The sequence below is a fragment of the Protopterus annectens genome, chromosome 5.part0 (genome assembly GCF_019279795.1).
Source record: "Protopterus annectens isolate FY-2018-M chromosome 5.part0, PAN1.0, whole genome shotgun sequence".
NCBI lineage: Eukaryota > Metazoa > Chordata > Ceratodontiformes > Protopteridae > Protopterus > Protopterus annectens.
In genome coordinates, this window is record NC_056735.1 from 396,458,326 (window position 1) to 396,530,414 (window position 72,089).

Genomic DNA, 72,089 nt, shown 5'->3' on the forward strand with positions numbered 1-72,089 from the left:
CAGTATGAGTGCACATATGTAACCCTGACTATGTGAATATGGGTAGAAACAGTCAGGTAGTGTTAATAAAAATTTCCTCCACAGGTCTGCCAGGTAAGAAAAGGTATAAAGTAGCTATAAGAAGGCTGTAATTATACACTGTGTACAAACATACCACTGCCCAACCCAAGGCCATAGGTTGTTGTAAAGTGAGATAATACCGGTAGAGTAATGATTAGAGCAATGAGCATTAAAGTTGTGAGTATTTCAGGCATATACAATTGCTAATTGACATCTCTGTCTCTCCCCCACCTTATCTGCACCAGTAATCTAAACACATAAATCAATGGATATGTTTCTCACCAAATCTACTGTTGGGACATGTGTCCTATTGTTCTACAAATATTGAAATGTTTTTCTATTAATGCTCCCTGTTCAAATACTATCATTGGTGGCCTGTTGCTATAATGTAACCTGCACACTGTTATAATGCCCACTGTGCTGCCATATATGCATGTGTTCTGTTTGCTATGCAACTGTTCCAAATCTGTTGTTTTGTGTTAATGGGAATACCTATGCATGCTGTTATAACTAATCCTGGAATGTGTTTTTTCATGACTAAGTAACATATGTTGTAAACCTGCAACACCATAGCACGTCTGGGAAGGTCGATCCAAGCGGATCTGCCTATCCTACCTCAACTGGCCATGGCGAGCCACAGTATGTTTGGGACCCACCCCGGGACGTCTTCATCTACTGGTCCTCCACCACCTTTGGGTGGAACTGTCTCAGGGAATGGTGCTCGCCCCCCTGGGCATGGACACGAACAGGATCCTGTCACCCAAAGCCAGATCCAGAGATTGGTGCATAGCGAGCTTCCAAAGGAGTTTGGAGATCTGTTATGCTAGCTTGAGAGCCGCGTGGCACATCTAATCAGTTAGCCTGCCCCTCTTGCTCAGCCCCCAGCACAGCCACCTTTGGGGCCATGAAGGTGCAGTGGTGACTTCCCATGGTTGGGGAACTCAGTCCCACTGTATCCATTTGGGTGCTCATGGGTGTCTGATTCCCAACCATCCCTCCTTGTCCAAGGTGTTTACCCCCCACATGTGTCATATACCACCCCTGACTGCTGTGTTGTCTGTCTTCCTACCCAATCTACCTCCCCAAATATACCTGCTATCCCTCCCCAAACAAGGTATTTACCCCTCACATGTGTCATATACCACCCCTGACTGCTGTGTTGTCTGTCTTTCTACCCATTCTACCTCCCCAAATATACCTGCTATCCCTCCCCAACATCCCACTCTCACCTTAAAAAAAGGGGGGGTAAATCTGTTCCCAAAAACATATTCCACCCCATACATAGCTGTCCATTTTGCACACATGTCTACTGAAGACAGGTAATCTGGTCTAATTGGCTTCACAACACATTACTGTTGTCCTCACCTCTCTTTCAGGGGTTTGAGTGTCCAAATTTACTTCAAAATTATAAATATATATATATATATATATGCATAGCTCTTGCTGTAGAAGAAATGGACAGCTATGGATCTTCAGTACACCCATCCTGCACATCCCCAGCTATCTTTCATCATGTTTTTCTTTCTGCATGCCCCATTTTTTCATCACTTTCCTATCACCCCTTTTTTCTTTTAAAGAAATTAGCACAGGGTAAGTGGGAATAAGCATGTTTGCGTGGTGCTAAGTGAAGCTAACTCATATTAAGCACTTCTAGGGCTAACAGTGTGTAAGCATAGTTCACCGTGAGTTAGCATTGCTTAGCTCTGCGCAAGTCTGCGCAAACCTGCTTACAACTGCTTAAAAGTGCCTTAATCACTCTGTATCCAACAGCCCTTGTTCGAGCCAGCAAGAAAATAAATAGCCCTTGGAAGTCTTGAACCCTGGACCCTGCACATCAAAGCCACAGCAATTCACCACTAAGACATCTTAGGTGCAGAATCATCTAATGCTTTTTCAAACATATTCAGTAGAGTCATTCAATAGTAGGGAAAAAATTCTGTAGAATTAGTCAAGTTTTGTATATAGATATTATATATATATATATATATATATATATATATATATATTGCAGTCATACCTCAGATCCATACTCCGAACCTCATACTGCAACAAATCTGTCCAAAGGCTGTCAAAATGGGAGTCAATGGGCCAAAACTAGGGACCTCTTTTAAATATTGCCCTTATCCCTCTCTCTCCAGCAGCAACTGTTCTGCCTTGCAACAAGGTAATAAGCCATGCCAACTCTTGAAACCAGGGCCCTGTAAACTACAGTCAAAGTAATGGACCATTACACCATGCAAGCTCTATAAAATAATGATGCTTTTTCAAACATATCAGTTAGTAGAGTCATTCAACAGTAGGGAAAGGCCTCTGTAGAATCAGTCAGGTTTTATATATATATATATATATATATATATATATATATACATGTATATATCTATGTATATATATATATATATATATATATATATATATATATATATATATATATATATATATACATGTATATATGTATGGAGATGCATATATGTGGACAAATCTATACATAATATATATATAGAGATATACATCTAAAATATATCTACATATATATATATATATATATATATATATATATATATATATATATATATATATATATGCATAAATATACATAAATATATAACAGCTACAAACACATGCAATCTGAAGGTCATGCTGCTGAACAGTAGAAGTCTAAATCTGAAAATGCACTCACTGGAAGCACTCCTTAAATTGGAGAACATTCACATTTGTGCTATAACAGAGGCCTGGTTAAAAGCAGCAGAAAACACCCCTGCACTACCAGCCTATAACTCATTCCACACCTTTTGGCTGCAGAAATTGGACTGAAGCTCCAAAGGTGATGGTATTTCCATATTCATAAAGGATGTGCACACCTGCAGAGTGGTAGCCCAACATAATGCATCACAGATACTGCAGATGTAGCTAACATTGGGTAAGACAGTGATTCAGGTTGTAGCCTGCATTAGGTCCCCAACTTTGTCCCAAGACTCACACTTCATGCTCCTAATCACCCTGCTTGACTTACAAAGCCATGTCTGACCCAGCTCTGTTAGAAATGCTACATCTATAGAAATCCCAATCCCTCCACACCACACACTCCAGAGACCTCAGCCTCATTACCACAATCAACAGAACATGCTGGAGGGACAGGTTCATAACCCAGAGACTGCCCATGCTATGGAATAGATTTCCCATGCATGTCAAACAGAGCACCTCACTGGCCCTCTTCAAGAGAAATGTTGATGAGTGGATGGGAAAAAAAATTTACCCAAGGGATCACTCCAGTGGCTCTACTCGACAGACGCACTGGGAACTAAGGTTGGATGGTATGATTTAAGGCTCCAGGGCCATTTGCCTAGTACACACCTATGAACATATAAACCTATGAACCCTGGAGAATATTAGTGTCCAACCTAACACTCTCATAATGGTTGACTTCAACTACCCCACCATTAACTGGGAAAGCTACTCATGTACCAATGCACTTGCCCGATGTTTCCCAGAATTTATTAATTCCAATGGCCTGAACAGCTTGTTCCTACACCCACTACAGGTAGCAACATCATTGACCTGGTCATTACTAACATGGGCAACTGTTGCTGTACAGCAATAGTCAACTCCTCCCTTGTTAGATCTGACCACAAAGTAATCACCTTTGGAAATCCAAATCCCTCCCACCCTCCCCCTGCAAAGGTCACCACCATGAAAAGCTTTTCCAAAGCTAACTTTGGCCTCCTAAAAACAGAGGTGAGTAACCTCACAGCAGCCATGCAAATGGAGACTAGTTGCATGACTGCTGAATCAAACACCAATGCACTATGTACATGTGCACAAATGCATGGATTCCACCATACCCAATAGAACCAAGACCCTCACCTTGAGAAAAAGGAAGCCAATCTGATGGTCCCCGACCATAAAGACACTCTACAACAGAAGGAGGAAACTGATATGGAATAAGATGAAGTCCCAATATTGGAAAAAAAACCTTATCGGCCTCAAAAGTTGAGATCCCTCATCAAATACTATAAAGCTAGCTGTGAAAGCAGACTTGCAGCACATAGTAAAGACAACCACAAGGCCTCCTAGAGTGATGAAAAGAATCTCCATGGCAATACCAAGATTTTCTCTGAGCTATTGTACAATGGTACCTCATAGACTGAGCCAACAGATATTGCCGATATACTGGCCGATAGATTCAGTGCCAACTTTACCCCTCTCTCCCCCCAAAGAGCCAATCACAATACCAGTACACTGCCAGGCACCCAGCATTACTGTTGCACAGGGTAAAACACCACTGTTCAAGGCCAAGCTTTTATGGGACCTGACAATATCCTTGGCTGTGTACTACATGAACTACAGAGTGACCTTACACCTCACCTGTGTGGCCTGTTCAGTCACAGCCTCACCTCAGGCTTTGTCCCTACTGAATTGTGCACTGCTACAGTCACCCCACTCCACAAAAGAGGAGTGACTACAGACCCTGGGAACTATCGCCCCATCCGCCTGACAAGTCTGTTATGCAAAGCTATGGAATGCATCATCATGCACCTAATAAACAGGGATATGGGAATCTCCAGACTCATGATTCCACAGTTTGGTTTTGTGAAGGGTAGTTTATGCCTGCTCAATCAACCTGGTCAACTTCTTTGAGTCAGTCACCTGAGCTGTGGATGAAGGCAAGGTGGCTCATACAGCCTACCTTGATCTGGTCAAAGCCTTTGGTAACATTTCCCACTCAGGAAACATGCAAAAACTCACCAAGCTAGGCATCAACCCCTATATCACTAGGTGGGTTGCAAACTGGCTCACAGATAGAACTCACAGTGTGAAAATGGATGGCTCTAAGTCAGACTGCTGAGCAGTCATAAGCGGGGTTCCACAGGGTTCTGTCCTGGGTCTTCTCTTGTTTAGTATCTACTTCTCTGAAATCCATGCCAACATGAAGGGACTCTGGCTGACAATCTTCTTCTTCTTTCAGCTTTTTCCCGGTTAGGGGTCGGCACAGTGGATCACCTGTCCGCTCATGATTGACAGTGGAGTTTTACAGTGTCGAGTTTCCAGCCCGGCACCCAACCTTCCACAGAAGGCACACACACACATGTACTCACACCTAGGGCCAATTTAGAGTGTCCAATCCACCTGCTGCATGTCTTTGGGATGTGGGAGGAAACTGGAGCACCCAGAGGAAACCCACGTGACCACAGGGAGGACATGCAGACTCCACACAGAAGGCACCCCAGCTGAGGATCGAACCTGAGAACTTCTTGCTGTGAGACAACAATGCTAACCACTGCACCACCATGGCCGCCGGACTCTGGCTGACAATGTTTGCAGACAATTGTAAGTCAGGAGCTATTATTAACTACCCAAGTGATGGTGGCATCCTACAGAAAGGCCTCACTGAGACCAATGACTGGAGTCAGAGCCATGGCCTTAAGCTCAGTGTTAGAAAATTTGTTATCATCCCATTTGGGATAAACCCTGTTCCCATGAATTACCACATCAATGGTAGTCCCCTGAACACAGAAGGCGTTATAAGAGATCTGGGGACACAGGTTGACAGCAATGTCTCTTTTGACCAGCACACTGCCACTGTGGTCAGAAAATCCTTGTATGTGGCACATCTCATTAATAATACTTTTGCATCCAGGAAGGAAGCAGTCATTGTCCCCCTGTACTCATCTTGACAGAGTGCAACAGTTTGTTTCAGCACACATAGACTGATGGATGTGAGGTATGAAAATGAAATGTATGTCATCATTTGCTGACAACAATCATAACATCATCACAGTGATTTACCAGAGAAATGAGAATAATCTGTAAAACAGATCAGAAATATGAAGAATAAACCTGGACATACTGAAACAATCCAGCCAATTGAGAGGTATGCTCAGAACCCCTTACTGCAATGAATCTTGACCAAGGCTGACAAAATGGTGGGTGGAAGCCATGTAAATGGGGATGTATCTGAAGTAATAGGTTCATAGGTTCATAGGTTCATAGGTTCATAGGTTCATACTAGGCTAACTGGCCTAGGGCATTTATAAGCCTAGCCAGTGTGTGTTTGGCTTTTGCCACCCATTTTAAATGCATTTTGCTATGCCCTTTTTCGAGGTTAGTATACTGTGCCTCTGTCTAACAGTGACACAGAAGTGATACCTGGGGTAAACCTACTATCTAAAAACACAGTAGTCACGAACAAACAGCTTTAATGAAGCTTTCGGGTCTACACCCTTCATCAGCACATAAAATCAACTTATACAAACCACATTTAAATAGAGGAACATTTGAAAATCACATGAACAAGCCAGCCATTCAGATAAAGACCCAAATTAATTATGCAAATTATTTAAAAGCACATCATACCTAAATTTCTTAAATACTCTATTATACTTATAAAATACATATATAAAAAATATATACATATACTTGAATCATCCATATTAAAATAAAATATAAGGAACATTAGAAAAAATTATAAGACAAAACAATTCTCATAAATTCTCCCTTTGTCGCTTAACTAACACTGGTTTTATACTTACTGACCCATTTAGGCCCGGAGGTTTATCAGCCTATAGACGTACTATCCATTCATATTCCTTCAATAACAGAATATTATCTAGATCACCACCCCTAATGTCCATTTGTACCGTACAGATGCACCTAAATTTAAATGCATGTGTTCGAAATTCATGTAAATGTCTGAATAATGCGTTTGTCTCAACCTTGCTTTTAATCTCAGACCTATGCTCGGTTATTCTATCTTTAAGCTTCCTAGATGTTTTCCCCACATAAAAAACATTACATGAAGTGCAGTTAGCAAGATAAACTAGCTTAGTGGTATTACAATCTGCTCGAGAAACAAATTTAAACCATTCACCTGTTATGGGGTGCTGGAAGCTACTACTACTATCATTGATATCAGAACAACAGACACAATTGTAACACTTAAAGGTCCCCATACTAGCTCGTATAGGGACGGATTCAGTCAAAAAATCCTTATAGCATAAAATTTGTTTAAACGTTTGACCATTTCTAAAAGCAAACCTTGGAACTGGACCTAGTAAATCTTTTAAGCCTGGTTGAGACATCAAAATTATCCAATTCTTTTTAAATATTTTACAGACATTATTAGTATTAGCATTATAAGTGGTGGTAAATCCAAGAACAGAACTGTTGACTGACCTATCACCTTCCCCTTCTGTTGTGCAACATAAGTGGTTCAGGGATAAAGAACCAAAAACTGGTCTATAGGGGCCCCTTCTTCCTTGCTTCACCTCCTCATAACTCATATTAACATCTCTCGGATGATACCCATTCTCAATAAATTCTTTCCTCATCTTCTCAGTTTCTTCCAAAAAAACTTCCTCATCAGTTGTTAACCTACTAACCCTTATCAGCTGAGATTTTATAATACCTCTATAGATATGCATTGGATGCATACTGGCAGTATTTAAATACCTTGCTGCATGCACATCCTTTCTATGTACCCTTGTTTCCAACCTACCAAGTTGTTTATAAAGCCTTACATCTAAAAAATCTATTTTGTCTAGGGAAAAGTCCATCTTAAACTTAAGGAAGCATGTTGTGGTGTTAAGATAGGAGAGGAAACTTTCTAACTGAATCAAAGTCCCCTTCCAAATGAAAAAACAATCATCCACAAACCTACAGTAACAATCAAATAAACGCGCATACTCATTATTCTCATTTAGAATATATTGCTTTTCCCATACATATAAAACTAAATTGGCAAAAGTATTCACCACAGATGTACCCATGGCCACCCCAGTTAACTGCTGGTAGGGAACACCATCAAAAATAAAAATATTCTTTATTCTAGAGATGTTAATATGAGTTATGAGGAGGTGAAGCAAGGAAGAAGGGGCCCCTATAGACCAGTTTTTGGTTCTTTATCCCTGAACCACTTATGTTGCGCAACAGAAGGGGAAGGTGATAGGTCAGTCAACAGTTCTGTTCTTAGATTTACCACCACTTATAATGCTAATACTAATAATGTCTGTAAAATAATTAAAAAGAATTGGATAATTTTGATGTCTCAACCAGACTTAAAAGATTTACTAGGTCCAGTTCCAAGGTTTGCTTTTAGAAATGGTCAAACGTTTAAACAAATTTTATGTTATAAGGATTTTTTGACTGAATCCGTCCCTATACGAGCTAGTATGGGGACCTTTAAGTGTTACAATTGTGTCTGTTGTTCTGATATCAATGATAGTAGTAGTAGCTTCCAGCACCCCATAACAGGTGAATGGTTTAAATTTGTTTCTCGAGCAGATTGTAATACCACTAAGCTAGTTTATCTTGCTAACTGCACTTCATGTAATGTTTTTTATGTGGGGAAAACATCTAGGAAGCTTAAAGATAGAATAACCGAGCATAGGTCTGAGATTAAAAGGAAGGTTGAGACAAACGCATTATTCAGACATTTACATGAATTTCGAACACATGCATTTAAATTTAGGTGCATCTGTACGGTACAAATGGGCATTAGGGGTGGTGATCTAGATAATATTCTGTTATTGAAGGAATATGAATGGATAGTACGTCTACAGGCTGATAAACCTCCGGGCCTAAATGGGTCAGTAAGTATAAAACCAGTGTTAGTTAAGCGACAAAGGGAGAATTTATAATTGTTTTGTCTTATCATTTTTTCTAATGTTCCTTATATTTTATTTTAATATGGATGATTCAAGTATATGTATATATTTTTTATATATGTATTTTATAAGTATAATAGAGTATTTAAGAAATTTAGGCATGATGTGCTTTTAAATAATTTGCATAATTAATTTGGGTCTTTATCTGAATGGCTTGCTTGTTCATGTGATTTTCAAATGTTCCTCTATTTAAATGTGGTTTGTATAAGTTGATTTTATGTGCTGATGAAGGGTGTAGACCCGAAAGCTTCATTAAAGCTGTTTGTTCATGACTACTGTGTTTTTGGATACTACTTGACATTTTCTGATCTAGTGTATTTTCGTGGTAAACCTACTATCTCCCATCCACTCATCAAGATTCCTCTTGAAGAGAGTCAATGAGGGACTCTGCCTAACCTGGACTGGGATTTTATTCCAGAGTGAAGGGAGCGTCTGGGTTATGAATCTGTCCCTCCAGCATGTCCTATTTATTTCAGTGCTGAGGTTCAAGTCTCTCTAGCGCGTAGCTCGATGGGATTTGGATTTTCTGAGGTGCAGCATGTCCATTAATTCTGGGTTGGACATGGCTTTATACATCAGGCACAGATCGCCTCTGAGCAGGTGGTATGCCACGGAGTAGAGCTGGAGTTTCTTTAACCAGGCAGCATATGGCATCTGTTTGAGCCCTTTGATCCTCTTGGTGAGGTACTTTTGGGGTCTTTGCAGTTGCTGCAGGTGTCTGGTAAGGTACATCCCAAAAGGGGCATTGTACTCAATTATGGGCCTGATGAGGGATGAGTGAAGAGGCACGATGACCTCCCCTGATCTAGATGTGAATCCCTTCATGATTAGGTGGGCTATATAAAATGTTTTTCTAACCACTTTGGCCACGTGGTTGTCAAATGAGAGATTGCTATCAACTTGGGTCCCCAGGTCCCTAATTACTTCTTCCGTACTTAATGGATTACCATCTATGTGGTAATTTGTGGGCATTTTGTTTTTGCCAAAGGGGATGACTGTACACTTTTTGGCATTTAGCTTGAGGCCATGGCTCTGGCACCAGTTGTCTCTTTCTATGAGGCCCTTTTGTAGGATGCTTGTGTCGGCTGGAGAGTCGATTATGGTGCCCAGTTTGCAGTCATATGCGAACTTGGTCAGCCACAGTCCTTCCATGTTAGCCTGTACCTCTGAGAAATATATACTGAACAAGAAAGGCGCCAGGACTGAGCCTTGTGGGATGCCACTTGTAACTGGTTTGGAGTCTGACATGGCTCCAGCAATTCTAAACATGTGGGTTCTGTGTCGTTGAGCCAGTTTGTAACCCATCTAGTGACATAGGGGTTTATATTTAAGCTGGTGAGCTTATCTATAATGCCCGAGTGGGGTATTGTATCGAAGGCTTTTACAAGGTCCAGGTAGGCTGTGTGGACCACCTTCCCCTCGTCAATGGCCTTGGTGACTGTTTCAAAGAAATCAACCAGGTTTAAAAGGCAGGATCTGCCCTTAACAAAGCCAAACTTGGTAGGATCCAGTGTCTGTAGGTCCCCAATATCTTTATTTATGAGGTGCATGATGATCCTTTCCATAGCTTTGCAGAAAAGCTAGTCAGGCTTATGGGGCAATAGTTTCCAGGATCTGTTGAGGCACCACCTTTGTGGAGAGGGACCACTGTTGCTGTATGCCACTCTTTGGGTACATATCCTGTAGTAAGGTTGAGATTGAACAGTAGTTTTATGTTTGGGTTTAGTTCTTGGAGTTCATGTAGGACGCAGCCCTGGACACTGTCTGGTCCCATTGATGCTATGTTTTTTGCTTTGGAGAGGGCGGCTCTTACCTGAGCATTTGAGATGTCAGGGGGGCAGCACTCTGCTGGGATAGATATTTGCCCTTTTGATGGGGAAGGGGTGGGGGGGAGTTTGCGCTGAACCTGTCAGCTAGGATGTTGGCAGTGTCTGTGGGTTTGGTGTATTTTTTGTCATTTTGGACTAATTCTGAGCATATCTGGGAATTCCCACCCAGGCTCCTAACATAACTAAAGAAAGCCTTGTGATTATCCTTAGTGTCCTGTGCAATTTTTTCTCTCGAAGCACGTAGATAAGCTAATAGAGTTGCTGCAGTAACATCCTCCTGTGTGCTCTAACATATATTTAGTGAAATAGAACCAAGTAATTGAAATAGGAAATATGCTCTGGGTAATTACACATGTATTTGCAAATATGTCAGGCACTACAGGGATGTAAGAGCACTTAAACACAGACACCAGTGTGAAAGTGCATACCCACAACCAGTATCACCACAGTCACATACTGGTAAGTCAAGTGAACAGTAGAGTATACGGACTGTATGAACAAATACATCATTGTTTGCCACTCACACACTAGCCCTACATATACTGGCCCAATTCTCAGTGTAGTCTGAATCCTGACCATGGTACAGGACATGTCTTAGTCTACCCCTACAAACACATATGGCCAATAGACCAGCAGAAACTGGAGCAGCATGCACAGTCAGATAAAAAAAGGAGCCATAACACTTACATCTACCCCCCTCCATACACAGCCCAAATAACATATACACATGACATGTGTACACAATCCTGACCGTCTGTTAACAATGGCCAGACATACACAGACCTCTCAAATGTACAGTTCACCTCAGAATGTACAGGCTCAGGACTCATATCTATGGCCTCTTCCCTGACATGTCTGTGGGTCTACTACATCACTGGGATGGTAGCAGGAATGAAGGCAAGAAATAATGATACTAAATACGTCTGAGCCTCATTGACATCTGGACAAAGCCTGACACCATTTGGGGACAGAGGCACAAACACAGGGTTAGACTGGACATATTGCTGTCATAAATTGAGACAGTTGCAAATGACACTGGGTTTGTTGTAACATATCCTTTATGAGGAATATGAAGTCTGTAATACCAATAGATGTGAGTATTTACTGACTGCATTTGCCAGAGTCCCCAACTGATTTTCCATGGACACCAACTGTCTGGGGAACAGACAAAACATAGCAGGCAAACATGTGGCCAGTCTGTGGACAGCATGCCAGTGGAGTGGTATGTCAGCGAAATATCACTGTCAGATGTGAAGTCACTTACTAAATGCATGTCCACACAAACCCTGTCAATCTATCAACCCACCATGTGTATAACAGCACTGTTGACAAAGAATCTGTTCACTACACAGGGGATATGTCCCCCATGTTGTTGGGCTGTCTCCAAATGTCCTGGCCTGTGAAGTATTCCCACCTACTGTCTGTGAATGTGTAGCCTACCACCTCTGTAATGCCCCTCACACAGGCAAGGAAAATGGGCAAGGCCCACATGAAGGAATGTCCCATATGTTGGAACTAGCAGCAGTGTCCAGGCCCACAGCACAATACTATATGGGCACCTACATAGTTGCATGGCCTTAGCAATACCTGACATCTGCACATCTGCAAAAAGGACATACAGAAAGTAGATAGGCAACAGGTTATGCATTAGGGTGAATGTTTTGAAGGATAGAAGTCTGAAACCAAAATGTATGCCATTACTGCATGACAGCAGTCCCAATGACATGGGCAAAAAACATAGTAGTCTACATACAGCTCAAACACAAGGAACAAGATAGTGTAGTAGTCAGAGTCCCAGCTTTGCATGCAAGGATGCATGGTTTGAGTACTACAATAGGCAATCTAATTTTACATGGAAAAGCAGTGTTAAAAGTACTAATTTAATAATACAATATGTGTTAAATTATTTTTATCAACCAGTGCACTGTAGCTGGTGTAACATGCAAGTGTGAGTGCATATAACATGTGATACTACCCATGTATTAAAAGAAAAAAAAAACAAAAAAAATGTGATACTACTCATGCATACCCAAATGTCACATACAGTATATTCGCACCTCTTGTTACTGTAATGACAGCACATAGAAGCATGTTATGTACAGGAAATTAAATACACTTATTAAATGATGTCATTACTCTGCTATTTTATCAGACTGGAATGTGAGCAATGGTTACCAGGGCTACGCTATGCGCAGCTGTCCAACATACCCCTGTATAGTGAGCAAGAAGAACCAGGCAAAACTCCATAGATACAAACAAAAAGGCGAAAGGAGTGAAGCAGTCCAAAGATAAACCACACAGTGATAAGTGGTAGTAAAATTAACGTATCACAAATTTATTTGCGTAAAACACGTTTTCGTCTCACCAACACGGGAAACTTCTTCAGAAAATAAATGTTAAAACATAGAAGACAGGATGTCACTTGAGTCTTATAAAGTTCAAAAAGTTCCGCCCATAAGCAGTTCTGTGCTGTTAGCCAATCAAAGGTTCTCACAGAGTTAAAGGTACAGACAACTGTGAGTACTTGGTCAAACTAACCTAATAATTCAAATGGATCGTACAACAGAGTACGACATGAGTAATACATAAAATGATACATAAAATGTAAAACGAGCATTTTACAATTCATTAAAATAACTACATGTTTACACATACTACAAGTGCCACAGGGGGAAAAACCACTGGATCTGTTGTTAGACTTAGATAGTTTACGTTCCAGAAGACTTTTTAAGTTCGGTCCTCTCCTGTAAATAATAACTGGTAAAGGGCCAATTCTCTCAATTAGTGAACTGTCCTTAGATAATAAATACCAGTTCTTACGTAACAGGAATTTTATTTGCTCACTGTCATTGTTGAATGTAGTATGTGTAAACATGTAATAAGAAGTAACTATTTTGAGTTAACTAATAGAAAATATTTCATCAAACACAAACTTGACTGTAACTCAAAAAGTTTAGTTTACTTAGCGATGTGTAAAACCTGCAACGCTTTTTATGTGGGAAAGACTGACCGCAGATTTCGAGATAGGATCTATGAGCATATTTACGCTATTTCAAAAAATAAGTGTGACAATGCTCTAGCTAAACATATAAACGTTAACCCTGGCCACTCTTTCCAGTTCTTAGCCATAGATCAGGTAGGACAGGACATCAGAGGTGGTCCTATCCCTATCCAATTAGAATGCCAAGAACTGGAGTGGCAGCTGCTATTGAATGCCTTCAGTGTACCAGGATTAAATGATAATTGTAATATCTCATGTTTACTGAAACTGAGGAGTGTCTTGAGATAATCAATTTGGCTCAAGTCAATCAATTAATAAATACTGTGAATATTTAATAACTAGTATATAAGTTGTTCACTGTTTTTTATTGATCTATTCTTTAGGTCTATTATACATTGATCAACTATACGATGAGTTTTAATATTAGTACTGTGATCACTGTATGTATTTGAGTTTTGTCTTCTATGTTTTAACATTTATTTTCTGAAGAAGTTTCCCGTGTTGGTGAGACGAAAACGTGTTTTACGCAAATAAATTTGTGATACGTTAATTTTACTACCACTTATCACTGTGTGGTTTATCTTTGGACTGCTTCACTCCTTTCGCCTTTTTGTTTATACCCCTGTATAGGGCAGCAACATGGCAGAACTGTGTGCATCCATACACACACACATCACCATCACAGCTAGGGCACATCCATACTTACACACAGCACCTCCGCACAGCCCATGTAATACACAGCCCCCAACTCACACACATGATGTCAACCAATTGTTTCAGTCTAGGCCTCTGGCAAACCCACACCACACCCTGTGCATATGATGACACCTGTGTCTCATCCATGTCATCCATAACATCAATGCAGGGACATGCTAACATGGTTCTGATGCACCGGGTGAATTTAGTAAAGTTTAGCAATGCAATGTAATGCTGTGTAAAGTGTTGTCAGCCAGCATGTTTAATGGTTACAAGTCAGAGTATGTAGCTGTCCAGCCATGATGCATTATCACTTGTATTAACACTGACTGAGTGTGGTCTCCCTAATGTATTCTGTTTGTGTTCTAGGTGTCTGTCTGTCAGAAGGATGCAGCCCTGCAGTCCTTTACTACAAGTGGGTATGGCAGTGTGGTAACACATTGACTGTGTCATATCCAGGGTACAGCTGTATGCAATTAACAGGTCTGTATAACAGTTATTGCATGTGCCACATGGCTGATAGGGCTGAGGGGTGCATACAGGTAAGTGCATAGTGACTGATGTTAGCAGCTCTTATACAGTGGACAATGGTAAGTTTACTGGGTGGAACATACAAAAGGTTTGTGAATACCACACACACAGAGGGCATTGTGTTGATGCAACACACAGAGAATACTGTTCACATACACACACAGACACACACACACACACACACACACACACACACACACACACACACACACACACACACACACACACACACACACAGACACACACACATAACTGCCAGTACTCAGATCCATAGGTTCATAGATTCATAGGTGTGTTCTAGGTGAATAGCCATGAAGATTGTACAAGGCCAGGCCAAGGGAACACCCTGCCATCATGCTACCTGACAATAGTCCCCAATGTAGTTATTATTGATGAATTGCTGACAGAAAAACTGAAGATCAAAAACACACGGACACAGTTGAGTAAAAAGCAGAACACCTTTATCCAACGCAAAGCTTTCGGGACAACTCATTGAAAAAGGGAGTTGTCCCGAAAGCTTTGCGTTGGATAAAGGTGTTCTGCTTTTTACTCAACTGTGTTCGTGTGTTTTTAATAGTCCCCAATGTGCCTGATAAGTAGTCACTGGAGTGATCCCTAGGGGCGGATTTTCTATTCCCCATACACTCATCCAGACATGCATCACGGATGGCCAGTGATATGATCTGATTCACATGTATGTGATGTTTAATCCATACCATGGATAGTGTCTGGGTTGTGAACCTGTCCCACAAGCATGGTCTTTGTAGTGTGGAAGTGTGGTTGAGGTCTCTGGTGCATGTTGTGTGGACAGATTGGTATACTCAGATGTCAAATTCCTGACTGGAGTTGGTGAGACATGGCTGTGTACTTCAGGCAGTGATTACACCTACGTAGCCAGTATGGTATGGGGATTCATTTGAGGTATTGCAGTCTGTCCATACACGGCATGAGTGTAACACCTCGGATTATCTTTGTGGGATACATTTGCAGCCTTTTTTACAGTTGTTGCAAGTGTCCAGTGGATTACATGATGAAAGGCCACTGTACACATTGAATGGCCTACTAAGGGGAGGGTATAGGGTGGCCATGGCCTGTTACTTGCTGGATTACCCACCCTTAGTCAGGAGATGTAACACATGGAAGGACTTTCTGATGTCAGTGGCACTGTTGTGGTCGACAGAGAATTCAGTGTCAGCCTGTGTTCCCCATTCTGTTATAACGACCTCACTTTTCAGTGGACTACCACCAAAGTATTAGTTCATGCAACCCATGGTGTTCTCACAGGGGATGGCGGCACATCTGATGGCATTGAGGTAATGTACGGAGTTCTGACAACAGTAGTAGGTCACAGAGAGGGCTTTGTGCATGATGTCAACATCACATGGGTGAGTAATGATAGCACCCACCTTACAGTTGTCTGCAAACATTGTCAGCCAGGGTGCCTTTGTGTTGGCCTGCACCTCAGAGGTGTAGATCGCAACCATGGGAGGACCCAGGTCCACACCCTGTGAGACTCAACTCATGTCTGGTCAGCAGTTTGACATGGGGTCCACTGCATTCACACTGTGGGTTCTATCTGTGAGGCAGTTTGCAAGGAAACTACTGCACTAGGGTTTGATACCTAGCCAAGTGTGTGCGTGTGTATGATTCCTGAATGGACTGTGGTCTGTGAAGATTAGAAAGGCTGCCTATCATGTTACCCATACAATACTGTCACATAGTCATTGCACATGGCACAACACTTTTAGGGCTGTAGAGTGTCTACCCCTACCCCTACAGTGTGTGACAGCTGTTGGTCTTGTAATGTGGACATTGGGACATATAGTAGGACATTAATAAAATGGATTAGCAAAACCCACTCCAATATCTCCTGTTATTACACAAACACACACTTGCCAGCACTAAGATTAGAACCCTACCTATCTTGTTATTACTACTGCATTGTTACATCTTTATCACATATGCCACAGATCTTCTAGAGTGGATGTTGTCCCAAGGTACTTCTAAGGTGAAGAACATCACCAGCCCTTGTAAAGTATGGCAATGAGTGTTGTAGTGGGTAGGAGACATCACAAAATACTTTATCATATACCTATATACACACACATTTGGCATAACTGAGGTCTGAACCTCTACCTACCGATGGTATTGAACTCTAATGTTACACAGTTATGACACATGCCACTGAGCTTACAGGACTCCGGGCTACTGAAAGGTATGTCTAAGGTGACTGACATCTGCGGGACTGCTAGAGTAGGGCAATGGGAAGTGTACTGAGTGTGAATGGGTCCAAATCTTTTAACCTACAAACATATCTATACACATACACACACATTTACATTTGCCAGGGCTGTGATGACAACTCCTACCCATCTATTTGCTGCTACTACATTGTTATTCATTTATCAGATATGCCACAGAGGTTATGGGGTGATACTTGTCCTAAGGTACTACTAAGGTGAGGGACATCACTAAGCAACTGTAAGTAGTGGTTGGTATGCTATCTCTGTGTACCCAACAGCCCCTGTTTTGCCCAGCAACAAAATGATCAGCCATGCCAGTTCTTAAACCCAGGACCCTCTACAGTAGAGTCAGGGAACATACCAATACACCATCTGAGCTGTAGAAATTATGTTTGTTTCTTCACTCTTATCATGCAGTCTGCTCATTTAACATTAATGAAAAAGCCAGCATTCCAAAGTATTGAACCCAGGATCATGTACACTAAAGTCAGAGAACGTGCCACTACACCATCTGAGCTGTAGAGATGAGTCTTGTTTTTTCACACTTATCATACAGTCTGTTCATTTAACATTAATGGAAAAGCCAGCAGTCCAAGTTTTTAAACCCAGGGACCTGTACACTAAAGTCAAAGAGCATACCACTACACCATCTAAGCTGCAGGAATCATTCTTGTTTTTGGCCAAAGGGATCTTTCAATGTGACTGACATCTGCAGGACTGCTAAAGTACAGCAATGGGAAGTGTACTGAGTGTGAATGGGCCCCAAATCTTTGTCCTGCAAACACACACATTTTTAAATGTGGCAGGACTGGGAGCAGAACTCCTACCTAACTAGTTTGCTGTACTATAGTAATACACAGTTATCCCAAGCACCACAGAGCTCATGGGTCTAGGAGCTGGCCAAAGGTATCTTTCAGGGTGACTGACATCTGCAGGACTGCTAAAGTAGACCGATGGGAAGTGTACTGAGTGTGAATGGGCCAAAAAGCTTCAACTTACAAACGTATATACATATACACACACACTTTGAAATTTGCAAGGACTGAGATTAGAACTTCTACCTAACTAATTATTTACACCAGAGCGTCACACTGTTATTGCATGCTCCACAGAGCTTACAGGGGTTTGTGCTGGGAAAAGGGATCTTTCAGGGTGACTGACATCTGCAGGACTGCTACAATAGATCAATGGGAAGTGTACTGAGTGTGAATGAGCCCAAAAGCTTCAACCTACAAACACATACACACACACACACACACACACACACACACACACACACACACACACACACACACACACACACACACACACACACACACACACACACTCTCTCTTTCACATTTGCAAGGACTGCTGGAACCCCTACCTAACTAGTTATATTTATACTAGAGTGTTATGCAGTTATTGCTCACGCCATACAGTTTATAGAGCTCAGGGCTACCACAAGATACTTTTAAAGTGACTGACATCTGCAGGGCTGATAAGGTAGGGCAATGGGATGTGTACTGGTTGGTAAAAGCCTGTTATTTCCAAAATCTAACAGACACTTCTCTAAGTGTAGGAGCATGCCCAGTGTGACTTTCTATAGTACATGTGGGACTCCATTTCAGAGATTGTTGTACTCCAGTCCAGAGATTTGTGTGCTACAGCCATACATCTCCACCTGTTAGTGCATGATATCTGCGGACAGCCCTATTTCAATGAGGGAACTTTTGGCCATACATAGGGTGAATATGACTATTTCTCTTATTAATGTATGGGGTGCTAGAGTTAGAGGCTTTGTTTTTGCAGACATTTTATCTGCCATATTTGATGTTTGACACTGTATTTCTTGTTTACAGTACCTCCACCTCCAGATATACCTCCTCAGATCATCACAGTGATTTATCAGAGGAATATAGCCTGGATGATGCACAAGCAATTATTATGGGCCAAATACTAGGCATTCTTGCACAATCCAACCTGTTGAGATGTGCGGCTACAGACAATTGACTGCTGATACTGTGGAAATGGTTATGCACCTTGTTGATAGGGTTCCTGTTACCAGATCACAGATGCAGTTTTTTTAATGCGTCTTGATCGAACCAAAAAGAGCGAAAAGGCAAAATAGTGAAGCAGCTTTTCAGCGAATTCTTTCCCTGGGAAAGAATTTGTTTGGCTGCTTTTGTTACTTTGCCATTTTTGGCACTGTAGTGTGATCTCAGAGTTGGTATATTTAAGTAGGGTGTGTGTGGGGAAAACAGCCTCCCATGTCAGGGGGTGTGGGGTCAAACCCCCCCCACATTATCTAATGTTTTAAAGTTTTTTTTTTTTTTTAATTTTGGGACAGAGATTTTATTTCCCTTGGAAAAAAATCGCTTTTCTGAGGTTTCAACGTTGTAAGCTTTCACGTACATGGGGTCAATTATTTATTGTTTGCTTTTGTAAGCGTGTGATAATATAAAATAGACCCTGTTGATATACTAGGATGTCGGGATCTGTGTACATTTCTGTTTTGGCATGGCTTGCTTATGACTCCATGGTTGAGTAATACAAGTCAGGCAGGATCAGGGTGACAGGTGGACTCCAGATAGATTTGTAGAGAGTAAGATATGGGTTGTTGAGGGGGGGCTGAGTCAGTTATGTTGGCCTGTAGCTACCTAACGTTTGCATAGGGGTGGTGGGAAGGGCTGCCCACACTTGGGGGTCTTGTGTGTCTTAGACTGTTTGACCAGACTGGAGGTATGTGTCTGTCTCACATATATGTATACCCCTACATCATTTGGGTTGGCCACCCACATTTTGGAGTCATGTGGTTGTATGAGATGAGTGATCAGGGAAGGCTTGTTGGGTTTTTCCCCATGGCTGTGGGACAGATTTCCGTGGGTGCAGGCATGTCATCATCTACCACGGTTGAGACTCCCAGCAATGGGTGCATTCCAGTGTTTAGACTCCTAGCCATACTCTTGACTGTAGAGGGTTTCACTTGAATATGCAGATTCATGGCTCATATATCTGGTCAGTTACCCATACAAGTGTAGTTTTCAAGCTAGTGTTTTGCAACTCACTCAGGGTTGAAGTCAGGTATTATTGTCCGTGAAAATTGCAGTTTCGGACTTCATACCCTTCAGACATTCCATGGCATTAAAACACTTTTCCACTATATCAACTTTGTTACATCATTATTGCAGGTTTTCACATGTCTCCTTCTCTTTGGACCTTTATCACCCTATTATTTGTGGTTTTGTCTGGATATCTGGGTCTCTGAGTTTGGGAGGTATGCCGCTAGCATTTAGCAGCATGGTCTTTCCTTGCATTTTGTTGTCCATGTTATGTTGGTATTATGGACCCCATGACACTCCCTAACAGGGCACTGTGTATGAGGTATAGGCCTTTGGAAGAGGCCTGTAGGCCAGGTGTGAAGCAAAAAAGGAGAAATCACCACACTGGAAACAAGAATAATTTTGTAAGCGCTTTCATTTACTAAAATATGTAAACTTCTTCAGACATATTTAAACCTACAACCATATTCTTAAATACATATAGAATGATGACATCATTACCTAAAACAACCACCCCACCTTATTTTAAAGTACCAGAACATTTTTCTCAAAGATATCTCTAATGGCTTAAAGTAATAATTAACTTTTAAACTAAGTATAGACAAATCATTAAAATAAACATTCCCACTACAGACTGAATACATAAGTATAAATAATTATTCCTTCTACCTCTGTAAAGCTTTTAGTTTTAAAATACTTTTGATAGAAATCATATCATTTAAGCCTGGCGGAACTAGGGCATTTAATTTCAACTGCCATAAAACTTCCCTCTCTTCAAGTTTCAGACTAGTTGGGCCACCTCTTCCATTTTCAATTATTTTTTCAATGACCAAGAATAAAAATTCATGTTCAGGAAAGAGTAAAATGTGCCTAGCCAAGGCATTATTAATGTTCCCTTTATCAATTGTATAACAGTGCTCATATATTCTGTTCTTGAGTGGTCTATCAGTTTTCCCAATGTAAAAAGCAGGACATTTTGAACATAAACCTAGATAGACCACTCCCTTTGTATTGCAATTGTATTTATCATTAATGTGAAATTTTTTCCCCTTCACAATAAATGAATTTCCTACCTTGATATATTTACTAAAGCGACAGTTTCACACTTGAACATACCACAATATGGACGATGACAATTGGAATTATTACATTCCAATAAAACTTTCAAGTTCTTCCCCCTTCGGAAAACTACATGAGGGCAACCAGTGATGTATTTACTAATTAATTGGTCCTCAGCCAAAAAACACCAATTTTTGGTAATAATTGATTTCAAAAATGGGGCACCCAAAGAAAATGTAGTTATAAAACTCGATCTACCTACAACCCCATCAGCAAAATTGTCCTGTTGTGTGAAACTAACCTCATCGGTAGAATTATACAATAATGAACAGTCAGATGTAGTTCCCAAGTTGTTTGACATGTTGATTACAGACCCAACAACTGTATTACATTCTTTTATGTTCAAAATTGGTTTAAATAACCCACAAACCCTTTTGTTAAAAACCTCCTCAATAAGGTCCCCAATCAGCTTATCTGGGTAACCACGTTTAACAAACATATCCCTTAACAAGCTGCATTCATGCAAAAAATCATTCTCCAAATTAACCATCCTAGCAGCCCTGACAAGTTGCCCTTTGACAACACCTCTCTTCTGGTAATAAGGATGGCAGCTGGAGAAATGCAAAAATGCATTAGAGTATGTGGGTTTCCTAAAAATCTTAGAGATAAAACGGTTCATAGTGCGGCTTTTAATTAATTCAACATCCAAAAAGGAAATCTGATCTGTTTGGAATTCCCATGTGAATTTCAGAAAATTGGTAAATTTCATGATTTTTTCAACAAAAGTTACAGCAGAAGTTTCATCGCCCCTCCAAAGAATGAATATATCATCCAAGTAACGGGTGTACCATGCGGTCCTTTCCTGAAAAACAGGATCTACAAGAAGATAATGTTTTTCCCAAAATGCCATCACCGTGTTTGCAAAAGTTGCTACACATGGGGACCCCATGGCTACACCCATTTTCTGTAGGTAAAATTGTTTGTTAAACAAAAAATAATTATTGTTCAGAACCAATTCCAATAAGTAAATAATTAAATCAATAGTTTGCCCTTCTAAATGCTTTTCTAAAAGGAAGTCCCTAACCCATTCGCACCCAAGATCCTGTGGAATAGAAGTGTAAAGATCACAAACATCTATTGTGAAAAAATTAACACTCTCATCAAAGGAAAAACTATTAATGGCTTCTAAAAATGCCCATGAGTCTTTACAAATTTGTGTTTCATTTCACAAAGCCTCTTTTAGCTTCAAATCAACAAATTTTGCACAACTGTATGTGATGGATTGTCTCCCATCAATAATAGGACGAAAGAGGGGGTTTTGTAAGTTTTTGTGAATTTTTGGTAACCCAAATAGAGTCGGAGTGATTGGGTGAATGATCTCTAAATAGTTCAAGAGGTCCATACCAATATGACCTTCAATAAACAGATCCTTAATAAACCCAGTAATCTTACGATAAGCCCTGTTTATTTCATTTAGGGACACTTTTATGTAAGCCTCACTGTTCAGTAGTAGTTCCATATTCAAAAAGTAATCCTCATTATTCATAAAAACCAAACCACCCCCTTATCCGGTTTCATAATGTGAATATTGGCAAATTTAAGCCCATATAAAGCATCTCTCTCTGACTGAGTGACGTTGTTGCTTGATGTATTAGGTTGACAACATGTCCCCATAAGTGTCTTAAAATCATTTTCACATATTTTTTCAAATAATGCAATAGTTGGATGCAAAACTGGATTAAAGATACTAGCAACCCTGAAGTCTTTAATAATACTTGAATTGTTACCTAATAAGACATTCAAATTAAGTTTTCTTGTGAATGTTTTTAGGTCAGCAAGGGTCCTTGCTAAATCACTTCTAGACATAGGGACAAAAGTGAGCCCTTTAGTGAGAGTATCAATAAGCACAGGATCAGGAATAAAAGAAAAATAATTAAAAATCTTAAAGCCCTGTGTACTGTTTAGAAGAATGTGTAAACTGCTCTGTTTGCCTTCAGTAGAAACAATAGTACTAGAGTCACTGGAGGAAATTATCTCCTTCTTTTGTTCTGTTTTTTCTTCCTCCATTTCTGAGCCTACCCTAGGATCGCAGGATCAAGGAAATACCTGTTTGGGGACTTCTAATTTGTTGTCTTTGCCCTGTTCTGGGGTTTGGACTTCTGTCCCAAATATTACGAATGAACGCTTCCATTCTAACACTGAAAATGCTAATGCAGTAGGTATGCCAACTTCATTACCATCACTAAATGACTGGCTTAAAGTACCAGCTTGTTTTACCAATGGTAGTTTTAAAAACAACAACACGAGGTGTTCCGTTGGTAGCGAGAGCTCTTTATCTTACAAATTGAAGTTGCTTGATTTTAAGCTTTTTAAATTTAAGAAGCTGCAAATAGAAGTGCAGTACTTGGCAGAGTGTGTTAAAAGGAAACAAGTCCCTAAGGGACTTAGGCAATGGAGGTTTCCAATGGGTTTAGTTGTGAATTCACCTTTCCATAAGGAACTACTGTGTCTTTTTGATAGACAGGGTATTGAATTGATTGAGTGTTTAATAAAAGACTATGGTCAACAGATTGAAGTTTTTAAAAAAGAACTGGCGGATTTGGACACTAGTATTAGGCTAGATGATGAGTTCACACAATGCAAATCTGATTTTCTGCGAATCTTTTTGAGTATGGAAAATGCTTTGTTGAAAACCAAAGAGAACAAGGTGAAAAAATTAAACAGGGACTCTGCTGCTTCTGAAAGGGGTGTAACTTACCCCTTGCTTCCCTCCAATGTTTCGAGTAAAGGTAAAACAGCTATCAACAATGACCAAGATATCTCTGGTGACATTTTTCCAACTGAACTTGATAACAATGATGTTTCATTCAATGACAGTATGGTAGCTTCGCCAGTTAGAAGAAGTGAGATACTTGCTAATAAGCAGAGGAATAATGATTCTGGTACTAATATTGTTATGAATTCGAATCAGAAACAGGGTTTTCAAGCTCGCCAGAAATTGAATACTCGGGGGCAACAAAATTTGGCACAGCACCAAAACCAGTGGAGGAAGAAAAAACAGAACAAAAGAAGGAGATAATTTCCTCCAGTGACTCTAGTACTATTGTTTCTACTGAAGGCAAACAGAACAGTTTACACATTCTTCTAAACAGTACACAGGGCTTTAAGATTTTTAATTATTTTTCTTTGATTCCTGATCGTGTGCTTATTGATACTCTCACTAAAGGGCTCACTTTTGTCCCTATGTCTAGAAGTGATTTAGCAAGGACCCTTGTTGACCTAAAAACATTCACAAGAAAACTTAATTTGAATGTCTTATTAGGTAACAATTCAAGTATTATTAAAGACTTCAGGGTTGCTGGTATCTTTAACCCAGTTTTGCATCCAACTATTGCATTATTTGAAAAAATATGTGAAAATGATTTTAGGACACTTATGGGGACATGTTGTCAACCTAATACATCAAGCAACAACCTCACTCAATCAGAGAGAGATGCTTTATATGGGCTTAAATTTGCCAATATTCACATTATGAAACCCGTTAAGGGGGGTGGTTTGGTTTTTATGAATAATGAGGATTACTTTTTGAATATGGAACTACTACTGAACAGTGAGGCTTACATAAAAGTGTCCCTAAATGAAATAAACGGGGCTTATCGTAAGATTACTTGGTTTATTAAGGATCTGTTTATTGAAGGTCGTATTGGTATGGATCTCTTGAACTATTTAAAGATCATTCACCCAATCACTCCGACTCTATTTGGGTTACCAAAAATTCACAAAAACTTACAAAAGCCCCCCTTTTGTCCCATTATTGATGGGAGACAATGCATCACATAGGGGTATGCGAAATTTGTTGATCTGAAGCTAAAAGAGGCTTTGTGAAATGAAACGCAAATTTGTAAAGACTCATGGGCATTTTTAGAAGCCATTAATAGTCTTTCCTTTGATGAGAGTGTTAATTTTTTCACAATAGATGTTTGTGATCTTTACACTTCTATTCCACAGGATCTTGGGTGCGAATGGGTTAGGGACTTCCTTTTAGAAAAGCATTTAGAAGGGCAAGATATTGATTTAATTATTTACTTATTGGAATTGGTTCTGAACAACAATTATTTTTTGTTTAACAAACAATTTTACCTACAGAAAACGGGTGTAGCCATGGGGTCCCCATGTGGAGCAACTTTTGCAAACACAGTGATGGCATTTTGGGAAAAACATTGGGCAGGATTCACGAAGGCTTGCACGGAGTGTAAGAGACGTGTAACACTCCATGCAAGCCTCACGATCCAGGAACAGCCCTAAACTCCGTGTAAGAGACCAGCTAAAATGTCTCTTACACGGACTGGGCGTGGACATGCTAAATACCTCACTTGCAGCCGAAAGGTATGCAAATGAGGTATATTAGCGATCCACGAAGCAGAAACCAGTCCGTGTAAGAGACGTTTTAGCAGCAGAAATGTACTCAGTTGACAACTGAGTACGTTTCTACAAATTCCACAACGGAGCCATGTCAGCTCCAAATAAAGGGTGCATATGTCTCAGGCAGCATGCCAATGGCCAAATATGTGGCCATTGGCAAGATAACCCGATGCAAAAATAATAAAAATATATATATTTTTTTCGGCGATTGCCGATGTTTAAACCCAGCGCAGCCCCGCGCAAACGGGCTGCGCTGTATAAAAACATAAAAAAGAAGGTTATAAACCCACAAATGTGGGTTTCATGCAATACATGGAATGAGAATGCAGGGACCAGCAGACCAAAAACAACATGGCCACCGTGTATTCGTTGTTAAGGGGGAAAGCTGAGTCTAAGACATGTAACTAAGGTATAAGTAGGCAATCTCATGTAAATGAGGGTTAGGATAATGAATCTCACAGTCACATAGCAAATGAGCACAGTCTGAGTAGTGTAAGAGATACATAAGGGGGAGGAATAGAGTAGGAGATAGGTGACATCACAGGGGGGAATGGTAGAAAGAAATGCAGTTCATTGGAGGTCAGTGTAACATGACAGATGACAGACACAGATCATGGAAAGAGGTGCGCCATTAGATAAGTCAGGGAAAGTCAAGAAATGGAAGGTGTACACTGTTACTTACACCAACGTTTCTTGCTGGGCGTGCATGCGCACGTGTGCGCACCATGAAGCGTGAGTAGGGCAGTGTGTGTGCATGTAAGGCAGACTGAGCATGTGGGAGCATGTTGGGAGATGTTTAACACTGTTTGCGCTGGTGTGTGCGCGTGTAGGGCAGGCTGAGCATGTTGGAGGCTGTTGACAGACATGTAAAAGTGTTTGCGCGGGTGTGCGCGCGTTTTAACCCGAATAAGTAGATTCTGAACCATGTAAGCACGTGTGCGCGCTTGTAAGCCACTGTGAGCATGTTTCTGCTGGTATGCACGTTGCTCCCCCCTGAGGAAACAGAAAGGAAAAAGGAAGCAACAGAATTAATAGGAAGCTAGAAGGGATAACTGCTGAAGCTAGCAGGTGAAAACAATTAGAAGCAGGCAATTACACAGGCAGAATAGTAGCCCAGCCCAGCACTTAAAACTCTGCAAACAGTAGTGCAGGATGTTTCTCTTAAGAGACACTGCAAGACAGGAGTAAGCTAATAGAAATGAAAACTGAAAAAGCTTCACTCAGAGCAGAAATGTTAGGGGCTGCCATAGCTGTCATAATGAGACATAGGCGACGTGCTGAGGGTGGTGACAATGCAGATGGTGCCAGACAACCCACAGTGAGGAGACGGAGAAGAGTGTACAGGCCCAGGGTCACCTACCACGGGTTACATGAGCTGGAGGTAGTAGAGCGCTATAGAGCGGACAGAGAGCTCCTGCAGCAAATTGCTGAGCTGTACAGGCCACGCCAGTGGAAACCAAGGTATGTGTTGGCCTAAGAAGACTACCAACAGGTACCTTCCAGAGACCAACTGGCGGTTCTGGTGTCTGGACACATCTGGTGGAGCCTTGCAGTACACACCAACTACATGTACCCAAATTGTCATGGTATGTGCTATGCTACATAATATGATCTTGCGAAAACAGCTGCAGCAGGACCAGCATAGGGCTGGGTCAAACAGCCCCCCACCATTGCCAAGGCCATCACAGGCAGAGCGTGACTTGGAGGAGGAACAACCTGAGCCTGCCCCAGTAGGCAGAAGGAGGCGTGCCCAGTATGCCCTGGCCTTGGCAAAGAGGCAACGCATAGCACATACACTGGCTCAGTAGGAACCCTGGGAATGATACCCCCTCTGACTCACTCAAATAATAACATGGATGCCTAAAATGACATGACCTGCTCACAAATATGTACAGGGAAGTGTAATATGCGCATCCGACAGAGGCAGCCCTGCAGCACCACCTGAGGCATGAATGCCATGTGTTAAGTAATGTAACACCATGTACTATATGCACACCTGAGCACCCTGACTAACATCCACCCTCACCAAGCATGAAGCCACAAAATGACGATGGGATGATCAAGTGCAATAACTGGCTGAAGTAATGCAGTTAGTCAAAGGGGAGTCAATGTGTTTCAGGCTGGGAAGACATGCGGAGCATGACATGATGCACCACCTGCTAGGGGTGGCGTGCACCTATCATTCCATGCCCCTTGGATACTGGCAAAGACTGTCAGTACCCACAGCATGCCCTGAATAGGTAAGTCTCAAAACACAAACCCACCTTCATAGGTACCACAAGGGATAGGAACCTAGATGTAATGCTACCCAATGCCAGAAGTCTAAACAGCAAGATGTGTGCAGTGTAAATGCACACAGTATGGAGAATGTAGATACCAGTCCTGTAATAGAGAACTGGGTCAAGGCTCACATCAGCACCCTAACACTACCAGGTCAGACCTCATACAGTGCTGTACAGCCGCAAAACATGGAACAAGCTACAAAAGGAGGGTGACTAGCAATAAATGTCAAGGATAACCACACCCCCATGTTGGTACCACAACAAGAAGCAGCATGGATTAGCCATGGTCAAATACCAATGGCTAAAACCGCCTCCCAGTATATAGCCTGCTGCAGACTACTGTCCTAATACCAGGAACTGCACCTGGCCTATGTTGGAATACATGAATATATCAAGCCCCCCAAACCACATTATATTGCTTGACTGAAAATACCCAGACATACACTGGAAGCATTATACTAGCACCAACACAGTAGGAGAAAAGTTCCCAGAATCCATAAACCAAAATGCCCAGGAACAATGTACCACTCCCACAAGAGGGGTAAGCATACTGGATGTGATAATCAGCAACATGTGTACTGGATGGCAAGATGAGAAGTGTATCCCTCACTGGTAAGACCAGACCATAGAGTAATCACACTGGATATACACATCCCGACCCCAGTCCCTGGCCAGAATACCACAGTGAAAAACATGTGTAAAGCATAGGTTGCAGTCCTCCAAACTGATGTTGAATCCACGAAAGGCCCTGTGCAAGTGCAGAATATGGGACACACCGCAGAACATGTTATACAGAAACAAAGAAGTCCTTGGTGGAAACACCGCTGTAAATCCAAAATAAGTTTATTCTCCAACAGAACACATAAAATGTAGAAAGATAAGCACTTTCGGGTACTAGACCCTTCTTCAGATAAAGGTACAATAAAAGCATCATGAATTTAAATAAAAACCCACCAACAGAATATCAGTAAAATGCCTGCCTTTTCTTTAAAGTTGGTCTCATAGGTATGACATCATTCAAGCCAGGTGCCCTATGGGCCATTAGTTCAATGATCCACTTTGACTCTATTAACTCAGTGAGTTGTTTAATATCACCCCCTCTAGTGTTGAGTTTAACATTAGCAATTGCCCTAAACATGAAATTGTGAGTAGGATTATGCTCTATGTGTCTAAAAGAGCATTATGTACATCTTGATTCCTGATGGCAGAAAGATGCTGCAAAATCCTTACTTTGAACATGTTGTTAGTTTTCCCAACATAAAAGCAGCTGCAAGATCCACAGTTGGCCAAATAGACTATGTCTTTAGTTCTACAAGTGGCCCTAGCTTTCATAAGGAAGGTTCTACCAGTAACAGGATGTACAAAAGTGACATCCTTATTAACATAGGTACAGGCTTTGCATGTTCCACAAGTTACACTTCCTACTTGAGTTTTGAGCATTGATTTAGTGACAGTGTTCTCAGCACATAAGATGTCTTTTAAGTTCTTATTTTTCCTGTATCCAAAAATGGGGTGTGAACCTACTATGTGCTTAATCTTATCATCACTGACTAAGACATTCCAATTTTTTCTAACTATCTCACTGATATCTTTAACATTACTACTATAAGTAAGCATGACCTTTTGTTTATTATTGTTACTACCCTTACTATGAGATGTACCAGAGTCATCCTCACTGCGATGCAACCAGGGTTTATAACGATGTTTCCTCCTACTTTTGTTACTATCAATCACATCATTCACCATCTTGGCTTGATAGCCTCTCTCAAGAAAGAGGCCTTTCAGCCTATCCACCTCATATTCAAAAGTAGGCTCATCTGTACAAATCCTAGAGATCCTCCCCAACTGTCCCTGCACCACACTAGGAAAAGTATAGCGAGGATGCATACTGTCATACGACAGCAGTGTGTTCTTCCAGCATTATTTTCTATAAAGGCTAGTTGAAAAGCCTTCAATGCTTTGCTCTATACAAACATCTAAAAAGTCCAACCTGGCTTGAGAAGTGTTATGAGTAAATCTAAAAAATGTGGTAGTGGAGTGTAAATAACTAATAAACTCTGTCAGCTCAGGCTCACTCCCCCTCCATAAAATAAAGACGTCATCCACAAATCGTTTGTATAATCTGATATGTGACATCCATCTCGTATTGTTAAAAATGAATTCCTTTTCCCAAAAATAAAGTACTAAATTAGCGTATGTATTAGCACAGGGTGTGCCCATGGCAACACCCTGTGCTTGTCTGTAAACCTGTTGTAAGCCCAAAAATAAGTTATTTTCCAGAACCATGGTTAGCATAATTTGTACTAACTCTACCTTTTGGCAAGTAACATTCATATCCTTCAACAGCTGACCTATGGCCACTATGCCATAATTATTATTAATAACAGTGAACAGGTTCTGAACATCGAGCGTTACCATTAAGTAAAAATCATTGCTAAGACCAGTCCTTGTAACTTCACCCAATGCCTTCAAAAAGTCTCCAGTATTTATCAAGATGTTATCAATTTTCTCCACATAGGGTTTGAGTAAGCATTCTAACCAAATTGAAATGTTTTCAGTAACCCAATTCCTCCCAGAGACTATTGGACGCAGTGGTGGGTCTGCCAATGACTTATGTATTTTGTGTAAGCCTTTGAAAATGGGGGTAACCACTCCATCTACCCTTAACAATTTATAAAGATCCTCATCTATAATCATATCATGTAAAAGTAGTGTAAGGGTATTATGTACCTTTTCTGTAGTTTGTCTAACAATCAGTGGATTGATAGGAATGTATGTGTCTTTATCTGATAGTTGAAGGATATGAATGTTACTTGCCAAAAGGTAGAGTTAGTACAAATTATGCTAACCATGGTTCTGGAAAATAACTTATTTTTGGGCTTACAACAGGTTTACAGACAAGAACAGGGTGTTGCCATGGGCACACCCTGTGCTAATACATACGCTAATTTAGTACTTTATTTTTGGGAAAAGGAATTTGTTTTTAACAATACGAGATGGATGTCACATATCAGATTATACAAACGATTTGTGGATGACGTCTTTATTTTATGGAGGGGGAGTGAGCCTGAGCTGACAGAGTTTATTAGTTATTTACACTCCACTACCACATTTTTTAGATTTACTCATAACACTTCTCAAGCCAGGTTGGACTTTTTAGATGTTTGTATAGAGCAAAGCATTGAAGGCTTTTCAACTAGCCTTTATAGAAAACAATGCTGGAAGAACACACTGCTGTCATATGACAGTATGCATCCTCGCTATACTTTTCCTAGTGTGGTGCAGGGACAGTTGGGGAGGATCTCTAGGATTTGTACGGATGAGCCTACTTTTGAATATGAGGTGGATAGGCTGAAAGGCCTCTTTCTTGAGAGAGGCTATCAAGCCAAGATGGTGAATGATGTGATTGATAGTAACAAAAGTAGGAGGAAACATCGTTATAAACCCTGGTTGCATCACAGTGAGGATGACTCTGGTACATCTCATAGTAAGGGTAGTAACAATAATAAACAAAAGGTCATGCTTACTTATAGTAGTAATGTTAAAGATATCAGTGAGATAGTTAGAAAAAATTGGAATGTCTTAGTCAGTGATGATAAGATTAAGCACATAGTAGGTTCACACCCCATTTTTGGATACAGGAAAAATAAGAACTTAAAAGACATCTTATGTGCTGAGAACACTGTCACTAAATCAATGCTCAAAACTCAAGTAGGAAGTGTACCTTGTGGAACATGCAAAGCCTGTACCTATGTTAATAAGGATGTCACTTTTGTACATCCTGTTACTGGTAGAACCTTCCTTATGAAAGCCAGGGCCACTTGTAGAACTAAAGACATAGTCTATTTGGCCAACTGTGGATCTTGCAGCTGCTTTTATGTTGGGAAAACTAACAACATGTTCAAAGTAAGGATTTTGCAACATCTTTCTGCCATCAGGAATCAAGATGTACAAAATGCTCTTTTTAGACACATAGAGCATAATCCTACTCACAATTTCATGTTTAGGGCAATTGCTAATGTTAAACTCAACACTAGAGGGGGTGATATTAAACAACTCACTGAGTTAATAGAGTCAAAGTGGATCATTGAACTAATGGCCCATAGGGCACCTGGCTTGAATGATGTCATACCTATGAGACCAACTTTAAAGAAAAGGCGGGCATTTTACTGATATTCTATTGGTGGGTTTTTATTTAAATTCATGATGCTTTTATTGTACTTTTATCAGAAGAAGGGTCTAGTACCCGAAAGCGCTTATCTTTCTACATTTTATGTGTTCTGTTGGAGAATAAACTTATTTTGGATTTACAGAGGTGTTTCCACCAAGGACTTCTTTGTTTCTTTGCTTGATTTTGTTTTTTGGTTGGAACAAGTCAGCACCGAGCATTTTTTGGATTAACATGTTATACAGGCATTCCATGAACACAGGCAGGAATGCTTGGAGTATGCAATCACAAATAACAACAACACACAATGCCATACACACAGGCATCTGGCATGCTGGACTCCAGCCATTACCAAACCATGCAAGAGAATGAGGAAGCTACCACATGATAGAGCAAACATAAAAAGGGAAGTAATCACTGACCAGTGGTATGGCAATAACATATGTCCACACATACAATCCACTAAGTCCAGCCACAACAAGTAGAATCTATGAATCCAGAGGCAATGTGACACCTGTCCCAAGTACACAGACAACAACAACACCCCCCAATAAATACAAATATATGTGATAGATGCAACCATGTATCCAAACCAGAGGTTGAGCTCCACCAACTCAGTACTGTCAAAACTAGTCAGGAGGAGAAGGTAACCACATACACCACAAACCCAGTCCCACGTAGACCTACCACAACTGTAAACCAAACACATAAACACAGGAAAATATTCCCGGAGGCCCTAATTACAAACATACCACACCAACAGAAGCCTCCAAAGCAGATCATAAGCAACCACAACCTCCAAACATAGCACATGCAACGAATAGTACACAAAGCTGGTGTGCCAAACAGACACAGGCCAGAAGGAGAAACAACATGCCTGATACAGTTGTAATAGGTGTCTGTATAGGCAGACACACTGCTGTCCCACTCACCAGACTGAACAAGGGAAAGGGTAGAGTAAGCTGCCTGTAGGCTGCCACAAAATTCCACATAACACAACTATGCAGGTCACCCCAAAGCAAGCAGAAATATGATGCACTCAATGTCCATGCTGGTGTGAATGACCTGAGATGTACCTCCCTGGTCTACATGAAAAGAGACATGGATGATCCCTCTGAGTATGTACCCCAGGCCGGTATGACACTGGCTGTGTGCAGCATCCAACCCTCACCTAGAATGATGCCACAGTACAAACACAGAATAATCATGTTTAACAGCTGGCACAGTTACAGCTGTCAGTCCAAGAGGGTCTAATGTCTGTCTGCTTGAGATGTCAAGCATGACAAGCCATGCTGCTGTTCCAGGGATGGCTTGCACCTGTTACCCCTGTGCGTCTGGATACTGGATAAGGCCCTTGCCACCTCCATAGAGCCATATGTAGGCAAGGCCAAAAAGACTACCCACCACCCTAGAAAACATAAGTGGTAGGAAACATAAGGGTAATGCTGTCCAATGCCAGATGTGTAAACTGCAATATGCATGCCCCTGAGGCACTTCCCATTATGGAGAACATCAATGTCTGTGCAGTGACAGAAGCCTGCTGCAAGCCTAGTGATAGCACACCAGCACTACTAGGTTATACCACATATCATGTGTTATGGCCCCATCACCTGGACCAAAACATCAAAGGAGGGGGAGTATCCATATGCAGCACAGACACCCATATGGCCAGGTAACTGACAATGCACAAAGCAGCGGAGACCACCCATGTGCACCTAAGTGTAGTCCAAACTGCTGTACAGTCTGTAGCATGTGACAGACCACACTCACACACAAGAACTCCACCCAGACATCCTGAAGACACTGGACAGTATGAATGTCCCACCAAATACCAGACATGTTACACACAAATTACCATATAGGTGGCAAACCATTATGTATGCAAGGAGTAATCAGGGACCTAGGGACACAAGTCGACAGTAATCTGTCATGTGACACTCACAATGCCAATGTGGCTAGGAAGATTGTCGATATTGGACACCGTATCATGAAAAGTTTCACATCTGCATCAACAGAGGTCACTGTGCCGCTGTACTGTTCTCTTATCAGACCCATAATCTAGTACAATGACTCATATGGGATGTACCGTACATGACACCTGCAGCGGTTCAGAAGACGTCATAGTTACCCCACCAAGAGGATAAAGGGTGTGAAATATATGTCATATGCTGCCTGGCTGTAGACACCCAGCTGAATGCAGTCACAGACTGACTACACAGATACATTGTATGTCTGTTGTACAAGGCCATGTCCAACACAGGATTAATGGACATGCTCCACCACAGGAAATCAAAGCCATTGGAGCTGTGAGAGTGACAGATGTCAGCCTCAACACATAATGAAATAAGATGTGCTGGAGGGACAGATACATAACCCAGAGGCTCCCCACACACAGAAACAGGATCCCAATCCATGTTAGGCAGAGCCCCTCACTGACACCCCTCAACAGGAATATTGCCAAGTGGATGGATGATCGTACATGTATACTGGGGGTCTTCACTGTGTCACGACCAGACAGAGGCACAGTAAAGAAATTCATAAATGGCCATAATAGAAACATAGCAAGGGGTGGCGAAAGACACACACACTCTGGCTAGGCTTACTAATGCCCTAGGGTGGATAGCCTAGTATGAACTCATGAACCTATGAAGATACAAAATGTACAGGACACTAAGGATAATCACAAGGCTTACCTAACTGATGGTAGGAACCATGTTGGGCATCCACAGATATGCTCTGAATCACACAGATATTACAAACAACATACCAAACACACACACATATTGCTAACATACAACCTGACAGGTGCAGTGCAAACACCCCCCCCAGAGTGCAAAATATCTATCCCAGCAGACTGCTGGTCCCCTGACATTGCAGATGCTGAGGTAACAGCCATCATCTGCAAAGCAAAACACACAGCAGCAAAGGTATGTGATGGTATCCTGGGCTGAGGCCAACATGGACTCCAAGAATAATGGAATGCCAAATCACACTACTGCCCAATGTCAGCCTTACCACAGGATATGTACCCAAAGAGCAGTGTACAACAACAGTGGTCCTTCACAACAAAGGTGTTGCCTGAATGGATACTGCAAACTACCACCCCAGGATCCTGACAAGCTTGGTCTGCACAGCTATGGAAAGGATCAGTATGTACCGCAGACAGAAGGCTATTGTGGACCTACTGACACTGGACCCTACACAGTGTGGCTGTCGTAACTGCAGATCCTGCCCCTAAACATGTTTGACCCATTTGAAGCAGTCATTAAGGTCATTGATGAGGGCAATGTGGTCCACACAGCGTAGCTGGACCGTGCACATGCTTCTAGACAATACCGTACGAGTTCAGTATGGATATATTCACCAGCTTAAATATATACCCCTACGTTAGTAGAGGGGTTGCAAACCAGACCAAGGACAGAACTGACATGGTCAGACATGCCGCATCCATGTCAGACTACAAAGCAGATATGAGTGGCATCCCACAAGGCCTGGTCCTGGCCCCCCCCGTTCTGTATATATGTCCCATAGGTATAGGCCAACATGGAAGGACTGTGACTGAACATGTATGCAGAGGACTACAAACAGCCCACCATATCTGACCCCCAGCTGACACATGCAACCCACAAAAGGGCCACCTACAAACAGACAACTGGAGCCATAGCCATGTCAGCAAGCTAATTGCAGAACTGTGTATAGACAACCACCGTGGATATACAGTAAGTGCCCACAAATTACCACACAGGTGTTAACCCATGACGTACCTAACATGTAATGTGAGACCTGGGTACAAAAGGTGATAGATATCCTGCACTGGACAAACATGTGGCTGTAGTGTTCGCAGAAACATATACTATATACCCACCCAAACATGAAGGTTGGCAGATGTAGATAAGGGGATGTCACTGTGGCTCTGCAGTCATCCTCCATCAGCGTCACAATTGACTACAATAGCCCCAGTGGGATATACCTCAGCAGACACCTCCATCAACTGTAAAGTCCACAACAGTACCCCACCAGGAGTAGCAAAGAGCATGAACAGATGCCATGTGTTGCCTGAGTAAACAAACTGCAGCCCCACACACTGCCATACTGCCCAGCTACAGGCAAGCTGTGCCTGATGTATGAAGCCATGTCCAACCTGGAATCAATGAACATGCTGCACCTTGTACAATCTGAATGGCAGTGAGCTATGCACATGAGAGACCTGAACCCCAGCACTGACATACATAGGACAAGCTGTACAGAATGATCCATAACACAGAAGGCACCCCCACTCTTCAGTAAACTCCTGGTACAGGTCAGCCAGAGAGTCACTTATCGACACCCCTCAAGAGGAATCCTGATGAGTGGATGGGAGATGGTAGGCTAACTCTGGGTATCACTGTTATGTCAGAGGTAGATGGAGGCACAGTATACTAACCATGACATATGTCATGGCAAACTCCAGTCACAATGTGTGTCGAAGGACAAACACACCCTGTGACTAGCATCAGAAATGGCCTAGGGAACATCGCTAGTGTTTGCCAATGTCCACCCATGTTGTGGAATACACTACCAATGTTGGACGAGCCTGATGTAGGTAGTCCATATCTGAACATAATGCAACATGGTCATATGTGCACAACTGGCCCCTACACAGTCTGTTGTGCTCACTATGAAGATGTCAAGCAGTCATAGGACTAAAGCCCAGGATACTGTCCACCACAGTGAAAGTACTGAACCAGTACACTATACGGTACTACAGTGTTAGGTCATTATGAAAGTATGTTAAGAACTGTCTGCAAAGTATCCCATGCAATCCCTGCAGGCACAGTATAATCCCTGTTGTGGCAGACACGAAGCAGTTGGCCAGTTAGTAAACAACATGACACCCAACACACAACCATAAACGTGAGATATTGTTGAAGTTCACACACACCCAAATATGCGGTGGACTTCAGAGTGCAACATATGGAAAGCTCACACTGGGCTTGCTCGCACACTTTGATAAATGAGGCATATGTCAGACAACATGCCATGGAAAGGCTGAACTGGGCATGCTCACACACTTAGGCCATATCTCCGTTTAGCAGTTGGCCACACATATCTGGTATTTGCGTGTCAGTCCAGGAACCAACCACAACACAGCAATCTGCCCAGTGCACACAGTAAATGACTACAGAGACATAAGTGATATAGTGGATCGCCGTCATATGCAAACATCTTCCACAGATACACAAGTTGGTCATAGGAACAGGGAATGCTATGGCAATAAAGACTTGCAAACAGTAGAACAGCACAACAAATATTGTGCATCCGACAATTGAACATATGGGTGTAGAGGTCAATACTAGGCTTGTTGCCCTAGGGAATGACAGCTCAGCCAGAGTGTGCTTGGCATCTGCATCCCCAGTACAGTAGGCTACTGTGCCACTGTAAAGTAGGTCACATAAGGCAACATGTGAGGCTAGTGAACTGTGCCTCTGTCAAGCAGGGGCATTGTGGAGGTCCCAGGGATTGAATGTGCTAAGCCACAGCCATGTTGTCGGTGTGTGCTGGAAGAGGGTTGCTGAGGATCTCTAACAGTAAGTGTCCGTCAATAACAGACTGAGGGGAGCCCTATCTGTATTCTCTGGACAATTCCACTGTCAACACTGTGTTGTAATGATTATGTGTGAATAAAGTGCCATGCCGGAACTGTTCACAGATTACCTCCCTCTGTGGGCTACAGCTTTGCAATGTATTAGCTCACTCTGTCTGTTGTACGGCTCATATTTGGCTGGTGTACACCTGACAGGTGTCTTGTTGTGGAGCAGTCATGGGTATATGTGGTATAGCATGATCAATGCAAACCGTACACATGCTCATAGAATGCAATTGTCAAGGATTATGCTGAGTGGCCAGTATAATCCCCCAGCATGGGTCCTCTGAAGTCGTCCACCCCAGTCTTCACAAGTGTAGAGTGTGCTTGTGCTAAATACAGTTTGTGTGCAGTGACAACCTTGCCTGGGGGTGGAGATGGGATATGGATGTCCAGGGAAAGGTGGGTATGGTCAGATATCAACAATGGTGGTCTACCTCTGGTGTGGAACAGTGAGTACCCACGTTGCAAATGGACAGGTGCAATATGTATTCCCTCATGTGGCTGTGGTGTGTGGTTCTGCCATAGCACATGGACCCACAAATTGTAGTGGCTGTAGGGTAAAGTGGTAGAGGCCTGAGTAGTTCTCACACACAATATGCCTGTACCTGATGTTAACAACTGGAATGGTGTATGTGAACACCTGCATATCCCGGCACTGTTCCCAGGGAAGCTAAGTGTGTGTCCTGGATGTGGGTGTGGTGTTCTGGACTGGTTGTGTTGTGTGTTACAGGTCCTGTGGTCACAAAGCATGGTATAGAACATAACCTGCCAGTGCGATGTGCATATCTGACCCTGACGTCGGTGGCTGCAAATGCATATATATGCTATCCCCCACCTGACAGGTAGTACTACATGTACATACCTCTGTAGAAATAAAGATGTCAGCACCCTATAAATGCTGCAGGTGCAGAACAGATGCCCAGTAATTCGGATAGTGCGCTCTGCTAATGCGTCTCCCTCAAGTGTCATATTATAGTTAGGTAGGGGTTTGAATCCTGAAAATGCTCAGTGTGTGTGTGTGTGTGTGTGTGTTTGTGAAAGGCTGTGAGAGGGAAATGTCCCTTTTGGCAACTAGGAGAACACACTACAGGATGCACATTCCCCTTTCTAAACACTGATGACGTCAGCACCCTATAAGTACAGCAGGAGAAAGGAAACCTCCCAGTAATGCAAATAGCATGCTCTGCTAATGCGTCCGTCTCGAGTGTCATAACATAGTTAGGTAGGGGTTTAAATCCTGCAAATGCTCAGTGTGTGTGGAGGGGGTTAGTGTGTGTGCAAGTCTGTATGAAGGAAATATCCCTTTTAGCAACTAGGAGAACACACGACAGGATGCACATTCCCCTTTCTAAACACTGATGATGTCAGCACCCTATAAGTACAGCAGGAGAAGGGAAACCTCCCAGTAATGCGAATAGCGCGCTCTGCTAATGCGTCCATCTCAAGTGTCATAACATAGTTAGGTAGGGGGTTGAATCCTGCAAATGCTCAGTGTGTGTGGATGGGGTTAGTGTGTGTGCAAGTCTGTGTGAGGGAGATGTCCCTTTTGGCATCTGTGAAAGCACTCTACAGGATGCACATTCCCCTATCTCAGCACGGATGATGTTAGCACCCTATAAGTACAGCAGGAGAAGGAAAACCTCCCAGTAATTCGAATAGCGCACTCTGCTAATGTGTTTCTCCCGAGTGTTGTAATATAGTTAGGTAGGAGTTTGAAACCTGTAAATGGCATGTGTGTGTGTGTTTGGATGTGGAGACTCTGTGTGTGTGCAATTCTGTATGAAAAACATGTGCTTTTTTGAAATCAGGAGATCACACTACATGATGCACATTACCCTTTCCAAACAGTGATGATGACAGCACCCTATACATAAAGCTGGAGAAGAGACATCTGCCAGTAATCACAATAGCACAATCTGCTACAGCATCACTCTCAAGTGCCATAACATATTTAGGTAGGGGTTTGAAACCTGCAAGTGTGTGTGTGTTTGGATGTGGGGAGTTTGTGTGCGAGCATTTCTGTATGAAAAACATGTTAGTTTTGGCAATCAGGAGATCACACTACCTGATGCACATTTCCCTTTCAAAACACTGATGATGTCAGCACCCTATAAGTACAGCCAGAGAAGAGGAACCATCTAGTAATCCGAATAGTGCACTTTGCTAGTGCATCTCTCTCTCACGTGTCGTGACTTAGTTAGGTAGGGGTATGAATCCTGCAAGTGTGCGTGTGTGTGTGGGGGTAGTAGGGTGTGTGTAAATGCAAGTGTGAGAAAACAGATCCTTTTGGCAAATACTACAATACACCAGATGCTGCATATTCCCCCAGTAAACACCGGGGATGTCACCACACTATCAGCACAGCCAAACAGGGCTAGTTGGCCAGTAATGCCAATAGTGCGCTCTGCTACTGGGCCTATTACCATTGTCAGAGTACAGATAGGTATATTTTGGTAACCCACAACTGCCACGTGTGGTTGTGTCACATATTATGACCTTGTGTGGGTCTTTGTGCATAACAATGCATGCCATTACCTAAACCAGCAATGGCATTGCACACATGATGTATGTGTGTGACACATACACATAAATACCTGTGACCTGCAGTAGTTACCATGTCTGACACATGCCTCGAGTGGATAAATGGTATTTGCAATGTATACCAATATGACTGTGTCTTACTGTGCAGGGGCCGCACGCGGTATGTGTCTATACAGTGTGGGTGTATATGGTAAAATACCTACAGCAGGGGATACACATCTGGTCTGGGCCATATAGTCTACATGTAGTCGATGTACAGGTGCTGCATGTTCCCACCTGTTGTGGGAGTGGTAACATGTCATTCCACTGCAATTCAGTGACCACATGCTGTGAACCCTTCATCTAGTGGGTTGTAGCTACAGTAATGCTCACGCACAATGTTTGGCTGGATGCAGTCCAGCCATATAAAGACAGTTCCTGAGACTGTCATATTGCCAGTGTTGTTATGGAGGATAGGTGGTTTTCCTGTGTATGGGAGGGTTGTGTGTGCCAGGCTATGAACCAGATAGCAGTCCGACACACTGTTAGCTGCACATGATTAGGCCCTGATGCTTTGTGCTGTGCCAACAACCTGGAGGTGTGTGTATCTGTGGTGCCTTGGGATACCACCCCCCTGTCCATGTGTGTTACATGGGTAGGGGACGACAGGCATGGTATGAGGCATAACCTGTCAGTGATGGGTTACACCTGTGAGCCATGAATCAGGACTCTGGTACTGCACAGACATTGCAGTTCACCATGCTGAGGACAGTGTCCAGTGCATGCATCTTGCGGTGTGCACTGCTGGTGTTGTGTAGCAGCACTGTTAGTGTCCTAACCTGTGTGATACCCACGGAGGTGGCTATGTAATCCGTGTCCTGCAGCATAAGGCAGTATGTGTGTATCAAGGAGCTTCGCCAATATACATCGGGCCATGGGTGTCACATGCAAGCTGACCCTTGCACATCATTGTGGCTTCCCTAGCATGTTAGCACACGTTGACAGCCAGCGGACACCCTATGAATGACATTGGAGACTGAGCAGAATGTAGACATACAACACCCTTCCTACATATAGTGGTAGCATACCTGGTGAGGGTATGTTGGCAACCAAGATCAGGCTCATACTGGCCCGTGCCACATGCTGAGAGATCCATTCTATGTTCCCTATCATGTAGTCCAGGGAGGTATGTCACAGGTCATCCATAGTGGCATGGTCAATGAGTGAGTCATATGTGTCCATGCCTCTGACTGACCTGTATGCATGTGTTCTGTGGTGGACCATAGTGCCCCTGAGGCATATCACTGTGACCTTCACCAGATACAGCCTCTTGAGCGGGACCCCAGTGCAGCACCCAAGACAGGTGCCTGACACATCTGTAGCAGGTGTGTTGTGTAGCCCTACAGGCTGTGAGTGTGTGGCACACGGGATGTGTGTGCCATGTGTGGCATGTGCTCTGTTCTGACAGAATATATGCCTGTGTGCCAGCTGTGGAGGTGTGTGATGCTCAGGCAGGATGCTATTCTGAGTCCCCATGTATGCCCCAGTGTGTTCAGCATGCTGTCAGTGTGTGTCTATGTCTGACTTGTATTGTAGTCACTGTAATATGACATACCACCTGACAGGGTATGGCATTACTGGGTTCAGAGAGCTCAGTCCCCAGATTGGCTATGTGGTGGCATCCCACACGTGTTGTACATTCCTGGCCAAGGGTGATGGCTGACTGCATACATGTGGCAGCTGTGACATTGCCACATGACTCACATAAACCACAACTGGACCATAGAGGTGATTCACAGGTTACCTTTGCACATGCTACCCTAGTAGTGTGATTGCCATGGTGAGTACCAACACATAGGGCAAATGGGGAACAACATACTGAAGGTGTGTATGTGTGGGTGTACTGCTACTGTTTCATAGCACTGGCATATATGACTGCACACGTGGGTAAATGCCAGGTAAGACATGTGCAATGTGTCACAGGCAACGTACATGCGAATAGGTCAGACAGTGATGTTCTGTCATGTGTAAACTTGACATACATATCGTACGCTATGCAGATGTCAATAGGAGTCCACAGAAGCACTGTAACTCTGCATTGCAGGTGTAAGCAGTGTTCCAGGGAACCCCAAGCAAACATGCATGCAAACAAAGCTACAGTAAGCAGGGCTGGAAGTAGTTCATTGTACAACAAAGAAGGGGTAACACTAACAGTGAGTAACAATGCAAATATGTAGGCACTATCAACATGTACCCAGGAATACACAGCGCAGATGACCATGGTAGAACTGATATTATGTCACAGTTAATTGTGATTTGGATTACATTGGTACTGCACACATATCAACATGTGCAAACATCCACATTGCATAGTCGTTGTGGGCAACTTGACACCATTACTGTACATGTCCACCATTGCATATCACTACTTGCGTTAGCTTCCTCCCTGTGCTACCCATGTATGCGGCTGTCTGTTGACATCCTTACCACCGGCATTCAATTATGTGCAGCTGTTACACTTTGGTACGTACTATGGGTGCAGATAACAATTCAGGACATTCATACGGTTACTGCATCAGGCATGCTGGGATATACACACAGTCATATCAGCACACTGTACTGTTACCAACATGATACTACTAATACACTTCTATGTAGTCAACCTGTGCATCAGCAACATGTTTACCTGTTCCTGCAATGATGTTGGAGATTGCAGGAGGTGGCACAGTGTCATCATAAGCACAGGGTGTGAATTAGGTATGCCTGAGTCTGCCACTGATATCACCAATTGACATGGGTGTGTATGTGTGTTGGTGAGGGGCAGCAGTACAGGGTGGGGCACTGTTGGTGCAGTGTGTGCATGTATGTGGTCACCCTAGGTGTTAACATTTCGCATGTGTGTATGCACGCACACAGTTCCACCTCATGGCTGCCATATACAGGGGTTTGTGGACAGCCACAGACTGCACCTGGCAGGTCATACAGATCAGTGTCTGTGGGCATGGACATGGTACCTGTGCCTGGCAGGGGTGCTACGGACCGTATCCAGTACTAAGCCAGACTGGGTACTGTCATCAGAAGCGGGAGTGTGTTGACTGGACACAGGTCCCTGTTGGGACTGTCCAGAGCCACGTGCACGTGGTCTCCTGGGGCGTTCCAATGACAGCACAGACCCAGGCATTGCTGGGACTGCTGCTGGCACTATGGGGGGTGTGCGGGCCTGTTGTCATCTGCGCCGACTGCCAGCTGCTGCTGTTGCTGGCATACGGCCACGTTGATGCCGCAACCGCCCACCATTGCCCTGGCTCATCGACATTTGGTTGTGGAACTGCTGTAATATGTCCCCACAACATCTGTCTATGACATTGGTGAAATTATGGATAGCATCCATGATGTAACGCATACTGTCAGTCATGGCTGTGCGACATGCTCTCAGCTCCCTCAGACCCTGTCTGGTGTACCTTTCCATACGCGACTGTGCCTGCATGACAGCCCAAAACATAGCTGAGGTTGACAGACCTCTTTGCGCACATCTGCCAGAGGCAGTACGCCCACGGATGCTCCCACAAGAACCCATGGGCAACTGTCTGTGTGGTACCATCGCAGGACCCTGCCCATGGCTGCTGTGTGGGGAAGCATGTGTCACAGATGCCACATTACCCTGGTCAATGCCCACTGTATCCTGTCCATCACCTAGGGACAATGGTGACAAAGGATGTACTGGCAGGATGACTGTGCACAATGATGGGGTTGACAGCTGTGTACTGTCAATTGGATGACCAATGGTGGACCCTGACACACCTTCCTGTATCATTACACAGATATCATCATTACCAGTACCTGTGGCACCAGATTCAGGTTCCCTGCTGCAGGACACCAGAGCAGCACCAGAACTTGTGGGAGGAAGACAGGAAACACAGTTTACAGTGTCCACACATTGTTACCAGTGATGCACTTATGCACACATGCACACATGCACACATGCACACATGGACGCAGGCACACATGCACACATGGACACAGGCACACATGCACACAGGCACACATGCAGGCATGCACACGTGGACACATGCACACAGGCACACATGCACACATGCACACATGCACACAGACACACATGCACACATGCACACATGCACACATGGGCACATGCAAAAGTGGACACATGCACACATGCACACATGCACACATGGACACATGCACACATGCACACATGCACACATGGTCACATGTACACATGCACACAGGTACACATGCACACATGCACACATGCACACGTGGACACAGGCACACATGCACACATGCACACATGCACACGTGGTCACATGCACACATGCACACGTGGACACATGCACAAATGGACACATGCACACGTGGTTACGTGTACACATGCACACATGCACACATGCACACATGCACACGTGGACACAGGCACACATGCACACATGCACACGTGGACACAGGCACACATGCACACATGCACACATACACACATGCACACATGCACACGTGGACACAGGCACACCTGCACACATGCACACATGCACACATGGGCACAGGCACACCTGCACACCTGCACACATGCACACATGCACACTCCGCAGTATACACACAGAGCACTACTGAGTTACACTAGTGTTACTAGCACTATCAGGATTATTATAGGTATTGTTAAAAACACGCACCAGCATGGATGACCTGCCTTGCTGTAACCCCGGAGGGACCTGCAGAAATGATTAGATTAATGTCAGTGGGCACAACTGTGCCATTGATACTGCATGTGATACAGTGCAGTAGTACACCAGTTGCCTTTCACACGTCAGCTGCTGATATTGCCAATATCACACATGCACAATTACATACTATGATGACAGCTACATACCATGGACACACCTTACACATGCATAAACTAACAGTGTACAGAACAGTCAATTGTACATGTGGCATATTACCTGCATGCTCCATGTCGTGCTGCTGTGTGGATCCAGCCTCCATCATGATGCAGGTATATTGCTGTTGCTGTTCCAGGGCTGGAGCCACAACACTTAGGAGTAGCCCCTCCAGTCTGGTGAGGGAGGATGTGTGGCCACCCCACCTCCTGTGGCAACCTGTTGCCTGTGGATATCCGACGCAAGCTGACGGACATTTCTGATTAAATCACTGCAGTGATGTCGTACCTGCTCATATGTCCTATTATGCGTGCCAATGTCATTTACCCTACGGACAAGGTCTTGCCACAGTGCAGCCCTCTCCTGCTGATTCTGACTGGTGCGGGAAAACAGTATGTCATACTCCCGCACCAGGCTCTGGTGTATCTCCTCATCTTCCACTGCAGAGTAGGCGGGATTATGCTGATGAGCCATCTCCCTGGAAGAGAAAACAAACAGGATATCAGCGGACTATGTCAGCAATATATGGCACACATACTATACATGATACTCATGTGTAGTGATATACTACTACTCCCATATGTTGCATGTGTGTGTCTCGTGGTGGATACACAAGTGCATGGCCAGATATCAGTGCTCAGCCAACACCTGTGCAACAATACCTGCCACATTCCACACAACATAGTAGCATGCCGCATCGGTCAGCACACACTGACAGGTCCAATGCACAACCTCACTCTGGGGGTTCATCCCAAGGTACTGTATGTGGGACGCCATCCACTAGTGTGATGTGGACACAAGTTACTCGGCCTGGATATGCATATCCCACCACCACCACCAGCACAGTAGACTACTTTGATATGTATGTGATTAGACAGTTATTCACTTGTTAGGACTGAGATGGTATCCATGCAGCACACTGGGCCAGTGGAAGCCACAACCCACACTGCTGACCCCTTTGCAAATGCTTACCATGGACATCCCACAGATTGCATGGAACTTGCACACACATTTCTAACCCAGACCCTATGCACAAAGGTTAGGCATCTTGTCTGGTGGACCCCAGACAGAGGCAGATTGTATAACAATAGCAGGAGGCTACTGCAGGACAGAGCAGATTCACATTAAGGGAAGGCATCTGTGGTTAGCACTGGTACTACGCTACGGTCTCTTATAACAATGGCCACGGCCTACTCTGGGAGGGAAATGGCCACAAACACTATGGATAACCACAAGGCCTTCTTTAGTTATGTTACACATATGGACCAAATGCCTCAGATATGCTCTGCGTTAATACACACCTACTTAACATTCACCAAACACACAAATATTGGCAACATTCTTGCAGACAGGTTCGGTGCACGTATCCCCCCCTCCTTCTCCCCCACCAGTTGAAATACTTATCACAGCTGTATGTAACCTCCCTATCATCTCACATGTCCAGGTGAGGGCCGCCCTCAGCAAAGCAGAACACACAGCATCACTGTGACCTGATGGTATCCCTGGATGTGTGCTACATGCACTCCAAGTGGACATACAGCCGCATATAAGACTGATAGTTAATCTTGGCCGTACTACAGGATATGTAACTGGACACTGGCATACAGCAACAGTGGTCCCACACCACTAAGGAGGCACCTCTACTGACCCTGGGAACTACCACATCATATGCATAACCGGCCTGGTCTGCTAAGCTATGGAATTATTCAGTATGGGATGCATATGCAGTGATATCGGGTACCTGCAGACACTTGTTCCCAGCCAGTTTGCCTTTGTAATGGGCTGATCCTGCCTTTTGAACCTGGCTGACCTTTCAAAACAGTCACTACAGCCATTGCTGAGGGCAACGCACAGACAACTGCTGCCAGGATCATGGCCTAACACTGATTGACATGTAATGTATAGTCATCCCCTTTTGGTGGAACTACGTACACACAACATATCACATGAACATACCTATAGATACAGACCTATGACACATTTGGAGGGTTCACAGTATGCAGACTAATAACCTGCTACTTTGTATTACCTGTGTTTGTCGCAGCTGGTTGTGTTACCACTGCTTCTGCTTCCTGCTGCTACTGTCACTGCTGACAGCTTAGAGTCACAGTGTGTAGCGTGTGTTTTTCTTTTTTTTCTCTCTGTCTCTGTCTGTCTCTCTCACTCTGTCTGCTTCCAGACAGTGCAATGAACGTATCGCATGTGTGGAGTGTTAGTACAGGATGCTTTTGTAGGTATCTGCATAGGTCCATGTGATGGCCTCTGCACCAATTGTAAGCCAGCATTTGCTAATTGCATGCAGCCAGTTGTGTACTGATTGCAGTTCTCACTGTGATTTCAGGACAGTGTATAAAAGGGTATGTGAGATAGGCATTGCCCTTTCAGATTGTAAGGGCGGGGACCATGCTGGTATGCTGTGGACACTGTTCTGTGAGTGTAAAGGTTAGCATCTCTCTCATGATTCAGGCTGTGTTGTAGATTCACATTTCTCCATTCCTCTCTCCTGTTCCCTGTAGTAAGTGTGTATGCACAATGATACCTACAACTATATATATATATATATATATATATATATATATATATATATATGTAAATATACATACATTTATATATGTACATTAACTGACATTATTACCTACAAGCTACCAACTAGCATGGCTGTTTCTGTTCACACACTACTATTATGGGAATCCAGTAGTTTTGACAGTAATTCTAAATTACATGCTTTGTGTACTACACATCCTATATTCCCTTTACATTCACCCCTACTATTACATGTTATATTTATTTTAGCACAATGTTCTTGTATAAGAGTCATGGCTTAGTGGTAGCTCATACAGACTACTGTTTCCAAGGTCCTGGGTTCGGGACTGACAGTGGGATTTTATTTTGCTTTTGAACTGACTACAGGACCTGTAAATCAGAGTGACTAAGGCACTTTTAAGCAGTTGTAACTGGGTTAGCGCTGGTTTGCGCGGAGCTCACGCATGCGCACTGGCTTTCAACTCCGCGCACAAACACGCGCACACCCGCTTACAACCGCTTAACAGTGCTTACTCTGGCACACACCCGTGCTATTTTCTTTGAAAGAAATGAAAATGGGGAGACAGGAAAGTAGTGAAAAAGGGGTCACAAAGAGGGTAAGACAGCAGGGAAACAAGCTTGGGATTTGCAGGAGGGATGTAGGTAAGGCCCATAGCTGCCCATTTCTTCATTAGCAACAGCTGTGCATATGTATGTAATTTGGTGTGACATATGAAACCTTCCACCCCTGAGAGAGGTGTCAGGACAACAATAATACTTGTTGTACAGCCAATTGTAATTGATAGTTTCCATGTCCTGCAGACATGTGTGCGGAATGGGCAGCTATGTATGGGGCATAATTTTTTTGTGGGTACAGAGTGCCCTTTTTTTTTTTTTTCAGGTGAGAGTGGTATGTCAGGTGAAGGAAGTCGGTATAGCTGGGGAGGTAGGTTGGGTAGGTAAATAGACAAGACAAACAAGACGCATACAGGGGCGGTGTATGACACATGTGGGGGGGGGTTACACAATTGTCGGGGACGGAGGTTTGGATATCCAGAGCCCATGAGCCCACAGATGGCAACAGTGGAACTGATATCCCCACCCATAGGCCGTTGCCACTGTTCCTTCACTGCCCAGGACGGGGCTGTGCTGGGGGCTGTGTAGGCCGGGAAACAGGCATGCCCGTAAGTTGTGCCACCTGTGCCTCAAGCTGGTGTAGGGGCTCGAGAACAGAGTCCCGGATCTCCCTACGCACCACAGTCCGGATGCTACGGAGGGTGAGTGGTGGTTCTCCTCCGGCCACGCTTGCAGAGGGGGGACGAGCCCCATCCCCTGCAGCGCTTCCACCTGCAGGTGGCACAGGGCCACCGGAGGAGGGTCCAGACTGGGCACTAGTGCCAGGTGCACTCGCCAGCTGAGGTGGGAGAGGTGGGTCCGCTGGAACCCGCCTTCCCTGTCGTCCTATGTTTTGCATTATGTCATGACAGTTTGGGTTAGTGACATATAATACCATTCACAATTAGTTGTAACAGCATGCATTAGTATTCCCATTAACCAAACACCCAGATATTCACACCATTGAACAGCGAGCATAACACATGCATAATTTGAACAGCAATACACATTCCAACAACATGCAGGGTTGATTGATGGCAACAGGCCATCAGGTTTGGATGTATGAACAGGGCAGATGCATCAACGGACATGCAAATATATATGACCCAACAGGACAAATGTCCAGGGGTGTTAATTGTGATTGCACATACCATTTTCACGTGGAATGGGTTATATGTGGTTATAGGGTGGGGTGAAGAAAATAATATTAACACCTTTGAATACCAATACATATGCTGCACATTTCTAATAGCTGCACATATATACACACTACTGTTCTAACTACAGTTTCCTATATGATAACTACTTCAACTTGGTGATAGGACTGTTACTGCAACATCAATATACATTTTATTGTTCTTCATACACATTCATATCTAGCTTTGTTCAGCTACATCATTCTGCTACATTTGCTTTATATAGCTATAGACAAGTGTGGATGTTTGGTATATCAGACAATCATACTATCTGCATATTGCAGACTGAGAGCAACATATCCAGATTTTGGGATACACATTCCAGATGCAGCAACACTTTAATCAGATTTCGCTGTTTGGTTTTGATTCTCACATGCATTTCATTCTGTACTGACTGCAGTATACTTTATTCAGGGGTTATTACTACTGTATTGCTGGATTCATGACACTTTCTCACACTCTCTCACTTGTTTTCATTTCACTATTCAGTATGGTACTTACTTCTAGGCTTTATTGACATGTTTTACCTGTAGTTATTACAATCCTTTCCAGCAGTCTCACTTCTGTCATGCTTCAGTATTTCAACAGGGATATATTTCACACATGTAATTTCATCATCTTCTGCAGCTGTACTTTTCAGCCTGCTGCAGGTTGTGTACTATTTTCTTACAGGTGGGGCATCTTTATTTCAGAATTTATATCAGACATTTTCATTTTTCTGTTTGGATTACAGATTGCAACACACTTTTGTAATCAAGCAATACTTGCAAACACTTTTACACTGTTAATTGCACATTTTATTACTTAGTGACTACAATGCACTCTTTTGCTAACTGTCATACTTTTATATTTCTTTACAGTTACTGGTAGGGGATTACTGACCTGCCTGGTGGCGCAACCGCACCAGCCTATCGCCATAGGCTCTGTGGTTCGCAGAACGGACACCTGCAGCTGTAATATAAATGAAGTAATATTGGAATACATATCTCCATAATATCAGCTAGTTTAATTTCTTACATACATAATTAAATGTAACTTACTCAGTAGTGGGGCGTTGGGCATTTGCAGGGCCTCCTGGATCCAAAGGTTCAATTGGTCCTGCTTGCATCTCTTCAGGTCCGCATGGTGGTGATGGACCTGCTCACCAGTCCTTGGAATCCCTGTGGCACTGGTGAGATCATGAGTCAACCGGTCCCATGCCTCAGCCCACAGGACCTGGCCCTGCATGTGTTGGGTCTCATGATTGTGGACTAGGAGCCAGACCATGTACCTGGACTCCTCAATGCCCCACCTCTGTGCTCAAAAGCAACTACCCTCACCTACTCCTGTCATTCTGGCTGCAAGTCAGTTCAACAATCGTTTATGCTGTGTATTCCCACCTATGGGGCTTATATAGTCTGTTTTTCCCACACATATCTCTGATTGGCCATTTTGGAATTGTATCAACTTCACTAAACCTGCATTGTCATGCTCCAGTTTGTATTCATTCCTAGATATTTGCTATTATTGCATTTATAGGTACTGCTGTCATGGCTTAGTGGTTCAGTACCTTGACTATGGTGTATAGTATCCTGGGTTCGAACCTGGCCACTACTTTTTATTTTTTATGACTGTCTAGACAAGCTGAGGGGTGTGTCTGTGTAAAGGCAGTTTTGATACGGCTTGCTCAACGTTGCCCGTCAGTTAGCTTGTTTGCGCAGTAAACGGGGTACGCTGGTTTAAGCCTCATTTGGCTATCAGCACGCATATTACACTCAGCTCAGCTAGGGGCACATAGATTCAGTGTGTTAAACCACTGCTCAGCTACGGGCACTCATTTTGCACCAGTTAAGCCACTGCTCACCTACGGGCAGATGCACTCACCCTGTTAAACTGTAGCTCAGCTATAGGCATATCTGGCATTTTTTATTGTTTTGTTACCTCACATTTCTTCACTATAAATGGGCTATTTCATTACATTTTACATAACATGTGATTTTATGTGTGCATATTTGTCAGGGACCTGTTTCGTGCTTATTTTGCTAAAAATAAAAATTGGTTTTGTGGGGGCTCGAACCATGAATGCCTGCTCTTCAGCCAACATCTCTACTGCTACGCTATTGCTTCTTGGCTTACTTTGCATATTTAGTTCTTATATGCTTTCCCACTGACTGCTAACTGTGGCTGCACTACGGGCATGCCCGTGCAAACGAGCGCACTCACGGTTAAACATATTTACAACTTAAAAAAACATTATGAGGTGTTCATTTGTACATTTTATGTTCGTAGTCTGTGGGGGCATGAGTTGTGTTGTGTTTATTCACATTTCCATGGACTCTGTCGTGGGTGTTTACTTTGGGCACTTTTACTCTTCTGGGGGCATGTCCGCTTACAGGGCTCGGCCTACGGACATGCCCCCTACTGTCTTACACGGACCATGTTAGCCTTAGGTGTGATTCAGCATACTCTCATGAATATGCAGTGCATGCTGACATCACTCAGTTTAACTGCAGCCTCCGTGTGTGAGTTATAACTCTTACACGGAGGTTTTGTGAATCCTGCCCATTATCTTTTTGTAGATCCTGTTTTTCAGGAAAGGACCACATGATACACCCGTTACTTGGATGATATATTCATTCTTTGGAGGGGTGATGAAACTTCTGCTGTAACTTTTGTTGAACAAATCATGAAATTTACCCATTTTCTGAAATTTACATGGGAATTCCAAACAGATCGGATTTCCTTTTTGGATGCTGAATTAATTAAAAGCAGCACTATGAACAGTTTTATCTCTAAGATTTTTAGGAAACCCACATACTCTAATGCATTTTTGCATTTCTCCAGCTGCCATCCTTATTACCAGAAGAGAGGTGTTGTCAAAGGGCAACTTGTCAAGGCTGCTAGGATGGTTACTTTGGAGAATGATTTTTTGCATGAATGCAGCTTGATAAGGGATATGTTTGTTAAATGTGGTTACCCAGATAAGTTGATTGGGGACCTTATTGAGGAGGTTTTTAACAAAAGGGTTTGTGGGTTATTTAAACCAATTTTGAAAATAAAAGAATGTAATACAGTTGTTTTGTCTGTAATCAACATGTCAAACAACTTGGGAACTACATCTGACTGTTCATTATTGTATAATTCTACCAATGAGGTTAGTTTCACACAACAGGACAATTTTGCTGATGGGGTTGTAGGTAGATCAAGTTTTATAACTACATTTTCTTTGGATGCCCCATTTTTGAAATCAATTATTACCAAAAATTGGTGTTTTTTGGCTGAGGACCAATTAATTAGTAAATACATCACTGGTTGCCCTCATGTAGTTTTCCGAAGGAGGAAGAACTTGAAAGTTTTATTGAAATGTAATAATTCCAATTGTCATCGTCCATATTGTGGTATGTTCAAGTGTGAAAACTGTCGCTGGTGTAAATATATCAAGGTAGGAAATTCATTTATTGTGAAGGGGAAAAAGTTTCACATTAATGATAAATACAATTGCAATACAAAGGGAGTGGTCTATCTAGGTTTATGTTCAAAATGTCCTGCTTTTTACATTGGGAAAACTGATAGACCACTCAAGAATAGAATATATGAGCATTGTTATGCAATTGATTAAGGGAACATTAATAATGCCTTGGCTACGCACATTTCACTATTTCCTGAACATGAATTTTTATTCTTGGTCATTGAAAAAATAATTGAAAATGGAAGAGGTGGCCCAACTAGTCTGAAACTTGAAGAGAAAGAAGTTTTATGGCAGTTGAATTTAAATGCCCTAGTTCCGCCAGGCTTAAATGATAAGATTTCTATCAAAAGTATTTTAAAACTAAAAGCTTTACAGAGGTAGAAGGACTAATTATTTATACTTATGTATTCAGTCTGTAGTGGGAATGTTTATTTTAATGATTTGTCTATACTTAGTTTAAAAGTTAATTATTACTTTAAGCCATTAGAGATATCTTTGAGAAAAATGTTCTGGTACTTTAAAATAAGGTGGGGTGGTTGTTTTAGGTAATGATGTCATCATTCTATATGTATTTAAGCATATGGTTGTAGGTTTAAATATGTCTGAAGAAGTTTACATATTTTAGTAAACAAAAGCGCTTACAAAATTATTCTTGTTTCCAGTGTGGCGATTTCTACTTTTTTGCTTCATTTGTGGTGGTTTTACCGAGTTTATTTGCTGTAGGCCAGGTGTGGCAGATGCATCCCATCTGTATCAAGGCAGTGCATTCTGAGGAGGATATGTTCTCAGGCTACAAGGCAGGGGACACCCCTAGGATGGCACCAGTAAGTGGAATGAGCATTACTTACACTTGCTTTCAGTTTGTATTGAGCCATCACTCTGCATGACAGCTGTATGCTGCTTACAGCTAGAGACATGTTATTGCATTTCTATGGAACTGTGGGGGGGGGGCACACCTGTACACACTACACATTTGCTGAAGCTGTGCTGATGTTTGCTTAACATTTTGGTCACATTTAGCATAGTGGTGTGCCCTATATTTGAGACTACAGGCATAACAGTATCAAACAGTATCAGATTGTTCTGCTATACACATGTTTAGGTTTAGGTTTAGACTTCTTAGCTTTCAGAACCATACTGCCACTGCCAGAGCTGCTGTGATATCACAGTTGTAAGTCTGTAGGTGGGGATTTCATGGATGTAGCCATTTAATGTCCTTTGCTAGATATTCCCATATGGTTTTCTACAGCTGATCTGCTGGGTGATGCTTGGGTTGAGTGTGGGACATGACCTATGACCCAAGTTATTTGGCTCAACACATATACTGCAGTGGTATTTCTAAACTACAGTGGTACTGCATAGTGTGGGTATGCCAGTACTGGGCATACACTTCCTGCTGTCCCACATAGTTGTCAGTTGTCTGGTGCTATCCCAGTAAGCCACCCCAGTCCCTTGCATGCTTGCAGCTATACCATGGATATGCTATCAGAGCATTCTACTCCATTTATTCATTGTTAAGAAGACTAACTTACCTTGTGCCTGAGGCAGTTGTGAGGATGGTGCGTGAGGGCTGATTATGTTGGATGCATGCAGTACACCGCTTATACATGGTAAGGTATATTTACTGTGTGTGCAAGTCGATAGAGAGATCAGTTCCTAGGTCCCTACAGTGTCAGTGTATGTGCTATGCATTTCCTCTTTACCAAGGCCAGGGCATACTGGGCACACCTCCGTCTGCCTACAGGGGCAGGCTCAGGATGTTCTTCCTCCGAGTCCCTCTGTGCCTGTGGAGGCCTTGGCAATATTTGGGGGCTGCGTGGCCCTTCCCCATTTTGTTCCTGTGGCAGCTGTTTCCACAGGATCACATTGTGTAGCATGACACATACTATGACCGTGTGTGCATATGTGGCTGGAGAGTACTGCAAGGTTCCACCGGATATGTCAAGGCAGTGGAACCATGACTTAAACATCCTAAACACATGCTCTATAATGATCCTGGTTTGTGCGTGTGTCTCATTATGACATTCTTGTGTGGGTGTGTGTGCATTTCTGATGGGTCTCATCATCCACAGCTCCAGTGCGTAGCCAGCATCCCACACTAAATGACCAAAGGGGATGTCCCCACTGGCAAACCACTGATACAGTTGCAAGGAATGCCAGATGAAGGAGTTGTGATAGCTTCCAGGGCAGCCAACACACACATTCATGATAATGCCATGGGCATCGCACACCACCTGGCAGATGATGGAGTGGAACCCCTTGTGGTTTATGTAAACCCTACCCTGGTCACCAGGTGGTGCTTTGATGTGGATGTGCATGCAGTCTGTGGCACCCAGTACCCCCGGGTAGTCTGCTACACAGTGGAAGAGATGCATATTAAAGGTCCTCTTCTCATGGGTGGTGGGAAATTTAATGTGGTCCTCAGCATGTGGTCACATGGCATCCAGAAACTGGTGGAGTATCTTGCACGAAATTGCCTGTGAGACCCCCATGATATCCCCAGTTGGTCTTTGGAAATTACTTGTAGCTAGTATTCTTAGAGCTACGCATACCTTGGTAACCACTGGGATAGTCTCCCATCTGTTGTTCTGGATGTGAGGCAAGGCCGGCACATCTCCGCAATTTGCTGCAGTATGTCCCTGTCCACCTGTAGTGCTCTACTATCTCTAGATCATGTAGCCCCTGGTAGGTTACCCTAGGCCTGAACACTCTTCTCCTCTTCCTCATAAGTCTGGGGTGGTTGACAGCATTGTCCTCTTCACCGCCCTCAGCCTCTTGCACATACTGATGTATGAGACCAACAGCAGCCCCTAACATATTGTTAGTTTTGTTAGGTAAAATATCCCTGTCTGTGTACACCGGTGGTGTAGAGTTTGTGGGAAAAACCAGACTGAAAGGTGTTTGGATAGTTTATAGTGTTGTGTGGCAGATGCTGCCTGTGTGATTGGCTGAGTATGATACATTCCACCTGCCAGCTCTATTACTTGTATTTGAGTGTCTCTGTTCTACTATTTCCTTTTTTTCTCATTCCACTTGCCATTCCCTGTTTTTTTTTTTTAATTTTGTGGTTCAAATCCTGGTGCACACCATGCACACCTGTTTAGGCAAGATAAACAAGGCTATACAGCCCCGGACACACTCCCTTGCTTACATGTATACAGTGCTAACCAACAAAAACGTAAAAAACAAGTAGAAAACCAGAAAGAGGCCCCTTGTCAAAAAACAGATCCACTGGAAACCTTAACGCAATTTATTGAATGATAAAATAAGCGTTTTCGCTACAGTTATATGTAGCTTCATCAGAGGTGAAATAATGTATAATTGAAAAACGCTACATAAGTATCCAGAAAGTCAGGAAATGACATTGTTCAATTTCCTGTAATTCAAGTTGTTACATATGCTGTTAAATCAACTAGCGCCCCTGCGCTTGAATTCTGGAACTACTTTTAAACATTTTGTAGGAAACCAGCTCACATAAGAAAATTAACAAGTTGAATAAAAACATTTAAGAACATTATTAAAAACAATGACATTATTAATAATGTATATATAAAGTGCATGTAAAATACATCCTTAGCACCTAAGGTATTTTTACTTGAAAATCATAAAAAACAATTTGCAATTCATATTGCCAAAGTTGCCTTCCAGGGCATTAAGGTACAAGATACATATGTTCTAATCATTATACCCTCACTACCTTTAATAAAATGCATGTCTTTCTTTTTTCTTTTTTCTTTTTTCTTTATTACTAAACTTATCCTAGCTTTATAAATATATCCAAAAGAAAAATGGTATATATAGATATCTGTGCCCAATTGTTTTATTTTATCTCAAATAACTCCTTAACTTTAATACAGGTGTGATGTTACAGTTGTTATTAAGTCCTGGGTGCCTAAACGCATCCAGTTGTAACTGCCATTCTAACTCCTTGTTTTCCAAAATCAATGGGAATGGGCCACCCTGATCTTCACTGGCGTGGTCAATGGCCATGAAAGAAAAATCATGGCCTGGGTTAAGTTCAACATGTTTTGCCAAGGCGTTATCGTTCTTACTGTTCCTAATAGCATACAAATGCTCATACATACGGTCCGGACCCTACGGTCCGTCTTACCGATATAAAGCCTTGCAGCAATTGCACATCGCTATATAAATAATGGACCTGCTCTCACAATTTAATGGAAAGCGAATCAGGTATTTTTTATCCCTAACAGTGAAGGTTTCACCTGTTTTGACCTTGTCACAATACTTACAAAAGCCGCATTGCTGCATCCCACTCTTTTTATTAAATACATATTGTGATGTATCTCTTTGTAACAATTCTTTAAGGTTGGTAGACCTTCTAAAGATGATCCTAGGAATACTGCCTAGTTTGTCCACTAGGTAAGAATTTGAGTTAATGAAATGCCAGTTTTTTCGAATTATGGCTGAAATTCCTTTAGAATTTCTACTAAACGTAGTTATGAAACTTAAGCCAAAATCACTTTCGTTTATAATGGACATAACTACGTCAGTGTCTTCGTTACTCAAATTAAGCCCTACCAGTTCAATATCAGTGTGGTTGTCAGTCTGATCAAGGGTAGTTTGCACTAATAAAGGTTTGTAGAAACCGTTGAGTCTTTTGTTAGTGACTTCCTCAATTAAATCGTACAACAGTTGGTCAGGATACCCTCTGTTCCTGAACATTTCCTTTAACAGTTCACATTCTATAGTAAAATCTGTCAAGGTACTGCACATTCTCCCTGCCCTCACCAGTTGCCCCTTCACAATTGAACGTTTCTGTTTGTATGGGTGAAAACTGGTGAAGTGCAGGAAAGAATTGCAGTAGATGCTCTTTCTGAACACTGTTGATGTCAAGTTGCTGTTATTGGGGTCCTTAGTCAATTTAACATCGAGGTAGTCTATTTCCTTCTCAGAAAATTTAAATGTAAATTTCAAAAACCCAGTTGTTGTGTTTAAAGTTTCTACAAATTTTGCAGCCTCAGTTTCCAGACCCTTGAATAATATAAAAATATCGTCAAGGAATCTGGTATAGTATGCGACAGGTTCCATAAGGCCCACCGTTTTCCTTAAAATGTTGGTCTCCCAATAGCCCATTACATAATTGGCCACACTAGCCCCACACGGGGAGCCCATTGCTACTCCTTGTTTTTTGGGAAAATATTCTCCATTAAATGTAAAATAGTTTGTCGTCAAGACAACATCAAGCAGTTCAGTTACTAAGTCAACTTCCAATCTAGAAGCCCCATATTCCTGGAGTGACAGACCTATCCATTCCACCGCCTCTTGGTGCGGTATAGAGGTATATAGGTCTACCACATCTATAGTAAGAAAGTTGTTCTCACATTTATATGGGATAGCACTGATGTTTTCAAGGAAAGACCAGGAATCTTTGCATATGCTAGGTATCATTTTAATATATTTATCTAATATATTAGTAATAAGTTTGGAGCAAGGGTATGTAATAGATGACCTGCCGTCGATCAAAGCCCTCATAGGGGGGTTTTTTACATTTTTGTGAATCTTGGGGATTCCAAACATGACAGGAATTTTAGGCAGATTAATGTCTATATAGTTGTACAACTCACTGTCAATTTTCCTAAAGGAACAAGTCCCTAAAGTATCCCTGATTTTCGGTACTGTCCATTTACCTCACTTATAGACGCCTTAATATAAGCGTTGATGTTCAACACTTTAGTCATCTTTTCATTATAGGAGGTGTTATCTAGTACCACCAATCCCCCACCTTTATCGGGTTTGATCAAGCGCAGGTGGCTAAGGTCATCAAGTAATGTAGCTTGTTCCTTAGTGATGTTAAAATCACTCCTGCTTTCATTATTATTTTTGTTGTCTGCTAGGAACCTAAAGTCCACCTCACATGTATTCTCAAATAATTGAAGTGCTGTGTGTAACGGTGGATTAAAAACACTAGCCAGTTTCAGTACTGGTAAATTACCATCACTACCTCCTGCAATACCTCTGTTTGTGTCAAGTTGTTGACTAAACAGTAGTTTCAAGTTTAATTTCCTCACGAAGCATTTTAGATCTACTATTTCTCTACTAATACTCCCCGATCTACTGGGGACAAAAGAGTTGCCAAGTGCTAGCAATTCAATTAGTTGTCCATCTAGGGTAATATCGGAGAAGTTATAGATCTTGAAGTCCCCCTTCTTATTGGTTATTATCATTGGTTTTTCATTTTCTACAAGTATATTTAATGTATTCAATAATGGGGGGTCTTCAGTTACCAATTGGATCAATTCTTTCTCCTGTTCATGTGAGGCCTGCTGTTGCGTTGCCCTAAAAAAGTGCCATTATGAACCTTGCCTTTTGCATTATTGAAGTTTGACCTCTGTTGATTACCATTAGGACTTACATTGTTCCTATTGAAGCCCTTTATTCTATTGCTACGTCTGGGTCCAGTGGTAGCCTGACCCTTAGTACCTTCCTCTACAATATCTTCCAGACTATTATTATCATCCACAACCTCAAAATTTTGAGTATTAATAGTATGGCTTTGTGTAGCTATATTGTGTACTGACAGTTTAGGGTAGGCATTGTTGTTAAGGTAAGCCGTCCTGTCTCTCACCAATTTTTTATTTTTATTTACCTTCAATTTTAGTAACAAAGTGTCAATACTCGTTAGTATACGTCCATAATCAAACTTGTATCTGGAAAAGTCCAAGTTGGTTTTAATGTCATTGTCCAAACCGTTAATCTCTTCCATTAGTGAGTCAATCTTTAAAGCATAATGTTTAATTATCAGTTCAAGGAGTTGCACTCCTTGCCGTTGAAAAAGTGCCTCTAACTCCTCATAAAAGGCCCTGTCGACCAAAAGGCTTGAAGGGGCAAAGCTGTTCCGCAACCCCTTTGGAATTAAGTTCTCGGCCACACATTGCCTAAAGTAGGCTGACTCCAGTTGTAATTTTTTTAATTTAAGAAGTTTCTCATCAAAAACCTTTAATTTATCAGCTAAGCACTCATTTACAGCATTGACATCAGCATTGATATTTTGCATACCTTGTTGCCCAAAAGAAAAGGGGTTTGTATTTAAAAGCCAGTCATTTAAGTTAGGAACGCCAGAATTTACAACCTCCGCTCCGTTGTGTGGAAGTGCCCCTGTAACAGCTTCTTGCGTGTTAAAGTGACTGCCCGTTCCACTACTTCTTACAGCCCCCGCATAGTTCACCATTTGGCCAGACATTTCACGAGAGTCAAGTTCACTCTCCGTAAGTAGTAATCCACCATACGAGTTACTAGGAAACGTTGTATTAAGGTGTCCGGTCCCTTGTTGTCTGCACGGCTGCCCTGCAGGAATGCTGTCCTCAACGCTAACTTGGCTGAGTCCCCTCGGGTTGATGTTGCTGAAATTGGTTACAGTCGGTAACCGCTGAGCATGTTGTATCTCGTCCATCCTGTTATTGAGCTGGTCTAGTCTACGAGAAAGGCCAGCTAGTAGACTAGTAACATCCAAGTTCGTGGTTTCATTGTCACTTGACATAATGTTGGAAATCCGTGGACTGTTGGGACTAACAGGGCTCCTCGTTGCCATTAACGAACAAACCAGCAAAAACGTAAAAAAACAAGTAAAAAACCAATAAGAGGCCCCTTGTCAGAAAAAACAGATCCACTGGAAACCTTAGCAATTTATTGAATGATAAAATAGCGCCGCTACAGTTATATGTAGCTTCATCAGAGGTGAAATAATGTATAATTGAAAAACGCTACATAAGTATCCAGAAAGTCAGGAAATGACATTGTTCAATTTCCTGTAATTCAAGTTGTTACATATGCTGTTAAATCAACTAAGCGCTTGAATTCTGGAACTACTTTTAAACATTTTGTAGGAAACCAGCTCACATAAGAAAATTAACAAGTTGAATAAAATATTTAAGAACATTATTAAAAAACAATGACATTATTAATAATGTATATATAAAGTGCATGTAAAATACATCCTTAGCACCTAAGGTATTTTTTACTTGAAAATCATAAAAAACAATTTGCAATTCATATTGCCAAAGTTGCCTTCCAGGGCATTAAGGTACAAGATACATATGTTCTAATCATTATACCCTCACTACCTTTAATAAAATGCATGTCTTTTTTCTTTTTTCTTTTTTCTTTATTACTAAACTTATCCTAGCTTTATAAATATATCCAAAAGAAAAATGGTATATATAGATATCTGTGCCCAATTGTTTTATTTTATCTCAAATAACTCCTTAACTTTAATACAGGTGTGATGTTACAGTTGTTATTAAGTCCTGGGTGCCTAAACGCATCCAGTCGTAACTGCCATTCTAACTCCTTGTTTTCCAAAATCAATGGGAATGGGCCACCCCTGATCTTCACTGGCACGTGGTCAATGGCCATGAAAGAAAAATCATGGCCTGGGTTAAGTTCAACATGTTTTGCCAAGGCGTTATCGTTCTTACTGTTCCTAATAGCATACAAATGCTCATACATACGGTCCCGGACCCTACGGTCCGTCTTACCGATATAAAACGCCTTGCAGCAATTGCACATCGCTATATAAATAATTTTATATACCGTTTTATATCGGTAAGACGGACCGTAGGGTCCGGGACCGTATGTATGAGCATTTGTATGCTATTAGGAACAGTAAGAACGATAACGCCTTGGCAAAACATGTTGAACTTAACCCAGGCCATGATTTTTCTTTCATGGCCATTGACCACGTGCCAGTGAAGATCAGGGGTGGCCCATTCCCATTGATTTTGGAAAACAAGGAGTTAGAATGGCAGTTACGACTGGATGCGTTTAGGCACCCAGGACTTAATAACAACTGTAACATCACACCTGTATTAAAGTTAAGGAGTTATTTGAGATAAAATAAAACAATTGGGCACAGACATCTATATATACCATTTTTCTTTTGGATATATTTATAAAGCTAGGATAAGTTTAGTAATAAAGAAAAAAGAAAAAAGAAAAAAGAAAGACATGCATTTTATTAAAGGTAGTGAGGGTATAATGATTAGAACATATGTATCTTGTACCTTAATGCCCTGGAAGGCAACTTTGGCAATATGAATTGCAAATTGTTTTTTATGATTTTCAAGTAAAAAATACCTTAGGTGCTAAGGATGTATTTTACATGCACTTTATATATACATTATTAATAATGTCATTGTTTTTAATAATGTTCTTAAATGTTTTTATTCAACTTGTTAATTTTCTTATGTGAGCTGGTTTCCTACAAAATGTTTAAAAGTAGTTCCAGAATTCAAGCGCAGGGGCGCTAGTTGATTTAACAGCATATGTAACAACTTGAATTACAGGAAATTGAACAATGTCATTTCCTGACTTTCTGGATACTTATGTAGCGTTTTTCAATTATACATTATTTCACCTCTGATGAAGCTACATATAACTGTAGCGAAAACGCTTATTTTATCATGCAATAAATTGCGTTAAGGTTTCCAGTGGATCTGTTTTTTGACAAGGGGCCTCTTTCTGGTTTTCTACTTGTTTTTTACGTTTTTGTTGGTTTGTTCGTTTATGGCAACGAGGAGCCCTGTTAGTCCTAACAGTCCACGGATGTCTAACATCATGTCAAGCGACAATGAAACCACGAATTTGGATGTTACTAGTCTACTAGCTGGCCTTTCCTGGAGACTAGACCAGCTCAACAACAGGATGGACGAGATACAACATGCTCAGCGGTTACCGATCGTAACCAACTTCAGTAACAACAACCTGAGGGGACCTAGCCAGGTCAGCGTGGATGACAGCATTCCTGCAGGGCAGCCGTGCAGACAACAAGGGACCGGACACCTTAATACAACGTCTTCTAGTAATTCGTACGGTGGACTATTACTTTCGGAGAGTGAATTGGACTCTCGTGAAATGTCTGGCCAAATGGTGAACTACGCGGGGGCTGTAAGAAGTAGTGGAACGGGCAGTCACTTTAACACGCAAGAAGCTGTTACAGGGGCACTTCCACACAACGGAGCGGAGGTTGTAAATTCTGGCGTTCCTAACTTAAATGACTGGCTTTTAAATACAAACCCCTTTTCTTTTGGGCAACAAGGTATGCAAAATATCAATGCTGATGTCAATGCTGTAAAGGAGTGCTTAGCTGATAAATTAAAGGTTTTTGATGAGAAACTTCTTAAATTAAAAAAATTACAACTGGAGTCAGCCTACTTTAGGCAATGAGTGGCCGAGAACTTAATTCCAAAGGGGTTGCGGAACAGCTTTGCCCCTTCAGGCCTTTTGGTCGACAGGGCTTTTTATGAGGAGTTAGAGGCACTTTTTCAACGGCAAGGAGTGCAACTCCTTGAACTGATAATTAAACATTATGCTTTAAAGATTGACTCACTAATGGAAGAGATTAATGGTTTGGACAATGACATTAAAACCAACTTGGACTTTTCCAGATACAAGTTTGATTATGGACGTATACTAACGAGTATTGACACTTTGTTACTAAAATTGAAGGTAAATAAAAATAAAAAATTGGTGAGAGATAGGACGGCTTACCTTAACAACAATGCCTACCCTAAACTGTCAGTACACAATATAGCTACACAAAGCCATGCTATTAATACTCAAAATTTTGAGGTTGTGGATGATAATAACAGTCTGGAAGATATTGTAGAGGAAGGTACTGAGGGTCAGGCTACCACTGGACCCAGACGTAGCAATAGAATAAAGGGCTTCAATAGGAACAATGTAAGTCCTAATGGTAATCAACAGAGGTCAAACTTCAATAATGCAAAAGGCAAGGTTCATAATGGCACTTTTTTAGGGCAACGCAACAGCAGGCCTCACATGAACAGGAGAAAGAATTGATCCAATTGGTAACTGAAGACCCCCCATTATTGAATACATTAAATATACTTGTAGAAAATGAAAAACCAACGATACTAACCAATAAGAAGGGGGACTTCAAGATCTATAACTTCTCCGATATTACCCTAGATGGACAACTAATTGAATTGCTAGCACTTGGCAACTCTTTTGTCCCCAGTAGATCGGGGAGTATTAGTAGAGAAATACTAGATCTAAAATGCTTCGTGAGGAAATTAAACTTGAAACTACTGTTTAGTCAACAACTTGACACAAACAGCGGTATTGCAGGTGGGAGTGATGGTAATTTACCAGTACTGAAACTGGCTAGTGTTTTTAATCCACCGTTACACACAGCACTTCAATTATTTGAGAATACATGTGAGGTGGACTTTAGGTTCCTAGCAGACAACAAAAATAATAATGAAAGCAGGAGTGATTTTAACATCACTAAGGAACAAGCTACATTACTTGATGACCTTAGCCGCCTACCTGTACGTTTGATCAAACCCGATAAAGGTGGGGGATTGGTGGTACTAGATAACACCTCCTATAATGAAAAGATGACTAAAGTGTTGAACACCAACGCTTATATTAAGGCGTCTATAAGTGAGGTAAATGGACAGTACCGTAAAATCAGGGGATACTTTAGGGACTTGTTCCTTTTAGGAAAAATTGACAGTGAGTTGTACAACTATATAGACATTAATCTGCCTAAAATTCCTGTCATGTTTGGAATCCCCAAGATTCACAAAAATGTAAAAAACCCCCCTATGAGGGCTTTGATCGACGGCAGGTCATCTATTACATACCCTTGCTCCAAACTTATTACTAATATATTAGATAAATATATTAAAATGATACCTAGCATATGCAAAGATTCCTGGTCTTTCCTTGAAAACATCAGTGCTATCCCATATAAATGTGAGAACAACTTCCTTACTATAGATGTGGTAGACCTATATACCTCTATACCGCACCAAGAGGCGGTGGAATGGATAGGTCTGTCACTCCAGGAATATGGGGCTTCTAGATTGGAAGTTGACTTAGTAACTGAACTGCTTGATGTTGTCTTGACGACAAACTATTTTACATTTAATGGAGAATATTTTCTCCAAAAACAAGGAGTAGCAATGGGCTCCCCGTGTGGGGCTAGTGTGGCCAATTATGTAATGGGCTATTGGGAGACCAACATTTTAAGGAAAACGGTGGGCCTTATGGAACCTGTCGCATACTATACCAGATTCCTTGACGATATTTGTATATTATTCAAGGGTCTGGAAACTGAGGCTGCAAAATTTGTAGAAACTTTAAACACAACAACTGGGTTTTTGAAATTTACATTTAAATTTTCTGAGAAGGAAATAGACTACCTCGATGTTAAATTGACTAAGGACCCCAATAACAGCAACTTGACATCAACAGTGTTCAGAAAGAGCACCTACTGCAATTCTTTCCTGCACTTCACCAGTTTTCACCCATGCAAACAGAAACGTTCAATTGTGAAGGGGCAACTGGTGAGGGCAGGGAGAATGTGCAGTACCTTGACAGATTTTACTATAGAATGTGAACTGTTAAAGGAAATGTTCAGGAACAGAGGGTATCCTGACCAACTGTTGTACGATTTAATTGAGGAAGTCACTAACAAAAGACTCAACGGTTTCTACAAACCTTTATTAGTGCAAACTACCCTTGATCAGACTGACAACCACACTGATATTGAACTGGTAGGGCTTAATTTGAGTAACGAAGACACTGACGTAGTTATGTCCATTACAAACGAAAGTGATTTTGGCTTAAGTTTCATAACTACGTTTAGTAGAAATTCTAAAGGAATTTCAGCCATAATTCGAAAAAACTGGCATTTCATTAACTCAAATTCTTACCTAGTGGACAAACTAGGCAGTATTCCTAGGATCATCTTTAGAAGGTCTACCAACCTTAAAGAATTGTTACAAAGGGATACATCACAATATGTATTTAATAAAAAGAGTGGGATGCAGCAATGCGGCTTTTGTAAGTATTGTGACAAGGTCAAAACAGGTGAAACCTTCACTGTTAGGGATAAAAAATACCTGATTCGCTTTCCATTAAATTGTGAGAGCAGGTCCATTATTTATATAGCGATGTGCAATTGCTGCAAGGCGTTTTATATCGGTAAGACGGACCGTAGGGTCCGGGACCGTATGTATGAGCATTTGTATGCTATTAGGAACAGTAAGAACGATAACGCCTTGGCAAAACATGTTGAACTTAACCCAGGCCATGATTTTTCTTTCATGGCCATTGACCACGTGCCAGTGAAGATCAGGGGTGGCCCATTCCCATTGATTTTGGAAAACAAGGAGTTAGAATGGCAGTTACGACTGGATGCGTTTAGGCACCCAGGACTTAATAACAACTGTAACATCACACCTGTATTAAAGTTAAGGAGTTATTTGAGATAAAATAAAACAATTGGGCACAGATATCTATATATACCATTTTTCTTTTGGATATATTTATAAAGCTAGGATAAGTTTAGTAATAAAGAAAAAAGAAAAAAGAAAGACATGCATTTTATTAAAGGTAGTGAGGGTATAATGATTAGAACATATGTATCTTGTACCTTAATGCCCTGGAAGGCAACTTTGGCAATATGAATTGCAAATTGTTTTTTTATGATTTTCAAGTAAAAATACCTTAGGTGCTAAGGATGTATTTTACATGCACTTTATATATACATTATTAATAATGTCATTGTTTTTAATAATGTTCTTAAATGTTTTTATTCAACTTGTTAATTTTCTTATGTGAGCTGGTTTCCTACAAAATGTTTAAAAGTAGTTCCAGAATTCAAGCGCAGGGGCGCTAGTTGATTTAACAGCATATGTAACAACTTGAATTACAGGAAATTGAACAATGTCATTTCCTGACTTTCTGGATACTTATGTAGCGTTTTTCAATTATACATTATTTCACCTCTGATGACGCTACATATAACTGTACCGAAAACGCTTATTTTATCATTCAATAAATTGCGTTAAGGTTTCCAGTGGATCTGTTTTTTGACAAGGGGCCTCTTTCTGATGTATACAGTGCTGTCATTTCCTGTTTTCTTTTTTTTTTTTTTTTGTTTTTTTAAGACATGGTGCACACCGTGAACCCACCACGTAGGCAGTGTAAACAAAGCTGTAGAGCTTGAGACACACCCCCTTGCTTAGCTGGGCTTAGCTAAGCGCAAACCCAGGCAACAGTGCTCCAATGTGCTTACAGCAAGCATGACACATACCCTTTTCATGTTAATTGCTCCTCCTGCCTACAAAATTGTGTTCTAGCACCTACATGGTTAGGTGCAGGTTTTGGACTTAGAATATTTTGTGATTCAGTAACAGTCCCTTCATTTGCATATGCCACTGGCTTAGCCCATAGATACTGCACTGACACAGAGCCTTTCCTCTTGACAACCACTGTCCCCTGGTATCGTTTTGATTCTGCATGCCATAGACTATAATGGCAAAATGCAGATTTCCCTCAAAGTTGGGTTTTCACATTTTGTTTTTATTTTTGGCACAATCGTGTTTGCACAACACTGCCCTATGCTTAAATGGCCAAGATCGGCCATAAAAAAAAAAAAAAAAAAAAAAAAATAAATATATATATATATATATATATATATATATATATATATATATATATATATATATATATTATTTTATTTATTAAAATTAAACATTTATTCATGCCAATGGCCATATATTTGGCCATTGGCATGCCTAGAGATGGAATACATGCTTTTATTTGAGCTGTCATGCTTCTGTTTTCTTTTTTGCAGAAATGTGTTCAGTTAGTAACACTGCTCATCCACAGAGACCTGGCAGCTTATTGAATTGCTAATTCACATCATTTGCATGGTTTTCAACAGCAAATGAGGTGATTAACATGCCGCATGGTCTTCCATGCAGGAACAGTGTAGACAGGCTCGTGCACGTCGGATCAGCTGTTTGCTGAATCGCTCAGCAGCCGAACTCCGTCCAGGAGCTGCTACACTCTTCCTGCACATAGTTTTAGTATTCGTGAATCCCGGGGCAGGGTTTACTAAAGCTACCCTTAACTGGTTTTCTAGATACCTTTCCAATTAACAGCAGCCTGTCAAGTGGCTTTCCTCCTTTTCCAATTTCCACCCTGTTAATACTAGAGTACCTAAAAATTCCATCCTTGTTCCCATTCCATTCAACATCTTTGCAAACAGCCTTCACTTCCTGCTCTCAGTCCTCTCTAATTCAATATGCAGATGGTTCCACTATCATCTGCTCTTCTGACAATCTTTTACACCTTCACTCTTATCACCCAAAAATCCTTCAGCTCCATTGAAAGTTGGCTAAATGACAATCAACTAGTACTCAGCCCTAAAAAAAAAATATGTCTATTTCTCCCTAAATCTCTTTCTCACCTCAAGACATCCTTTACCATCACTTCCCTCAAGAAACTTTAATAGAAGTAGCAACACTCAATAAACTCCTGGGCAGCATTGTTGATGACCAACTAAAGTTTGATCTACATGTCCAAAACTGTATAAAAAAAAACTCAACAAACATCTGCCATATGTTACAGAGCAAAAAAAAAAAAACAATCCTTACCAATGACTCTAGACTGTCCCTTTCTAAGGCCTGTCTTACTCTAACTCATTTCTATGCTTCACCTATTTTAACTAACCTTCAATCCACTCTCAAAACAAAACTAGAACTTTGTTACAATAAAATTGCCAGATTTGCTGTAAATCAGCCTTACAACTCACACCGCCTATCTCTAAAATCTTTAAACTGGCTTGAACTCCCTCACTGCCTCCTTCTCTCTAAACTGCTCCTCACTAACTTTATAATCAATACACCTAATTCCTGTCCTGCCATCTCACCCCTCATCAATTACTATATTTCCACTCACTTTATATAGAGCGCTGACAAACGTGCGTTGGATATCTACAAACCTAAAAAATCAATAGACTATAGCTTATACAGCTATACAGTATCACTGGCCAGGAACAAAATTCCTCTAACCATCAGATCTATCCTAAATAGTCTCAATTTTGAAAAAGCTTTATGAGAAAGACTAACAAAGTCCTGGCTTTGCTCATGCCTTAGTCCTGCCTAGCAAGTCTCTATATACTGGTAAAAAACTTCAACTGTTAATTGCTTTTATGTACCAATGCCTTCAATCTTTGTTCTTTTTTATGTGCTAGTGTTACTTTGTGAGTTCACTGTATAGAGGTATGTAAGACACATGATGTTCTTTTTCTGCATGATGCTTTTCTCCCCGGGCCTCCGCTGAAAATGGGCCCATGCCCAGCTGGACTTATTCCCGGTTAACAAATGTCAACTAAATGAATAAATAAATAAATAAAAGGTAACAAATACATATTAAAATAATTAAAAAATAGTATATAATAATTTCAACAAAATTGGCATACATGCTATACTGTTAACTTAATTCTGTATTATTTGATCAAGCATATATGCAATATAGACATATTGTTAGGATTACTTGGAACAATTATCAGTCATAGTTTGTAGTTGTTAAAAAGTATACTTAATGTAAAAGTAAAATTATTTTTATTTATATCGCACTAATTTCTTGTATTTCACATATGATGCTACTAATTCTCTTCTTTTTTTGTGTCTTTCCCCACCCCATATCTCTCTTTTTCATTTTTATATGTGTTGTCACAATGTTCTGATGTCATCAATTGCTGACAACTCACAAAATGATTTATAACACAGGTAGGTTGGCCAACTAGTGCTGCTGCACTGACACCCAGCACATCTGGGACAAAACCTGGCAGTACTGCCTCTGCAGCCCCTTCACTATCTGGGCTTTGCACATCAGGTACTATTACCCTAACAGCTAGTGCAATGGTACTCTCTGGGAGTATTTATAGAGGTGGTGATTTTGTTGCCCACCAGAAGATGCCAGGCATAGTGCCTGAAGTTCTGGAAAGCAGGACTGGTGCACACCTCAGGCAGATGGAGAAGATGTTCGCTGGAATGCTGGGCAAATGAAAACATCTAGCATTCCAACAGTAAGCTGAGGATGGGGACAGTAATGCCAGTTCTGAAAGTGAGGACTAGATTCTCACTGTCCTCATGTTTGATGGGCATGGGCATCCGATGTCCCCTCTCTATCCCCAATCATGGTGTCCCCAACCTGTTGTGTCCCTCACTATCCCTGTTTATTGTCTTGATTGTCCTGTTTGTCTACATCTAGTTCCTCACCTACCTTACTTACCTGACCCTAACATACCTAGGTTGCTTACCCAGCATTCCTATCTTACCGAAATAAAAACTCAAAAATGGGCACCTGCCCCACCCCCCAAAAGAAAATCATCTCTTACATAGCTCTCCACTTTGCACACATGTCTTCATGATAGATTTGATTTGGTCCATTTGGCTATACAACATTATTACATTATTGTCACCCATCTTTGTTGAGGTGACAGTCCAAATTCATCCAACATTATATCCACCATTGAAGAAGTGGATAGTTTTGGTTCTTTCCTAATTCCCTCCTGCACATTCCTATATTGCTTTCCCTTTGTTCTTTCCACTACCTTCCCCCCATTTCACCACTTTCCTATCTACCCCATTTTCATACCTTTAATCTGGTCAAAAAATAGAATCACACACCACACACATAAATAAGAAATCCACAGTGAAGCCCTTTGCTTCTTGTCCTCTGTGTTTGAGCAGAGTTTGGCATCACTCACCAATGCTGAGTGATGGTGAATGGCTCTTCACATCCTATGGCATGGTAAGGTTACCTCTGTGCAATACTGTTTAAACCCACAGTGCTGAAACACACAGTTAAAGTAGAATAAAGGCACTCATATTAAAAATTTCGTAAAAGATGCTTATTTAGACCGATGACTGTACAAATATGTAACTCCATATGTGGACTGTTGACATAATTCACTTGAATACTGTTTATCTTTATACAGTACTTCACTGTAGTCATTCCCTCTCACATTTCCAGTAATTATCACATGCAATTACTTAATTACATCATGAATACATATGTAAAAAAATTTGATAGAGCTGTATTTGAACCCTGTATCATATGTGCTCAAAATAAGAATGCACTGCTATTACATCTGCTTCCACAGAGACAGCTAGGCAGCATGTGTGCTTATTCTATTCAGTACTGTCCAAAGTGTTGATTGCCATACCTCTACTAGCATTTTTTCACAGAAGAAAGTGAACCAATAGAATTCTTATAATTTTCTGAATGAAGCAGAAACTTGAGTTTACTTGTCCCTTAACTATGCACAAACAGGGAAAGCAGTCTAAATACTTTTTTTAAGGTTATAAGATTTGTGACACATTTCTGATATGAAACAGCTGCATACACCATACTATCTGTTAGTCATGTCTACTATAGCCAGTATGCATAAGTACTTTTCAAGTTCAAGTAGGAGTCCTTAAATGTCTATCTGGCATGGTGCAAATACTGTGCCATCAATTGCACAAACCAGCTCTGTGGTGCACTATGGAAAGTGCTTATTAGCATGTATCACTTTTGTTTATTGCCTGGTTAGTCTTCCTCCCATTAAAATCCATGTAAAAACACAACCAAAAGGAAGGTGCTTTTTAATGACTGAGCACATATTTATGCTCAGTCATGTGTTACCTGCACCTGTGCACTTGAAACCTGGTATATCAGTGCATGTTCCTGGATGTCATAGGATCATAGGATCATAGGAAGTTACTAGGCTAATGGCCCCAGGGTGCTTACAAGCCTAGCCAAGTTCAGCCCATGTTTTCCAAGGGTGGTTGTTTCAAGTAGACACTAAAATCAACATTTGTTGCGCCTCTCCAAGAGGGACACAGGTGAACCCCCAGGGTGAATTTCCAGTTACCCATCCAATTGTCCAAATTATGCTTAAATAGAGTTAACAAGGGGCTTTCTTTAACATGAATAGGAAGCTTGTTCCAAAGAAAGACAAATCCATCTCTTCAGCAAGTTCTGTTGATGTCACATAACAGGTTAAGGTCCTTTGAGTGAGTGACTCATGTTCCATTTGACTTGCAAATGTGCAGCATTTCCATTAAAGCTTGGTCAGAGATTGCTCTATATGCAAGGCACAGGTTGCCTATAAACAGTCTGTACAACTCAGACTAAAGTGACAATGATTTCATTCTATCTGTATAAGACAGATCTTGAAGACCCTGAAATTTCTTTGTAAAGAACCTTTGTGGTCTCTGCAATTGCTGCAAGTGTTTGGAAAATAACATACCAAAGGAAGTGTTGTGCTCTATTATGACCTAATGAGGGAAGAGTACAGGGAGGTTATAGCCTCTTTTTTCTGGAGGCAATGCCCTTACTTATGATATGAATAATATAAAATGCCCTTCTTAACACTGTGGTGGCATAGTGATCGAAGTTAAATTTGTCAACTACACTACAGAAATAAATAGCAAAACTGCATTGTTATA